Source organism: Helianthus annuus, chromosome 8 (assembly GCF_002127325.2).
Source record: "Helianthus annuus cultivar XRQ/B chromosome 8, HanXRQr2.0-SUNRISE, whole genome shotgun sequence".
Lineage (NCBI taxonomy): Eukaryota > Viridiplantae > Streptophyta > Magnoliopsida > Asterales > Asteraceae > Helianthus > Helianthus annuus.
Genome location: NC_035440.2, coordinates 41,249,873 through 41,315,524, shown reverse-complemented (window position 1 = coordinate 41,315,524; position 65,652 = coordinate 41,249,873). Strand labels below are relative to the sequence as shown.

Below are 65,652 nucleotides of genomic sequence, written 5' to 3'. Positions count from 1 at the left end.
TCGATTCGAAAGTCGATATCACACGACTTGGAGGTAATCCAGGAAGATCATCAGGGAACACCTGAGGAAATTCTCGGACAACGGGAACATCCTTGACTTCAACTTTCCTTTTCTTGTCCGTCTCTGCTACAACAATGTTGGCCAAGAAGGCTCGATATTCCTTGCGGAGATATTTGCGAGCTTGAAGACAGACATGAGCTTGAGATCTTTTGCAGTAGTTTCACCATAAACACATAGAATATCAACCACTAGCTAGCACAAAACGAATCATCTTATCGGAACACAACTTCAGCATGGTTTTCACGAAGAAAGTCCATGCCTACTATGACATCGAAACTTCCGAGCTGCATTGGAATGAGATTAATCGGGAATATATGATTGTTGAGCTCGAGAGTACAATCACGGAGCACAGAATTGACAGCAATGGTTCTTCCGGTAGCGACTTCTACTTCGAAGGGTGACGAAAGATAAGAGCGCTTACGTCTAAGAAGCTTCTCAAATTCAAATGACACAAAGCAGTTATCGGCTCCAGTATCAAACAAACATGATGCATATATACCATTCACAGGGAACGTACCATTGACCACGTTGTTATCAGCTTGAGCCTGGCGTGCGTTGATGTTGAAAGTTCTGGCGTGAGCGGCTTGTTGTTGAGGCTGCTGTGTTGTTGCTGGGGTTGTTGAGCTTCTTGTTTCACCACCCTGTTCGGGCACCGGTTTGCGAAGTGGTTAGGGTCACCACATGCAAAGCAGGTCCGAACATTGTTTGCCGGGCCTGTGCAGCTTGAGGAGCTTGAGGAGCTTGAGGAGCAGGTAGCAGGGCTTGGTTAACAGCGGCTTGAGCTTGCGTTTGACGAGGACCATAGCGGCAATTCGCAGTGAAATGCCCGTAAACGTTGCAGTGGGCCACAGGAACGGCAGGCCACACCCACCGGGTGATGATAGGAACATGTGGCACAGAGTGGGGTGGGGGCCGGTGTACGCACGCTTAGCCGGCGGCGCATTGATCACTGGCGCAGTGCGCTGTGGTTGCTGCTGTTGTGGCGGTACTGACTGAAGAGGAGCAGCATTGGTTGCGGCGGCGCAATTCTTGTTCTTCTTTCTTCTTCTCGAGGACTTGGAGGCTTGAGCAGTAGGGTTGTCGGTTGATGCGGCAGTAACTTGATGCAACGACTTGGATGGCTTATCCCAGACACCAGCCTTAACTCGCTTGTCGTTAATCTCGGCAGCGAGTAGGTAAGTTTCCTCGATTGATGCGGGTTTGGCGGCGAACACAAAATCTGCAACACAGTCCGGAAGAGCACGGATGTATTTCTTGATGGTCATCTCGGGAGTCTTGACCTGGTCTGGACAGATAATGCTCAGTTGTTTGAAACGGGCGGTGAGACCAGCGTTGTCGCCCTCCTTCTGCTTGATGGTCCAGAACTCATCCTCCAACTTTTGGCGTTCGTGGGGAGGACAGAACTCGTCCAGCATGATAGCCTTCAGTTCCTCCCACGTCAGCTCGTAGGCAGCGTCGTTCCCGCGCTTATTCCTTTCGGCTGTCCACCAGTCCAATGCCCGCGACTGGAAGACACCGGTAGCATTGAGAGTTCGAAGATGATCCGGGCATCCGCTTTGACGAAGGGTAACTTCCACAGAGTCAAACCAGTGAAATAAGCCTGTAGGGCCCTCTTCACCGGTGAACTCCTTCGGTCCACACGCCTTAAATTGCTTGAAACTGAACGGAGCTTTGCTGGATTCAGTGAGGGTTCGGGATTCTTCCGATGACTTGCTGGTGTTTTCGTACACCTCGCTGACAGCTTTCGCTACAGACCTTGAGATGAGCTTGGCGAGACGTCGGTCTCTCTTTTCCTGACGGGAAAGGTTTTGGCGAGTTCTTGATGATGACGACATGGTCTGCAATAGACATCGCCATAGGGCTCAACACAACGAATTCGAATCTCGCACGTCTTATCTTACTAAAGCTTAGAATCACGTCGCATCTCACGTCACGTAGCACATATAATCACATAAGCACATAATCATAGAGGCACATAAGCACAGAAACAATTAGAGCACATAAGCAATTAAGCAAATAGAGCACTTAATTTCCTAAACACGTACGCATTTTTATCACAGAGGCGGTCAGAAAACAGAAACCTATAACCACAAGTCGAGTGCCGTTCGTTTTGCATATCGGATAGCATCACATTGTATCGTCTAACTTAGTCGTATAGCGTAGCATAGCACACTGGTTTTGTTTAGATCACATCAACAGGGGTTCGAATCGAGATAGGATAGCAACAAAAGTCACGCAGATCGATAAACAATGGAGCAATCAACGAATCTTTAAAACACATAAACAGGTAAATCATATAAAATCAACGAAGCAACACTCAAAATCGGAAAATGGATTGTCTGCGGCTACTAGACTTTGACTAACCATGGCAATTTAACTATTCGCAGTTGACTTGTCGTCACTTTCGACTCTAGGGGACATGTTTCTGCCTCGATTCTTGGGCATTATGCATGCGCATTCTAGGCCATACTCGTGAGTTCAGGTCATTGGAGTCCGTCAATTGCCTTGGCGAGATAAAATAAAGTTGGAATAACTGCCAAGGTTAGGGTTTCACCCCTAGCTCAGCAATTTCTTCCTTGTTTTTAAGAAAAATTTAGAGGAAAGTTTTCATCAAATTACGGGTTTCAGCCCTGATTTGGTATAATTCTCCCCCGTTTGTTGATAGAAAATTGCACAAAATAATTGGCAAAAATTTGTAATTTAGGCAGGAATTCGCGGGTTTCACGCCTAATCCCGTCCAAATTACGAAATTTGGCTCGGAGTTCGGATGTAATGATAGAATAGAAGGAATCAACATAAGGTAAGCACATAAACTTGGTCTCTTGGTTCCTAGCTATAGTCTAGGTCTCTAAGACAGCGATCCGGACTAGATCGTGTCTAACCTAATTCCCTATAGTTATGGCTCTGATACCAATCTGTCACACCCCAACCGATGGCGGAATCATCGGGGCGCGGCACTGAGCGAAACAGATTGTTCAGAAGTTTCCACAACAACTATCATACAATTCAGTTATATAACACGTCCCATACCGTGTCCCAAATAATAACAAGTTATCATAGAAATCAACTAAACAATATGGGAACTGTTCCGACAACTCAGATTCTTAATTATTACAGACCGAATTAAATATTGTTTTAAGACTTCTAGACGGCTAACTGTAGACCTTACTGACTACAGGTGCCAGTGCAAGATCTACAGATAATTATGACCCTGGAGCAGGTATGTGGACACTGTCCTAAGGTCACAGGCTCCTAGAAGCTTATTATTGCCTCGCTTCCCTAGCACGCTAGTAGCTTAAACACCTGTCACATACGTTAAAATAAAAGTCAATACATATAATGTAGAGGTGAGTACACAAGTTTGATATAGCATATAAAGTTCGAAAAGTTTACGCATAACCAAGCACGTACACAAGGGCAAACGATGCATGTACATTATCAACATGGGACCATCGATACCAATGACTTCGAGTTGACTGTCCGAGACAGTTCGCAATACATGATTACCACCGTAATCCATGCAAGTAATTGTCCTTAGCAACCCCCGTGTAAACGGGTGCTGAGTCCAAACTATAGTACTACGTTGCTAAAGCAGGTAGATAGCACTCCACGTGTAAACATAATAAACAGCCATCATTTAGACAAGTAATACATGCAAGTAGGTTAGCGCTCAAATAGTTTGTGTTGTTTGTGAATTTGATAGATTACGTATGTAACACCCAAAAGTGCTGAAAGCAAAAAGGGATCGAGTATACTCACAGTGGTTGGTTGTGGATTGAAAGGAGCACTGAGAATAGGTTAGCCTGAATAGTTTGATAACAATACAATGAGTAATGCGGAAAAAGTGAACAGTGGAAACTGGATCGGATAGACCAATCGATCGGACAGCTGTTCGACCGAGTGGGCTGTTCGATTGGTTTGAAAGTCCGTTCGAACATCCATTCGATCGGCCGGCTGGCTCGATCGGCTGGTTCCTTCAAGTGGATTGTTTCTTCCTTTGATGAGAAGGATGTGTTTGTGTATGATGGTTTGAACTTTTGAAGTTTTTGCAGCATTACCTTTCAAGTTGGCCGATCGAACGGGCTGTTCGATCGGTTAGCCCAACCGATCGGCTAGCACTTCATTGTTTTCAAATATGTCACTCGATCGGTTGGCATGCTCGATCGGGTGACATTCCAATGTTTCGAAAAGTCTAAGTGTTTTGAAGTGTAGTATCTCATGATTCGAGTAGTAATGATTACAATCGAGTGGCTCGATCGATCGAATAGAACTCTGTCAATATTACACTTCATGAGTTTGTGGGACTAAGTGCTAGTCGATCGGTTAGCCTAGTCGATCGGCTGGCATAGTCGTTCGGTTGGGCTGTTCGATCGAACAGCCTAGCCGTTCGGCCAGCTTCTCGATTCGGTTAACCTATCACTTAACACTCGGTTATTCCCGTTAATTGTTGATGTTTTAGAGATATTTTGACTACGAGTTGAACCACAAGCTGAAGTCCCTACTTAGTCTACTGACTCGAGCAGGAATCACCCAAGCTCGGCCAGAGGCGGTTTGGAACTTAAGTTTAACGTTTAACCCGAAATCGGTATATCTCTCGGTAGAACCCGAATCTTGAACCATGTGTTTGTTTAGAATGGTTTGTAAATCGGTTCAAGTCTCGTTTTCACCTTTTTGAGTGTAAAAGAGTTGAAAGATAGATGAAAACCCATCTTCCAATCCTTTTCCACCGTGAAATGTTAAGATCTTTGGTAGATTTTAGGTTATTTATGTGGAAATCGGTTAGATCTAAGCTATTCATGGTGGAATGATGTCAAAACTTAGTGTTCTTGAAGAACACATGATGACATCACCCAAGAACACCTAGATCTTGGTGATTTCATGGATGAAATCCAAGTTTTGAAAGATAGAAAGATGTAGAATCGATTAATGAACAAAAACGTACAAGGATTAGAGCGAAATACTTACCGGTTTGAGAGAAATCTGAGATTTAGTGAGAAGAAGAGGCTGGTCGGTCAGAGCTTTTCCAAAAGTGGAAAGTTTGACAAGGACAGCCCTATTTATAGGCTTCCAAAAAAAGGAAAGGGTCAGCTGATCGAACAGCATCCCTGATCGAGCGGCTGTCCGATCGAACAGCCTGTTCGATCGGCTAGCCTGTTCGATCAGGCTGCCCTGTTCGATCGGCTTGCCTGATTTTGAGTGTTTCGCGACGATTTTTGATATTTCGACTTCGATGAACGATGATTTGAGAATGATAGGATTCCTAATCAAATTACTTTTAGTCTCAACTACTATATCTAACATACAAGCATCCTTACAACCATTTCGGGTTCGATTTCCATTGAGTTTGATTCACCTTTGAGTCTTGATTGATTTGATTGATTCACCACACACTTTATCATAAAGTAAGCATGCACAAGTAACACGTAAGGCACACACACACGTATAAAAGCATTAAAAATTATCCACACTTGAGTTTGATGATTGATTCGATTAGTTTGATTATTGATTGACTAGCTTTATTGCATTGTTACTTCCTATCATTCACAGTCGGTCGTTGATTCACAGTCGGTCGTTGATTCACAGTTCGATTATCGGCCGATTAGTTTGATTATACAACACTTACTCCAAATAATATGAAAATCAAAATGAAACTAAAGTGAAATTTATCTTTATTGATCTTTAATTCCAATAACAGTCAACTCTTGACTTTGACTTTGACTTTTAGGAAAACACGGGGTGTTACATCTAGAGAGCCAAACCCTAGTTCATCATATATCAACCAATTGAAGCATGAATCGAGGCTCAAATTCAAGAGGGAACATGAATTAACGATCACCCAAGCTAGGGGATCATAAGGTATGTTGAATTTTGATGTTTAATGAAGTTGAGAAATCTTGATGAACATCACAAGTAGTGATTTATGTATGAATTGTTTAGGTTATGGCCAAATTGACAATGTATGCTTGCTTAGGAACGAACCCTAAATGAAGATTTTGAGTAAATTGCTATAAATTGAGTATTTTGATGATTTACTACACCTAGCTAAGTGGGTTTATGTCTAATTCATGAAAGGGTATGAAATTGATTGTGAAAATGTGTAGTATGTGATGTGTACATGTATATAGATTGAGTATGGTATATAATTTGTATGATGTTTACTTGTATTGAAGAATGAAAGTGATAACTAGGAAGAAAAACATGAAATACTTGTACATTATGCTTAGGAAGTAGTACGCACACCAAGTGTTTTATGAAATGTCTAAAAGACAATAATAAGTGAAATTGTATGCAAGTAATGGGTAAATAGATATAGTTCATGTGAAGATTATCTAGGGATGATGTCGACTATACCTTATGCTTGTTTAAATGAATTAATGATGTTGAGTATGCTTCATGTAGGTCGTATGTTAGATGTGAATTTGATATGGTTGTTCATATGTATGAGCATATATGCTAATAAGAATGTGAATGTAATGACATGAGTGTATAGGAATCATGTCAAGATGGATGGGAGCATTGAAGGCTAACGGGCTAAGAAGACTCAATCAAGTAAGCGAACGAAAATACTGACGCGCAAGGTAAGTGAACTCCGAACTTACCCTTTAGTTTGGTAATGTATTTATGATATATGTTAATTGTTGAATGCAATGTAAGAAGATATAGATCGATGCTATTACTAAGTTAAGTTTTAATGAAATGGGTTGGAAGTGGTTAAGAAAGAGATTCGGTTAGGTTTGGGTAAGAAAGGGAACTTACATAATGAAATTATGCTTGAATGAATAAGATGAGTTATGTGTATTTGAGGACATGTTCATATAAATGGAAGCTAATGTACTAATCGTTTTTTTATTGAGAATTAATGTGAAGTATAGGCATGTTAACAAAGGAAGTGAAGGTTGACTCCACAATCCGATACGAGTAATCGAATGGATGGATGAAGGGGCTAGTATAAGAAAAAGCATGATATGTTGACGCGCTATTATGCTTGTGTTAAGATTTTTGTATTATGTCACCGGTTGCTAATAATGTGTTTGAATGTGGTGACTGCAGGCTATACATGTTTGGATGTTTCATCTAGAAGTGTACGCGGTTGAAGATCGAGTCAAGACACGGATTGTATGTGGGTGTGTACGTAGTCATTTAATTGAGACATGTATGTTAGTTTTTGGATTAATTTATAAAAAGAGATTAACGTATTTAAATGAAAGAAAGAATATCATGAAGGAAATTTTAAGTATGTAGTTTCCGCTGCGAATCTTAGGTTAAAACATGTTAGGGCGTTACAAGTTGGTATCAGAGCCTAGGTTTGAGCGAAATCAAGTACAAATGAGTGAGTACTTGAACTCAAACCTGTGTGCTCTTGTGACTAATGACCCGTACAATCCAAGACTCGATCAAGACCGAAAGGTAAGATTTAATATAAGTAAGTATGTGAGAGGTTACTAATAATGATGAATATTGAAAGGTGAGCTTGATGGATAATGAGGATGTTCCGCAGTCACAGGCTAGTACGAAAGCTAAGGTGTGTGATATGTCAGGAAAATGGACCCCAGGTACACAAATTTTAAAAATTTGCAAGCATTAGTATGTAGCATACCCTTATATACGAGGGTGAAATCCTTGAAGGATTCAAATGGGTGTGTCACGAACTTAAGACCGGTTCCCTGGACATAAAGTGATAATTCTTATGAGGACACGAGACTAGTATGTGGATTGCACACCTGGCCAGTGTGCAAGAAGCATAGGACGCTCGTGGGATGAATCTTAGGTTAAAACATGTTAGGGCGTTACAAGTTGGTATCAGAGCCTAGGTTTGAGCGAAATCAAGTACAAATGAGTGAGTACTTGAACTCAAACCTGTGTGCTCTTGTGACTAATGACCCGTACAATCCAAGACTCGATCAAGACCGAAAGGTAAGATTTAATATAAGTAAGTATGTGAGAGGTTACTAATAATGATGAATATTGAAAGGTGAGCTTGATGGATAATGAGGATGTTCCGCAGTCACAGGCTAGTACGAAAGCTAAGGTGTGTGATATGTCAGGAAAATGGACCCCAGGTACACAAATTTTAAAAATTTGCAAGCATTAGTATGTAGCATACCCTTATATACGAGGGTGAAATCCTTGAAGGATTCAAATGGGTGTGTCACGAACTTAAGACCGGTTCCCTGGACATAAAGTGATAATTCTTATGAGGACACGAGACTAGTATGTGGATTGCACACCTGGCCAGTGTGCAAGAAGCATAGGACGCTCGTGGGATCATAAGGATCATCATATATATGTCCGGACAAATCGGGATTAGGGGTCGTGTGGATTGGAAAGGGGTTCCCCGATTCTTTAAGAATCGGGTCAGACATGAGAAAGAAAGATAAGAATGAAAAGAATGAAAAATATGAATAAAGATAAAAAAAAATGAAAAGAATGTAAAGTATGAATGAAAGGTTTGAATTCGGGAATGAATTCAAACCGGAATGGAATGAAAGGAAGGAAAGGTTTGAATTCGTGAACGAATTCAAACGTGAATGGAATGGAATGAAAAGAATGGAAGGTATGAATGAAGGTTTGAATCCGTAGATGAATACGGATCAAACTCATGAAGAATGAAAAGAAGAATGAAAGTTAAATCCGTGGTGAATACGGATTAAATATGCAAGGAAGAAAAGAAGAATGAAAGGCTTGAGCCGTAAGCAGTAAACGAATCAAGTATGCGGAAAGGCAAAGTCGGATGGAAGGTAAGTAAAGCTTACGGCATTTAAAGTAGTACAACTACTTATGTATTTGAATAGAAATAAGAGATGTTAGTAGTCGAAAAGAGATTTCGAAATAATATGTTCCAACACGAATCGATACGGGTCGGAACAGGTTAGAACTGGCAGTAAACCATATTTGATGGTAAAAAGGGTAAAATGGTAATTTGGTCATGGAATAATGAAGGTATAATGAGTTTTGAAAGATTTTGTTATGATGTATGCCATGATAAGTAATAAGGGTAAAACGGTAATTTAGTTACATGGATGAATGAAAATAATGTTTAAAGAATACCCTGTGGCGTAAGCGATGATGGGTTAAATGTATGGAAGAAAGGTTTAAAGATTATGACCATACGGTGAAAATCCGTAATGAGCCAAATGAGCGAAATGGTAAATCGATACCATTTTATTTAAAATGTAAAAGGTTTGGGGTGTTTAGACCAAATGGGTCAATTAATGATGATATGATCAATTGATGATGATGATTAATGAACATTTGTTGAATTTTATGCTCACAGGATGAATAGCATATGGAAATTACGTTGCTATTAATCAGCAAGTAAAAATGCAATGTAATTAAACGAGTCACAGCATGATCCAAGCCAGGTATGTACGAATGAGATTGTAGTTAAAAAGTGTGACTTTTGGTTAATTATGTATTAAGGTCTTTTGTCGTAAGAACCAGAGCATTTGTTGACCAAAACACCCTCGAATGACAAAGCGGGTAAACGACCCTCATGGGCTATTTGGAAACAAGTATTATGAACGAGTAAGTATTTTGAGAAGTGTAAAGATTAAAGGTATAAGCTTTTGGGTTTTGCCGTAATAGGAGGATCCGAGGGTTAAAACTCGGATTATATAGATCACCACGTTAGCTCCACCACAAATGTAGTTGTGGTGGAAAATCAATTGATAAGAATTGTGAAAATATGAAGCTAGGAGCGAATAAAGGTGATCCATACTTAAAATAGACTTAAATACCCTTAACGGGTCAAAATAGACATATGATCGAAAACGGGTTTAAGAACGTATATAAACCCGTGATATGAACCTAGTACGATAGACAATATTGAAATTATGGGGTTCATGAGAAATTGGGATCAAACAAACGTGTTTGTTTGATAAGTGCATGAACGGGTCGAATAATTCTTAAATGAATATTAAGCCGAAAGCTTGTAAGTTAAGAATTTTCTTAATCCGGGCGTGGGATTTTGAGTCCATATGAAAGAGGACCAAATTTTGGTCATATAGGAAGAAACAGGAGGTTAAACGGGTAAACGGTTCAAAAGTTATGCGCGTTTAAGTATGCAAGAACGACCGAAAAATCTGCTGATGTACAGGTTCCACCGTAAATTACGGTGGGTACCGTAATTTACGGTGGGTACTGGGGATAAATGTTTGCACCGTAAGACAGGAGGTTTCCATCGTAACAAAGTTGCCACCGTAAGTTACGGTAGGTACCGTAATTTACGGTGGAGGTCAAATTTGAGCAAAGATATATATGACATTGTGTAATCATTTTGGGATGCACTTTTTGACCGAAACCAAGTTCTGATGCATTTTTGATAAAGGACTTTTGCCCAAAATAAAAATTTTCCAAGCTGACCTGGCAGCTCGACCCCAGCCAGGGGCTCTGCCCCCGAACCCCCGTTAGTATAAAAAGGTATGTACGTACGTATGAGTTATGTATGAATGTATGCAAGTATGAAGTAATGTATGAAAGATATGCACGTATGAAGTTACATAGTAATGTATGCACGTATGAGGTTATGTATGATTGTACACACGTATGTAGAAGATGTAGGAATGTATGTACGTATGAAGATGCGTATGTAGGTAAGTACGAATGTATGCATGAGTATATGTGTAAATGTAGAGATGAAGTAATGTATGAACGTATGTGGATATGTATGAAGTAGGCATGAATGTATGTACGTATGCATGAGGAAAGAATTATCGTCCATGAAGGTATGAGGGGTATGTATGAATGTACGCATGTACGTAGAGGTGTAGGAATGTATGCAAGTATGTATATATATATATATATATATGTATGTATATATATGTATGTATATATATGTATGAGTATATGCACGTATGTAAGTATGTATGAATGTATGCAAAAACGTATGAATGTATGTATGTACGCACGTGGGAAAGCATGTGCGTATGTACGATTTAGATACGTTCGAGTATTAACGTTATTAACCGTGTTTCCGTTGAGAAAGCAATGTAATGCAGGTATGAGAACATTGGATGCACGAGGAATTGAAGTTGATCTCAAAAAGGGTAAAGTTACGTTATGTTACGAATTGAACCAATTATGAACCTTGTAAGGGTTTTATGAGTATGAGTATGTTATCATATCTAAAGTGTCGAAGTGTTATAAACATTGTATGAAAGTTATGGCCATTATTTATATTAAATGCAAAGATCCTTGTGAATTCTCAATTATGTAAGCTTAGGTCTTGCAAGTTATATTATTTGATCCATGAACAGTATAATGCTGATACAAATCAGAAATTTGTGAAGGAGTTATGGGTGAATAAACACCAAGTTAAACAAAAGAATGAAATGAAATAAGATAACCTTTGATGTTAAATATAAGAAGGATGAAGTGACATGCTGTAAGTATGCTCGGACTAGAAGTAAGTACAATGCATACTCCAATATGTAATGACCCGTCATGAACAGGTTAAACGAATGAAAATGATATGTTAGAGAGCGGTGATGCATTGACCTGTTATAAATAGGTCAAACGAACCAGAGTTTTTAAAGAAACTAGAAATGGGATTGAATGTGCATAGTACATGTCGGTAGCAAACGTAGTGCAATGTTGAATCTCGAGTTGAGTACGAGAGGTGAGCATGAAATAGTAGTTATGTTGCAAGTATGTTTTCAGGTGTAGGTAAATAGATGTATGAGTGTACATATATGAACGTACGTACGTATGTGTTAAAGGGGATTGAATGTGCACAAAGGAATAAAGCTTGTATGTATTTATGCATGTATGTATGCATGTGTGAATGTATTCATGAAGGTATGTATATATGTATGTAGGAACATACGTGTAAATGTAAGTATATGAGTATTACATTTGATTTAAGAAAGTAACGATAAGACGTATAGTTATATATGTTCATGAATGGGACCCTTTTTATAAGGTATGAGTGAATTCTTGCCATGGTGTGTATTGTGAATGAAATGAATGAATAGCCAAGTAGTGATGATCATCACTAAGGAGCTAACAGGAGACAAGAATCCGAAATCCAAAGATATATGAATTTATTTTAGAAGTGTGCTATATAGAAGGACTGGTAGTAACCGGTAAGTAAAGAATTATGGCCCCGTGGATATGAGCAAGGTTTCGGGGACGAAACCTCTTTTAAGGGGGGTAGACTTGTAACACCCCAAAAACGAGTTTGGTAATTTAGACTCGGTTACTATTAAGAAACGGGTAAGGTACCGTTAATGAGAAAAGTTAACCTGAAAAAGGAGGATTAACTAGGAATAATTAACCTAGTTGATTATTGGTCTCGTTAGTAGTAAGCGAAGAGTTGTAGCCTTATTTGATTTAAACGAAACATGAGGGACCAAAGTGGGATAACTTGAAAGTTGTTATGTTAAATGAAAATAATACACACACACACACACACTTCGTGTGTGTTCTGTACGTGATCAGGGGAAGGCTCTAGAGAGCCAAACCCTAGTTCATCATATATCAACCAATTGAAGCATGAATCGAGGCTCAAATTCAAGAAGGAACATGAATTAACGATCACCCAAGCTAGGGGATCATAAGGTATGTTGAATTTTGATGTTTAATGAAGTTGAGAAATCTTGATGAACATCACAAGTAGTGATTTATGTATGAATTGTTTAGGTTATGGCCAAATTGACAATGTATGCTTGCTTAGGAACGAACCCTAAGTGAAGATTTTGAGTAAATTGCTATAAATTGAGTATTTTGATGATTTACTACACCTAGCTAAGTGGGTTTATGTCTAATTCATGAAAGGGTATGAAATTGATTGTGAAAATGTGTAGTATGTGATGTGTACATGTATATAGATTGAGTATGGTATATAATTTGTATGATGTTTACTTGTATTGAAGAATGAAAGTGATAACTAGGAAGAAAAACATGAAATACTTGTACATTATACTTAGGAAGTAGTACGCACACCAAGTGTTTGATGAAATGTCTAAAAGACAATAATAAGTGAAATTGTATGCAAGTAATGGGTAAATAGATATAGTTCATGTGAAGATTATCTAGGGATGATGTCGAGTATACCTTATGCTTGTTTAAATGAATTAATGATGTTGAGTATGCTTCATGTAGGTCGTATGTTAGATGTGAATTTGATATGGTTGTTCATATGTATGAGCATATATGCTAATAAGAATGTGAATGTAATGACATGAGTGTATAAGAATCATGTCAAGATGGATGGGAGCATTGAAGGCTAACGGGCTAAGAAGACTCAATCAAGTAAGCGAACGAAAATACGGACGCGCAAGGTAAGTGAACTCCGAACTTACCCTTTAGTTTGGTAATGTATTTATGATATATGTTAATTGTTGAATGCAATGTAAGAAGATATAGATCGATGCTATTACTAAGTTAAGTTTTAATGGAATGGGTTGGAAGTGGTTAAGAAAGAGATTCGATTAGGTTTGGGTAAGAAAGGGAACTTACATAATGAAATTATGCTTGAATGAATAAGATGAGTTATGTGTATTTGAGGACATGTTCATATAAATGGAAGCTAATGTACTAATCGTTTTTCTATTGAGAATTAATGTGAAGTATAGGCATGTTAACAAAGGAAGTGAAGGTTGACTCCACAATCCGATACGAGTAATCGAATAGATGGATGAAGGGGCTAGTATAAAAAAAAGCATGATATGTTGACGCGCTATTATGCTTGTGTTAAGATTTTTGTATTATGTCACCGGTTGCTAATAATGTGTTTGAATATGGTGACTGCAGGCTATACATGTTTGGATGTTTCATCTAGAAGTGTACGCGGTTGAAGATCGAGTCAAGACACGGATTGTATGTGGGTGTGTACGTAGTCATTTAATTGAGAGATGTATGTTAGTTTTTGGATTAATTTATAAAAAGAGATTAATGTATTTAAATGAAAGAAAGAATATCATGAAGGAAATTTTAGGTATGTAGTTTCCGCTGCGAATCTTAGGTTAAAACATGTTAGGGCGTTACACCTAGACTACCTTGGCATGATCTTGAGCTCCTTTGTTCACTATAAAAGGACTTGAGTTGTGACCATTTTTCCTTGCTCATTCACATTACACTCAAGGCACTCTCTGGAGCTTCTCTGGACAGCAAACAAGTTCCTCTTAAGTCCCTAATCCTATTTAGGATCTTTGTAAGTAATCCTAACCATTCATAATTAAGTTTAGCTTAGTTAATTAGCTAAAAGTCAAACTGTCGTAATTAAGGTTTGACTTCGAGATTAGTCCATAATTACTCAGTCAAATCTCGAATTAAAAATACCTATAAGTAGGTAATTATGTGGGTAACAAACCCTTAAAAGGGTGTTTCCAGATTCCCACTCTAACCATGTTAATTGTCGAGTCAAAGTATATTTAAAAAGTCAACAGAATGCTTAAATCCAAATTAACTCATAATTAGCAATGTAGGATACATGCAACCTCTTTGATCATTAATATAACTTGGTAACTAATGTAAGAACATGTCCCAACATGTTCAACTCGACAATTTTCTGTTTAGACCCGGTTTGGAACCGAAAGTCGCATAGTTTGACTTTCGCTTTGACTTTCAGTTCTGACCCGTTTTAGTCAAGTTTAGGATTGCCTTAGAGCTTCTTTTGAACCTAGTAACATGTTAGTATAACCCTCTGTGATTATACGGCTTGGTTCACTAGTTGTCTAATTATTATGCAAGTTTCCGTTAAATGCCCTTATGTTGACCATTATGCCAAATGTCCATAAAATATGATTTTTGAAAATGTAAAAGGGTAGACATCTTAGTTACTGAATTATAAACTTGTACCTAAATTTTGACATCAGTTTGAGGTCTAGATTAGGAGTTATGCTCATTAGCGTAATTAGAAGCTTTCTTATTAATTAAATAGCATAATTAGCATATAGCCTATCTAAACCCAAATTTTTATACCAAACTTTATACCCACTGATATATAATAATATTTTGGGATTTTTAGAAATTTTTATTTATTTTTAGGCTGAGCATAACTTAGAGTTTTAAGCTTAATTCGGTTATTGCCGGTTATGCCCTTTTAGGCTATAAAATGAGTTTTATAAATCCTTTTGACCTCAAACCTTTTTCTACTATTCTATTATGTTAAATATATTATTTTGAGTCTTCTGGAATTATAAAAACATCAGCTTTTCTTTCAAAACCCGGAAATGGCTCCAAATCGCCTTTTTAGGCATTTTTACGACATAGTATGTATCAAAACTAGTTTATATATATAAGAGTTGATACCTACTGAAATATTTAGTAAAATTTTATATTATAACAGTAAACTAAGGTTTCAAACTCAGATTTCCAGTTTTGATCTTTTAGGCTTATGTGAAATTACCAAAATGTCCTTTCGGTGCATAGGATGGTTATAATTAATAAAATTCACATACATATGATATCCTACTGTTATAACATAGTAAACTAAGCATATTTACTGAGTTATTCAGATATATAACTCAGATTGCTAGTTTAACTCTTTTATACCCTTTTAAATGACCAAAATGCCCTTATGAGGCGTAGTTTGAGTTTAAAATTATTTTGGGCATAATAGGACATATTTTACTGATATCACAACATATTTGGTGCATATAATCTCAGGAAACTTGTATATTATTTATATGGTTACCCGTTACGCACTTCCGCGTTCGGATCGGTTTATGTAACTAGTTTACACATATTAGCCGAAACGGGTCAAACCGTATCATCTTTGTCTCAAAATCCAGAATGTGTTTAATTTACCCATATTATACAAGTCTCTAAACTTGTTGGGTCTAAATCACATTCCTTCCCGGTTTTCGCCTTCCATGCGATTAAACCGTATTTATTCCGGTCTAAGCTTAGGCTATATTAAAGACCCGTTAGGATTCTAATAGGTTATTATAAACCTTCGTTCCAGAATAGCAGACCAGTAAAAGACACTTGCATTTGCTTATTGTGGTTTTATACTTGCTTAGGTAAATACTTTTAACTTATTTTCCCTTATACGGGCTTGGGGTACGGTATATAAAATACCGCTTGGTCGGGCAATTGACCCTAACTCATTAGTAGTTGGGTATTATCAATGTGACCCGTTTAAAAATTGGTTTTGTTTGTTTCACGCCTTTGGGAGTTTAATGACCATGTCCCGGATATCCTTGGCATCATTCATGAAATGGCCCGGGTGTAGGCATACACCCAACAATGTGTCCATATTATTAAGGTATAACGTTGGTTTCCCGCCGCGGATTTATACTATGTAGTGTGTCTATTAATCTTAAATCCGGCACGAACCGGGCGACTAAACGCATAACAAACATGTAATTCTTTTACAAGTTTAAATTGGATTAATTATCCCAAGTTATAAAAAGTTTTGTGCCATGTGCATCCTAATCAATTTTTAAAATGTTTTCAAAATGAGTCAGTTAAATTGTATTTACCAGTGTAAACTGACGTATTTTCCCCAAAAATATTAAGTGCAAGTTCTACACGAAATAGGCTGGCTACTCCTTAGCATCGTTAGAGTCTCGCAAACTTGGATGCCATTATCTGTTGAACAGTTTTCTCCTTTTTATTTCGATCCGCCTGTGGATCTATTTCAGCTATATGTGATACTTGGATATTACATTTTGTTTGGTTGAAATAAATTTGTTTTATTGCTTCCGCTGTGCATTATAATTTGTGTTGTTTGACTATGATGATATCAATTACATCACGATACTCCCCCACCGAGCCCACTGGTGACATGTGGAAATTAGGGGTGTGACACGCCATACCCCACTAAGCGATTTACGACACGGAATAAAATCCCAACTTTTTTTTATTGAATCAATTCTTGTAATCAGTGTTGTAGTAATCGCTAGTCGCTAGTCGGGCGGCGAGATGGGGACTAGCAATTAATTGGGGATTAATCGGAATTAATGGGGATTAATCGGCGACTAATCATGGATTAACTGGCACCTAGTCGGGACTTTTACAACCATGCTTGTAATAGGTTTCTTTTGACTCTTTGATGTAGATGGTGTCAATTGGAATCACTTAATGTACTAAATATTAATATAAACATTTAATTACTAATTATTAAACAAAAAAAAACATTAATTTTAATTGATTTGATGCTAAATTGTTTTCATCTAAGATTGTTTTAGAGTAAATTATAGATCAAAGTAAAAAAAAATATATTTTCCCATGGTTAAAAGAATAAAAAATACACTTTTAAGCTAGTAACATGAGAGGGTCCATGGAGCTTTTTGGTTAAAATGAATGGTGGTGTGTTTGTTAATAGGAGTGAAAGGAATAAAAAAGCAGAAAAGACTTGTCATGATATAACAACAAAACACTAAAGTAGTTAGTAAGGATCTAACATTGGATGGACAACCCACCAAACAAGGGGGAGAGGACATGATCATGAAACCATCTTTGTCAACACTAACTAATTTTGTTTTTTTAACAACTCAATCTAACTACATCTCACCTAAGTGTGACTTTGTTTTTGCCATTACTTTTCATATATCAAGTAAATATATTTATTTCATAGTTAGAAATCACTGTGCATTTAGGTTTGATCGTAAGGCAATAGGAAATGCATATGAGCATAATTACAGGCAAAAAGAAGTCAGAATTTGATTAACTTTGTTTTGTTAGACCAAATATTGTCGATTAACGCCCCCATATCAAATCTGGAGGCATTAAAGTATTAAACAGCGTGTCGGCTTGTTACTGTGGGCGCCGTTGAGATCCATCGCCATTCCATGGCAACGCTAATGTGGAAGAATGTGGAAGAAGGTTTGTTTAGTAATTTTAGTACACCTAGTTATTGGGTGTTTGTTTAGATATTACTCAAGTTCCTACGTGACGGTGATGTGACAGTGGTTTAGTTAATCGAAAACACATGGTCTTATGTAAACCATACCGAAAACCAAAACATTTACTAAAACTAAAAGTGATATCTTAACCAAGAACCAGACTTTTGTAATAACTAAAACCGATATCTTAACCAAGTATGCAATTGGTTTATCATAGTTCATTTGTTTTTATATTAATAGGGTATTAGTCTAATCAATGTATTATTTATTGCATAATATAGTGAACAAATGTTATTTAATTCCACAAGAGAATTCGAAAACTCAACTTAACACGTAAAATGTTACTATATATTTTAATCTGTGATAAATAAAACCAACAAATATTTAAACATGTTCTTTGTAATGAGTAGAATAGAATGATTTCCACCGATTAAAATAATCATAAAGTAAATAATGACGGTCATAAAATTTGGTGTTTACATCATATTCAAAATTAAATTATACAAAAGTACGATTCAATACAGTCTATTGGTTATGATGAATATCGAATTTAGGGGAGTAAATATTTTTTAAGCTAGTGGAGGAAATTGCAAATATAATATTAGCTATGTGAATCTAAACAATAATATAATATTTGACCTGATCTTAATCCATGATTAGTTATGTTCTCATCATGACACTTAGTTGGGGTTTGTCCAGGTTAACGACAATAGTCAATGGTTTAATTATTTACAGTTTTAGGTGAAATTTAATTTCATATGTATATATATTTCTTTATAAAGAAAGAACATATCAAATTTGTTATTATAGTTTGATTAATATGATACAAATCATTTAATAGAACTTTCATAATCAATTCTTCAAATAAATCCATAAATTCTTATTTCACACTCCTGAAAAAGAAATATAAACATGAAGTTCACATTGACAACTAATTTTTTACAGCCTTTAAAATTATAAGGCCTAAAGCCCTTCGTTAAACACTAAAATCTAAAACACTATTTAACTTCCTGTATATTTTTACATGTAAAATAATCAAGATTGCGTTAAAGGTTTTGATCCAAAGCTTCGTTTGTGTTAGTGTTTGAAGATTCAAGTATTTGATATGAGATGGAAAAATACCATTAATCTTAATATCTTATCACAATTCACAATGGTAAGACATCTTGAAAACTCCAGTGTGAGAAAACTGAGATATATGAACCACTATCCAAAACATAAGCTTTTTATATAAAAAAAATAGAGCTAAAACAATTAGTAAACTAAAAGTACATCCACATGAGTGGTCAACTAATTACTGTTAAAAGAAGATCATGAGGCTAATATTGATGTAGGGGTTAGTAGAATTAAGAAACAAGCATTCATGAAAACAGATCACATTGTAACTTAGGTGAGTGGGTGCACCAACTTGTGTTGATTGAACCATGTTGCTTTTGTAGCCTGACCATCACCCATGGACCAAAACCTACTTTGCCAACCTCAAAACTACTCACTTTTATCCTCTCTATATAAGAGCCTCTTGTTTCCCACATTTTCACCACTCATTTTCCCACCAAAACACACTTAACCGATACAAATGGAGCGCGTGTTCAGCAACACTCGATGCACGTTCTCCTTACTAAGCTTGTTACTTCTTTTCTCGAGCGTTTCCTTGTTAGCAAATGCAAAAACTCACAACCATGACTTCGTCGTATGAATTCTTGTCTCTATATCTATAGTTTTCCTAACTTCCTGGGTTTATTTTTGTGATAAATACTAGACAATGCTAACTAACTCGTGCTTATGATTTTAAGGTTCAAGCAACAAAAGTAAAGAGGCTATGCGAAACCCATAATTCCATCACCGTCAACGGGCAGTTCCCGGGTCCGACCTTAGAAGTGAACGATGGCGATACTTTAGTGATACATGTTACAAACAAAGCCAGATATAATGTCACCATTCACTGGTACAACTATATAATCTTTGAAAGTGTCTCTATATACAACTTTATTATAAGAATGAAGAACATTGTCATTCGATCTCATTAACATTATTTATTTGTGTTTATGATTTTTAAGGCATGGTGTTAGACAACTGACGACAGCATGGGCAGATGGACCAGAGTTCATCACACAATGTCCGATTAGACCAGGAGGGAGCTATACATACAGGTTCACAATTTCGGGTCAACAAGGAACATTATGGTGGCATGCACATAGCTCGTGGCTACGAGCCACTGTTTATGGTGCTATTATTATTCACCCACAAGAAGGATACTCCTACCCTTTCCCTAAGCCAGACCATGAATCGCTCATTACTCTTGGTATAAAGTTTATTCGCAAAGAAAATGTACATTTAGCAGAAGTCCAAAATATTACATATGTGATCTAATATGATGATGATGACGATGGCAGGTGAATGGTGGGATGCAAACCCGATAGATGTTGTACGAGAAGCCACAAGAACAGGTGCAGCTCCAAACGTTTCTGATGCGTATACCATTAACGGTCAACCTGGTGATCTCTATAAATGCTCTAGCAAAGGTCTGCTTCTACAGTTCTACAAAATATATGAAAATTTAAAATTTTTGATATTGTTAAGAAAATAAATTAATGTTTTTTTGAATATAGATACAATCAAAGTACCAGTCAACCCAGGAGAAACAAGCCTAATTCGGGTGATTAATGCTGCTCTAAATCAACAACTATTTTTCACTATTGCTAACCACAAGCTTACAGTGGTGGGAGCGGATGCTTCCTACGTAAAACCCTTTACCACGAAAGTCCTCATGCTTGGACCGGGACAGACCACCGATGTCCTCATGAAAGCCGACCAGCCGACAGGCCGTTACTACATTGCTGCACGGGCTTACGCCAGTGCACAAGGTGCACCGTTCGACAACACCACCACCACCGCCATTTTGGAGTACAAATCCGCCACTTCAAAGCCAATTATGCCGCCTCTCCCGGCATATAACGACACTGCCACCGCTACCGCCTTCACCACCAGCTTCAGAAGCCTTAGAAAACCCATTGTCCCGACTGAAATTGACCACAATCTGTTCATCACGATGGGACTTGGAATCAACCAGTGCCCCCCAAAAACACGGGCTAGAAACTGTCAGGCGCCCAATGGGACCCGCTTCACCGCCAGCATGAACAATGTGTCGTTTGTACTCCCATCAAATATCTCTATACTTCAAGCACATCACCAAGGAATACCAGGGGTCTTCACAACCGATTTTCCGGCAAAGCCACCGGTTACCTTTGATTATACGGGTAATGTAAGCCGGTCGTTGTGGCAGCCTACTCGTGGGACCAAGGTGTATAAGTTGAAATATGGATCAAGTGTTCAGATTGTGTTGCAAGGAACAAATATCTTTACAGCTGAGAACCACCCGATTCATCTTCATGGATACGATTTCTATATACTTGCAGAGGGATTCGGAAACTTCAACCCTAAAACCGATACTGCTAAATTCAACCTTGTGGACCCACCTCTTAGAAATACAGTTAGCTTACCTGTCAAAGGATGGGCAGTCATTAGATTTGTTGCTGATAATCCAGGTAAACAATAGACATATTGGGTAACAGTCAAAAGAGGCTACTTTAGTGCGGGTCAAAATGGGTCATGTGGGTTGGGTTGACCCAAAACACTTTCACATACAAAATCTTCAAGTATTTTAAACCTTGAAAATACACTTTGGATAGCTAACTGTTGTTTCTAGTTTACCATCTCAACCGAATTGACCCAATAAAATGTAAATGGGCCAGAATTGCCACATGAACAAATAAGTATGTATGTATGTTTCTCATTTTCTTCTTTATGTTCTCAGGTACCTGGATCATGCACTGCCACTTAGACGTACACATCGGTTGGGGTCTGGCCACAGTGTTTGTTGTGGAGGATGGGCCTGGGCCAATGCAGAAACTGGAGCAACCGCCACCAGATTTACCTGTGTGCTAAAACTGATATATAATTCACCATCAAAGTGAAAATTAAATTAGCTAGCATTCTTGTTGTCTAGAATTATAATTTTCGATTTGTTCTTATAAGCATATTGTTATTTGTACTTTACGGATTAAAATCAAACAACAAACATTTGTTTCCGAAACAATGAAAAGAATACCGCTGACACCTCATTGATCTTCAAGCCTACATTCCTATCGTGAAAAACACGATTGTTATCCCATCAACTGCTCCCCATATTGCATAGATTCTTCCTTTATTGCATTCCAGGCATTGACATCGCGATCAAGCATTTTATCAAACAGTTGGTGTGCGAAATTAATGTCCCCTAATCTTGCACAGCAAAAACAATTGTCACCTAATCCTGTTTCGGTTTGTCGGGTCGGACCTTAACTGAAATGATACCATTCTGAAACAACATTGAAACATTGATTAAGGAATACAAGAGTTTCCATTGATTACGACATATGGCTGATGTACAACGAATAAAAGAATACTAAAACAAGAAACCATCACATAGATTGCAACAATGAAACATCATACGTTGATCATCACCGCCACCTGCACCACCGCTATTGCAATTGCGCTGGTGAGAACGACGGTGTTAACACCCATGTTATTTAAATTCAAAGAAAGGGTCTTATTTCGAAAATTTTACTGATATTTAAAAAAAAATATGACCTTAAATATGACATTACTGAAATCTTATATACTTGATTTTTACATATTAAGAAAACTATGGTGGAATTGTTTTTTTATTTCAAAAAAAAAAAAAAAAATTCATTGGTCCATGATTTCCCTCTCTCCTTCCTTTCATCGGTGGCTCCCTACCGATTTTGTTCCCCGAAATAGCTCACCGCCTTGATGGCGGCACTGCCCCAATCGGCAAAATTGGTTCCCGCACGGGGTCACCGAGGGTGCCCCGCTCCCCCTAATGACAATTGGTATTACCAAAAGACTGTTCATTAATATCCGGTGAAGAGTTAATCCTAATAGTTCCGGTAAATTTATGGGATAAGATAAACTGAAAGAAAACCATCACTTAAATTTATGGGATGAGATAAAGGGAAAGAAAACCATCACTAGTGTTCTAGTGGTGACCACAGGTATTTAAGTTCCACTTATGGTGGGCTCGGGTGAGTTTTCTCTTACAGGTCTCAAGTTCGAGTCTGGATGATAGGGGTTTCTCATTGAGGGGTTCAAATTGGAGATCTATTGTGCGAGGGGTCTCTGTAGCGCGGACCCGGTTAAGACAACGTATGCTAGACCTCCCGACATTCGCAAATAATTCACACCTTTCAGGAAAAAAAAGATAAATTGAAAGAAAAGAAAGAGAAGGGCGAGTAGATAAAAAGAAGAAAATAATAAATATTAGTTAGTTGTTTAGAGATAATTATTAGTATGAATTAATAGGTTTATCTTGTTGTTTTATTTATTGGTTAATTAATTAGGTATTAGAGTTTGTTTTGGTTTATGATAACTTGTTTAGCAAGTAATTAGTTTAGTATAAATAGATGTGTTAGGTTATGCAATTATTTGGATGTTTTGCTTTGTTCTTTAAAATAATATATAAAAGAGTCGTGAAGAGTTCTCACAAAATCATTGTGTTGGTGCGTTTTTGATCCGATTGATTCCAACATCCCGCCCTAAGACTTTGATCTTGATCAACCTCCATTAGTGGTGTTTAGTATTAACCGCATTAGACAATGTTAAGTGAGATTACATGTTACAAAACATGAGCTGATCATCCCCAAAAGAGGCGGGCGGTTTACTTAGAGATGCAAATGTTGCCCTTCTCACAAAGTGGTGGTCGAGATTAAAAACGAGTCTATCCCTCTTTGGAAAATGGTCATTCTTTCCATGCATTCATCGAATCGTTCTTGGCTTACTCCCCCTTATTCCAATAGCCAACCCGAAACTTGGAGCCACCATTGCAAAATTGGATAATGTTTTAGTAGCCTCCAACATTAAACTGGGTAATCCATTCGTTGGGAAAGTCGGGTTGGGAGATAAGGTTCGCTTTTGGTTGGATCCTTGGTTATGCTCTGACCCACTTAGAGATTGTTATCCGAACTTATTCAAGCAAGAAACTGATAAAGCAAGGCTGGTTAAAGACTGTTTTGAGATGGAGAATGGGTACATATCTTGGAAATCGGAATGGAAGGTGGTCACCCTAAACCAACGGGAGGCCGCTGAACTACAGACTTGCGCTTCTCTCCTTGAACAGGAATGAAGATAGATGGGTGATAGCTCGAGCTCCTTCTTTGTTTCATCGATGAAGTGGTTTTATATAAGGCTGCCCCGTTCGTTTTTAAATGGAACAACTGGGTCCTGAAGAAGATCAATATCTTCGCTTGGAGAGCCGACATGAACAGAATCCTGATCACTAAAGCCTTGAAATCCATAAATGTTAATTTGGGGGCTGGAACTTGCATGTTATGTGGGGAAACTGAGGAAACCACAGATCATATCATGACTTGCCATTTCGCAACTGTGGTATGGCTGTTCATTTCCATATGGTGCAAGATTTCCCCAATTTATGGCTTTTCTTTTCGAGACCTCCTCTCCATCCATCATTCTTGCAACTTGGATAAGTGAAAAAAGAAGGTGTTTTTTGGGATTATTCTCATTACATGTTGGTGCATATGGAGGAGTAGAAACGATCTTCTCTTCTATTCCAATCCGGCTAGCATTGAAAAAAACCATCGAGGACATAAACGCTTTGGGGCTCCATTGGATAAAAAATAGATCTCCTCTTAAAAATATTGTATGGAATGATTGGTATATAGATTTCCTTTGTTATTTGGCACGTAGTATGATTTGTTTCTAGCATCTTGCTAGCCGTTTTTAATTAAATTAGCTGTTAAAAAAAACACGAGCGGATAAATTAACCCAAAGCCCAACATCAATATCAAAATTATTCAACCCAATTTTATGTTGCCCCCATCTTCAGCTTGATGTATGGTCTTTGTATTAACATCCCCTCTGGGCTTTGGACTTCAAGACTAGCGTATTGGACGCAGGTGAGCATACTATACGCCACCTACATTAGCTTCTTGACAACTTTCCACTTTTATTTCATTTTCATACTATTTTTTTTATCACACAAGCCATTATAATTCATTAGTCTCAAATGAGACTTTTAACATCACACATATATTAGCGTACAACTCATATACATTAATTCACACTTCATATAAATTCACTCATATCAAAGACTTTACTTATATACTCATAATCACGTAATACTCGCAAGTTTACTCACCAACATTCTTATGCTTGCAACATGTAATTTTCTAAACTTGAAACAAAGGGTCCATGTCACCTTTTTTTATTAGAATGAATGGTTTTATTACTGTATTTGTTATTAGGGATGAAAAGAAAAAGAAGGCAGAAAAGACTTTACTTGAAATGATGATTATAAAAAAAAAAAAAAAAAAAAAAAAGGTAAGGGATCTAACGTTGGATTGACAACACACCAAACAAGGGGGAGATGACATGATCATGAAACTATCTCTGTCAACACTAACTAACTAGTTCTATACCCGCCCGGTGGCCGGGTAGTTTAATGTCATAAGGCCAAACTATCTTTCTTTGCATTCTAAACCAGAATATAGTATGGTGGGTATTGAAACATTTATAACCATAACCGACCCGCTACTAAGTTTTCAAAAAAACCGTTAACCGACCCACCGGTTTTTTATTTGGTTCGGTTTGATTGTGTCGGTTAATTTGGTTATGAATCAGTTAATTCGGATTTTTGCACACCCCTTGTTTTAAAGATGGTTAAAAGTATATTATTGATGCAATATAAATCTTAAAAAAATACTATACCTCCTATCCATGCTCAAGTTTGATAGTTCACCGCTTGTGCAGAACGTAATGTTGTTTGTGCAGAACGTAACATGACCCCTGTACGGTTGTACAGGTTCTACTTCCAGCATATATGAAAACAAAGGATCTAAAGAGGTAGTGGAAAGTTGTTGAGAACAACAAAGGATCTATATAGGTAGCCTTGAAAAAAGAGTCTTTAGAGCCTAATTTGAGACCCATCTTTATGAAAATTACACAAAACCACATAAATCAAAACTTGTTGATATAACAAACAGTATGAGAAATTGATAGATACGCAGTAAAAATGAACCAATGACATGTGATAATCATCACCTGCACTATCTCTATTCGACGATGAGTGTTTTTATCCAATGTAGTGCACACCCACTTGACCAAATCTTTTTCTCCATACTCAGGGTCGACCGGGCGCTTTCCGGTCACAAGTTCGAGAATTACAACACCGAAGCTGTAGATATCACACTTCTCATTTATCCTTACTTCCTTAGTGTATATGCATATTCTGCAATGTGTAAGACAATATGGTTTAGTTACCTAAATCATAACAAAACTAATGATTATTAATCTGTGTTAAAAGTAGTACATTATGCATTGGAATTTGTACATTGTTCAAGATTTTACAGAGTAAATGATTCAATGAAAAGGGAGAAAAGAGTCATACCTGGAGCGATGTATCCACACGAACCAGCAATGACAGACTGAATTACCGCCTTTCTCGTCACCATTGACCAGCTTAGCAACACCGAAATCCGCCACTCGAGCACCAAAATCACCATCCAATAAAATGTTATTGGATTTAACATCTCTATGAACAATGGCGGGAACACAATCATGGTGCAAATAGGCCAAACCCTCAGCGACATCCACCGCAATCTTGTACCGTATGGGCCAATCGTGTAACCTGCTTTTAGTACTATGAAGTAAATCCCCCAAACTACCATTCGGCATATACTCGTACACAAGAAGTTCACAAGTTTTTGTAGAGCAACAACACCAAAGTCGAACAATGTTCTTGTGACGGATCCGCCCTAATGTCTCCACTTCAGCCTCAAATCCGTTATCAACAACCGAGCCTGAGCCCAACCCGTTCTCAAGATCCTCATCTTCGCCCTTTTTGGAACCGCCCCAAAGCTTCTTAACAGTCACGACCTCACCATTGCTCAAAACAACTCTGTAAACCTTTCCCGACCCGACGCACCACGCTGATCACATTATCCTCATCAAGAGCACCTAAGATCTCGTATTCACTAAAACTTAACTTGTGAAACGACATTAATGTCCATTTCGATTTGTCAATACTTTGTTTTGAATTCTTGAATTTCCTGTACTGGAAAAAGAACCATCCAAAACCAACAATGAAGATTGAACCAGCTAATACAATGACGAATTTTATACAATGACAAAGATGATACGACAGCGAAAATAACAGGCATAGCAAGATAAAGATTTATGCCCTAATTGACTGTATATGCAATTAAATTGTACCTTAAAGTCGCTATTTCTTGAAGAGTTGGCTCTCGTTCTTGCTATTTCTCCTCTGCTTTTATGGCGGTAGTGGGGTTCCTGAATCCGTTTTAACATCAGAGTAATAAAATTAAAAACCTCATAACATATTCTCAAAAAAACAAACCAAAATCCAAACTAAGATGTGTCTAACCCCATCATCATAGTCAAATTTAAACTCATAGGAAAAGGTTTTCATCACCACAGCCTGAACAAACCCATATCCAGTCACAGTTGCACTCTCTTATACGACCTAAACAGAAAAAATAAAAAAGAATTCCACATGCAGGCCGGAGCTTAAGAGAACTTCATTGCTTCCACTGTGGCACACGAATGCAAATTCCGCGTCGATCGGCGTATACACAAAATCTAATCAGCGGCAACGCAAGAATCACTGGCGAAATACAGAGAGAAGTCGCCGACTACTTCAAAGTAGACACAAACCTTCAAAAAAAAACTATTAGGGTTATATGTTTGTGAATTGCAAATTGCAAACTTTCTCTGGTGAAAATTGCCGACATTGTTGGATTTGAGTGGGAGGGGGTAGACGGTTAGAGGTGGTTTTTGTTAACTGTAGCGTATCAGTAGGAACGTGTGGGGTGAGAAGTCAAAATAACCCTAAAAAAACCTCCCCTTGTTTTTCTGAATTTAAAGGGTCAGGATTTAAGCTCATGTTCATCTAACGGTTCAAATTGCATGATGTTCCCATTGACTTTAATGGGAACATAAAAATATATAATTTTGTTATTTAACAACTCAATCTAACTACATCTCACCTAAGCGTGACTTTGTTTTTAATTTATTTTTATTTAGAAATCACTGTGTTTATAGTTTGGTCATAGGAAAATCGAACAAGGAAAACTGGAAATGGAAACTGAGTATAATTTGTAGGAAGGAGTATAGAAAAGATTTAATTTATAGGAAAAAACGTGAAAATGAAAATAATTAAAGTTGGAATAGGAACTCAAAGAACAAATTTTCTAAATGCGACGACTTAGCAGGCTTGAAGGATTCCGGATTTTGTTGTGTCGTTTATTAGAACTCATTCATGAAAATAAAATAATATTCATCTACCATTTTATATGCGTCAAATTTTACTAATTTTTATTTGTCGTTTAATATTATTATAAGAGGGTGTGAAAAGACTCAAAACATAAAACTTGACATAGATAGAATCGAAATTCTAAAAATACTAAAACAGAATCAACTGTAAACTGCCATATATTTTTAAGGCAAAAGACCAAATGCAAATAGCATTATTGTACAAAAGACATGAAAAGGTAAAAAAGCGCGGTGCCATTTTCGTAATTATTTACTCGTAGAGTAATTACCAAATTACCCAACAAATGATTTTGTAGGGTAATTTTGATCTTGTAGTGTAATTTTGTAAAATGACCTCGTAGGGTAATTTTGATCATGTAGGGTAATTTTATCTTGTAAGGTAATTTGGTAGAACATCATAATTAGTCTACAAATAATTACAACTTTATCTTGTATGGTAATTTTGATTTTGTAGGGTAATTACGAGTAAAATAATTATGAAAATGTCACCTCATTTTTTTACCTTTCCATGTATTTCGTACATTTTGTACGATAAAACTATTTGTACAGGATCTTTACCCATATTTTTAATCTATAATTTTAAAAATATAAATATTTAAACATGTTTGCTTAATTGGTAGAATGATTTCCACCGATTAAAAAATAAAAAAGCAAATAGACCCACAATCATAAAATTTGATGTTTAGATCATATTTTAAATCAAATTGCTCAAAAGTGCGATTCAATAGACTATTGGTTATGATGAACATCGAATTTAGGGGAGTAGATGATTTTTTAGCTAGTGGAGGCAATTCCAAATGTAAGCTTAGCTATTTGTGGGAAAATTACAAAACTAGCCATTGATCATACCCTCTTTCAAAACTAGTCACCTCATGCGTTTTTTGAGTGACCTTTCAAGCACAAGATGCGTTTTTTGAGTGATCTTGCAAAACTACAGTGAGAGGAACTGATTATAATATGAACCACCTAAGTTCACAATCAATGGGCACAAGTAGTACAAAATAAAAAAATAAGAAACATATATAAAACCGAAGTAAAGAGGTAACAGTATATAATACATTTCATTTGGTAAAAGTGGTCAACTAATTCTGTTAAAGAAGATCATGAGGCTAATATTGATGTAGGGGTTAGTAGAATTAAGAAACAAGCATACATGAAAATTGATCACGTTGCAACTTAGGTGAGTGGGTGCACCAACTTGGGTTGATTGAACCATATTGCTTTTGTAGCCTGACCATCACCCATGGACCAAAACCTACTTTGCCAACCTCAAAACTACTCACTTTTATCTTCTCTATATAAGAGCTTCTTGTATCCCACATTTTCACCACTCATTCTCCCACCAAAACACACTCTTAACCAATACAAATGGAGCGCGTGTTCAGCAACACTCGATACACGTTCTCCCTACTAAGCTTGTTACTTCTTTTCTCGAGCTTTTCCTCGTTAGCAAATGCAAAAACTCACAACCATGACTTCGTCGTATGAATTCTCATCTCTATGTCTATACTCTATAGTTTTCCTAACTTCCTGGGTTTATTTTTGTGATAAATACTAGACAATGCTAACTAACTCGTGCTTATGATTTTAAGGTTCAAGCAACAAAAGTAAAGAGGCTATGCGAAACCCATAATTCCATCACCGTCAACGGGCAGTTCCCGGGTCCGACCTTAGAAGTGAACGATGGTGATACTTTAGTGATACATGTTACAAATAAAGCCAGATATAATGTCACCATTCACTGGTACAACTATATCATCTTTGAAAGTGTCTCTATATTTAACTTTATTATAAGAATGAAGATCGTTGTCATTCAATCTCATTAACATTATTTATTTGTGTTTGTGACTTCTAAGGCATGGTGTTAGACAACTGACGACAGCATGGGCAGATGGACCAGAGTTCATCACACAATGTCCGATTAGACCAGGAGGGAGTTATACATACAGGTTCACAATTTCGGGTCAACAAGGAACATTATGGTGGCATGCACATAGCTCGTGGCTTCGAGCCACTGTTTATGGTGCTATTATTATTCACCCACAACAAGGATACTCCTACCCTTTCCCTAAGTGTCAAAATGGTATAAAATATACAGCACAAACACAGAAATAACAAAGAACACAGAGGAAGCGACAAAACATGACGTAACTTTTATTATCTTTACCAACCCGAAAAACACCCAAACCACCCAAGATCTTACAGAACTGTAAGATCAGAAAAACGAACAATACAAAGTTCACAATCAACTGATAACGATCAGTTGATTAATCAAAACAAAAAAACAACTAGAATGAAATGTTACAACCTGAACAAAGAAGATTTGCAAGATCTGGAAAATAATACTAAACAGACGAAGAGATTAATCTTCACTAAATCTTCGACATATCACCAGCAGATCAAACGAACATCAACTAAAACGAACAGACCTTGATTCGTCTTCAACTTGATTCGTCTTCAACTGGTATGAACAAAAACCCCAAAGTTAGAGAGTGTGAGATAAGATGAATGAACGTTCCAGAAACCCTAGCTCACAAGAGGCCTTTTATACACCTGCAAAAATACATTTACACTTTGCACCCACATAAATCATCACATATGATCGGAACCCCTGAGAAGTTTCATATTACACCCTTGAACTTAAAACAATAACACTGATGCATTTAGAAGTTGTTATAACCGAATGAATTAATCACAAGCCCAGCTTGTATTAGTTATAACTTGACCGGGCCCAACAACAACATAAGCCCAATAAATAAGCAGTCTAGAATATGAATGAACATATAAGGATATTTTCAACATGCCCCCATCATTCATATTCTGTACATGTCAATTTTCCCAGTTTATGACACATAGTGTGTTGTAACCTGAATGACAGCCTAAAAAGCCACTTTTAACACGCCCCCTTCATTCAGGGGTAAACATGGCAAAAATTACCAAGTTCCTTACAAAGAGATTGACATCGGTTAACACACAATTCCTTCGCAAAAAAAATTTTCAGGTTCAATAATACTAGCGTAAAATCCCTTTCTCAAAAAATACAGATCAATTTCAAAGTGAACAGACCTCTGATGTATAACAGGATTCTTACAAACGATATGACAAGAACACACCAGACAGTTAACAAAACAGACAACTAACAAAACAGACAAAACTGTTATGATAAGAACACCAGACAACGATGAAAGCCTACATGGTTCTGGCAACCAGAAACATATCTCTTACACAAGAGAAAACTTACAAGGCTAACATTACATACATTCAAAAAACCAAGACTATAAGACACAGCCAAACAAATCCTGGTTAAACACAGAATTACACAATTTGTAACCAGAATAACATATCTCACACGAGACAACATAACTCGGAACAAAGACTGAAAACAACAAATCATACGATTCTAAGAATTCAGAACCAAGTCCAAAAAACAATACGTGTGAAGAACTCAAAGATAATTTGAATAAAGCAAAAAACTTTTTACAACTCCACAACAAATACAAAATCACAAGAGCCATACCAAATGCATAACACAATCAGATACACATCTGACAATCATAAAGTCACACGACTTTCACAACTAAGACAAAACTCGCAAACATGAGTATCAAACATGGAATTACAAATCCCCATACAAAACAACTATCAGATACAATACTAATAGTACAAAGAATGAAGAACCACATGGTTCTATCATAATTCAAGAAACATATCTGATGAAAAACAAAGAGATATAAACCTCTATACAACTCAGAACGATGTCTGAAAACTTGAATCACATGTTTCAAGACCATAAAAAGTCACACGACTTTAAAAAAACAGAACCAAGTCTGAAACTTTTGAATCACACGATTCAAAAAACAGTTATGACAAAACTTAGAATCACACAATTCTATGTCACATAACAATTTTACAGCTAAAAAACCCCTAGGAGAATAAAAACAGAGAACTTTTTCAACTAGATAAAGAACCAACTCACCTACCAAAGAGATAAACAAGGCTGTAAAACATATCCAAGAACAATCTTGAGACAACACAACTGGTTAGAAACACTCGAACCACATGGTTCACCTAACCATACAACAAGAGACAATAACTCTTAGACAAGATAGAACATAATTCAAGAAACAATCTTGAACCAATACACTGAACCACATGATTCAACAATCAGAATACAACCTTTCAAACTAAACAACGTATGAGTTGGTAAACATTTTTTTACTTAGACAACATCCTCTATCATGATAATCAAGCGACCAGACAGACATGCAAAATACAGTAGACATGGTTCTTATAACACACAATTTCGAGATCCTGGATAACCCTTGAAATTTAAAAAACCAAAACTCCGTTATAAACCTTTTATGGTATTTAAAAAAACAAAGTTACATTCAGCAATTTTAATAGTCATATAATGACAGATTTTTAAACCACTTCTATACAAGAAACCACATAGACAAACAGAATCAACCAATAAACCAGCCAAGGAACAAAAAATACAAATAGACAAAAAACCTAGATGTAAAATCCTAAGGCGAAGCTGTATCAGTTTCCAGATTCCAGGTTCATCACTCATAGTGCCTGGACAGGTCTTAATACAGGAGCCACGATCTAAGACACAAAATAGTCACGTAATCAAAAATAACAAACAAACAACAATGCCGGTCCTCACTACCCCGACTTCAACTAACCAACAACAACAAAAATTAAAAAAAACAGTGACGAGACAGAAAAGATCTTACAGAGGGTGCGTATAATATCAATAGAGATCACAACTGTAGTTTTCAAGAACTACAAAAAACTAGCCAAGTCACAGCAAAATATCTCTGGTTGGTTTGCCCTAAAACCTTCAAGGGTTTTAGAGACCAACACAGGTCTTCAATAAGCAATCGATAGAAGAACTCCTTCTTCAGCACCAAACTACTGTTACAAGACTTTGCAGGTATCCAAACATCAAATAGATTGCGTCTCACAAAATCCAAATCCAAACAGATCTTACAAGATCTTTACCTGCAATCGCTAAAAAAAAGAACAGACAAGAAGAAGAAACCAAACAACTGATCTGAACACAAGACAACAACGGAAATTCAACACAATATACTATACCAGTTCCAAATACATGTAGAATTAATAAGGATCAACAATCTTGTAAAATCGAAATTCAAGATCTGATATATTTCACCAATTAACACCAAACCCTAACACTTAGAAACGCAACTGAAACTGAACGATATACATGACTAAATATGACCAAAACAAACTGAAAGTCTCAACAAAAAACTTATAGCTCACACAACTAGATCTAACAGGAAAACAAAACCAAATATGCTCAATCCTCATGAATAATCACTTAGAATCATCATAGATATCAACCTTTCAATTTAATGATATCAGCCAATTCAACAAAAATGAATCTATAACAATGAAAACGTTTTGAGAGAATCACACGAGAGAACATAAAATATATTTCCCATTGTCTAGTAAAAATACCTCATCTTGGGAGATTTAAAGCATGTCCTATCAATAAAGCTAATTTTCTTTTAACTTGCAAGTTAAATTCATATTATTGACCCATATAATATAGTTGTCAATTGTTATCAACAAAATCCTCCAACTATAGTATGAAGGTACAAATAGCATACTCAATAAATCAACCAGAACAAGATGCAGGTAGTTACACAACTCAGTGTGGCATATCAAGGATTAATTAAAGTTGATGCAAACACACAATCGATAAAAACTTATCACACAAATGATGAACATATAATAAGTGTTTAATGTGATCAACTGTAACTATAACAATCACAAAGAAATGCAACATGTATATACAAACACATAAGAACAGGATATGACACACCCTGTTATCTAATCCAATTGTTGGTCCACCTAACCCAGCCAAGATATGCCTAACAATACAAAAGCGTGTGACAAAAAATAAAAAAGGAATAAGGAAGATCTCACAGTGCTTAATCCAACAGAGGTAAAAACACCTTCACTAAGGGTTATGAGATTTTTAAGCAACCTTAACACCAAAAATGAAGAGAAATAACCTGATCTTGTAACACCACACAGGCCTTCTGTAACAAGTTTCTCATGATTCCCTGTGAATAGTTCTTTTGGTGGATTGTGGATCTCCGAAGAACACCTTCAGATCTGGTAAACAACATGTCTAACCTTGACTTTTAATATCAAGAACCATAAGCACGGACTTAGATCTTAACGAGCAGTCTACAAAGCACTCTTTCACCCAAAAAACCCGATCAGATCTAGTTCCCACATTTCTCATCTCCGCACACAACCACGGGTCAAGAAACTCCAGGTGACATGAACAGACAAGGTCCACTGAGCGACCAGAACAACTCCGGCGACAAAAAAGACAAGAAAATCGAACCACTGGCTGGAAACAACGAAAAACAAAAGAGACCATAAGCAGCACCAAGACTATCAACAGTAACAGAAACACTACATACAGAGTGCAGATTACATTTGTTAAAGCTCGAACGAATAAAGGATAACCTTTCTTATGGATGATGAGTTAAAAAATGATGATTGAAACAAAACAAAACAAAAAATTGAATGGTCAGATATTGGAACCGAGGAGTTTGCACAAGAAAAAAAAATGAACGAAACCCTAATTTTTAGGTTTTTTTTTTTTTCACTCACAAATAACACCAAAAACAGATCCACAATTTCAACACAACCCAAGAGAATAATCGAACAGAATCAAAATTCCCAATTTTCTGATCAAAACCCTTTCCAGATCATCAAATCTAATAAAAACAAAAAACTATCCAATCTTGATTCCGAACTATGAACCACCAGATCTGTACCTGTACACACTACAAGAAACGGATTAAAAAAAACGAGACAAGGACAAACCAAAAAACGAACTCAACGCACAGCGGAAATCCCATAAATCAGACTCATGAGCTATTAGCTCTGATACCATGTCAAAATGGTATAAAATATACAGCACAAACACAGAAATAACAAAGAACACAGAGGAAGCGACAAAACATGACGTAACTTTTATTATCTTTACCAACCCGAAAAACACCCAAACCACCCAAGATCTTACAGAACTGTAAGATCAGAAAAACGAACAATACAAAGTTCACAATCAACTGATAACGATCAGTTGATTAATCAAAACAAAAAAACAACTAGAATGAAATGTTACAACCTGAACAAAGAAGATTTGCAAGATCTGGAAAATAATACTAAACAGACGAAGAGATTAATCTTCACTAAATCTTCGACATATCACCAGCAGATCAAACGAACATCAACTAAAACGAACAGACCTTGATTCGTCTTCAACTTGATTCGTCTTCAACTGGTATGAACAAAAACCCCAAAGTTAGAGAGTGTGAGATAAGATGAATGAACGTTCCAGAAACCCTAGCTCACAAGAGGCCTTTTATACACCTGCAAAAATACATTTACACTTTGCACCCACATAAATCATCACATATGATCGGAACCCCTGAGAAGTTTCATATTACACCCTTGAACTTAAAACAATAACACTGATGCATTTAGAAGTTGTTATAACCGAATGAATTAATCACAAGCCCAGCTTGTATTAGTTATAACTTGACCGGGCCCAACAACAACATAAGCCCAATAAATAAGCAGTCTAGAATATGAATGAACATATAAGGATATTTTCAACACTAAGCCACACCGTGAATCGCTCATTATTCTTGGTATGAAGTTTATACACATAGAAAATGTACATTTAAAAAAGTTTAATATGTTACATACCTGATCTAATATTATGATGATGGCAGGTGAATGGTGGGATGCAAACCCGATAGATGTCATACGAGAAGCCACAAGAACAGGTGCAGCTCCAAATATTTCGGATGCGTATACCATTAACGGTCAACCTGGTGATCTATATAAATGCTCAAGCAAAGGTTTGATTCTACAAAATATAATGAAATTAGAATATTTTTTTATAATGTTAAAACTTAAAAAGATGATATTATGTTTTTTGTATGTAGATACGGTCAAAGTACCAGTCAACCCAGGAGAAACAAGCCTAATTCGGGTGATTAATGCGGCTCTAAATCAACAATTATTTTTCACCATTGCAAACCACAAGCTTACAGTGGTGGGAGCTGATGCTTCCTATGTAAAACCCTTCACCACCAAAGTCCTCATGCTTGGACCGGGTCAGACCACCGATGTCCTCATGAAAGCCGACCAGACGACAGGTCGTTACTACATTGCTGCACGGGCTTACGCCAGTGCACAAGGTGCACCATTTGACAACACCACCACCACCGCCATTATGGAGTACAAATCTGCCACTTCAAAGCCGATTATGCCACCTCTCCCGGCATATAACGACACTGCCACCGCTACCGCCTTCACCACCAGCTTCAGAAGCCTTAGAAAACCCATTGTCCCGACTGAAATTGACCACAATCTATTCATCACGATGGGACTCGGAATCAACCAGTGCCCCCCAAAAACGCGGGCTAGAAACTGTCAGGCCCCCAATGGGACCCGCTTCACCGCCAGCATGAATAACGTATCATTTGTACTCCCATCAAATGTATCTATACTTCAAGCACATCACCAAGGAATACCAGGGGTCTTCACTACCGACTTTCCGGCAAAGCCTCCAGTGACCTTTGATTATACGGGTAATGTAAGCCGGTCGTTGTGGCAGCCTACTCGTGGGACCAAGGTGTATAAGTTGAAATATGGATCAAGGGTTCAGATTGTGTTGCAAGGAACAAATATCTTTACAGCTGAGAACCACCCGATTCATCTTCATGGATATGATTTCTATATACTTGCAGAAGGATTTGGAAACTTCAACCCTAAAACGGATACAGCTAAATTCAACCTGGTGGACCCGCCTCTTAGAAATACAGTTAGCTTACCTGTCAAAGGATGGGCAGTCGTAAGATTTGTCGCTGATAATCCAGGTAAACAATAGACATGTTGGGTTAACAGTCAAAAAAGCGCTACTTTTGTGCGGGTCAAAATAGGTTGGGCTGACCCAAAACAATTTTACATATTTTTTTTTTTTTTTTTTTTTTTTTTTTTTTAGATAAATCAAACTCAAATTTTTCATTCATACTTGCCAAGTTACATCAAAACAAAAGGTAGACGGGCAACAAGCTGCGCCGCCACCCCTTTCTGAATTGCAAACCCTAATCTGCCAAAGACAAAATCCCGTCCCCCTGGTGCCGAGCAATTGTTGCGGATGACCTGTTGGACCCTAGTCAGGAATTGGATAGCTTCTGGCGCTAGGGAGCCAAATGTGTCAAAGGCAAAAGGGACAAAAACATGCTGGTTCTCTGCACAAGCTTTAGCGTGCTTGTCAACTTTCTTCGATTCTGCCTTTCTTGCTGCTTGTCCAGCTACAAACCCGTTTTCCCTTAAACCAACCAGAGGGGAAACCCCCGTGAGGTCAACACAAGCATGTTTCCCCCTAGCCCACCCAAAGACGAGCAGATCTGCTGGTCGCAGAGTAGATCTCCCTTCCATAGGGTCCGTAAGGAAATTCACAGGAGCCTCTTTCTTAGATGAAATCCCAGCTCTTCTCAGGATGTCCCACAAAACATCTCGCACCCAGTCATGCCGATATTTGAACCCAGGGAGCTCTTTACAATGCACTGCGTGCTCTCCGTATTTATCCATACAAGCTTTACGACATATTGGGCACGTTTCATCTTCTGGATACATAGGGATCATCAGCCGGTATTTAAGGATTGCTCTGTATTCTACTGCTGACATACATTGTCCCAGCCCCTCAATTGGGATAACAGTCAGAAAATCCTGAGCATGGGGACCCTTCAGACACTCCCACACCGCCCTCTGGCGAGATGACAAATCAAAATTTTCTCCCAGTCTTTGAGCGATTTTGCTAAATAGAGCATTCGCCAAAGTTGTTTGTGGTTTCGAGGGGGCGGTGTCCTTTTTAGAGAAACCGCCGATATCAAAGTCTGGGAGATGGACACTTAATCGTTCAAGCGCCTGCAGATAGTCCCCGTCGAGCCCGACAACCCCACTGTTCCGAAGGATATGATCCTGTAGTTCCCAAGACTGAGCTCTGGACGCCACAAAAGCATAAACCCCAACATCTCGAGCTGAGAGCAGGCCCAAACCACCTAGACGCATTGGCAGTGATGCCAAACGCCATTGGAGGTCCCCAAAGAATGGGCCACCACCCACGACTATGTCTTCTATAGCCTCTCGGAGGCCATCATCGAACCGGAATGATGCATCCTCCATCAAATAAGGTTGACAAGTTCGCAGCCCGAAAAGTAACTTAGCAACCCCCATGCAAGATCTTAGCAGAAGGAGTTCACATTGAGGGTCCCTAAGGCATGGCAAGAGTTTCATGAGTTCAACCGCCCCCGTCGCCCGCCGCCCTGCCAACTCGCCAACAAAGCTAGGGTCACGGCTAACAGCTCCACCCAGTAGCTTAACCCCCCTCTCTGGTCTGCCAATCCCTTTCGGGAAAAGCCCGTCCCGAAGTTTCTGCCCATCACATGTCGGCCAATAAACCTCTGTTTTCTTAATGTTGAGGTAAAGTCCTAGAGATGACCCTTCCTTGTTAATAATATCTAATGCCCTAGCAACCTCTGTCGCATTGCCGATAATCGTCCCATCATCCAAGTACCAAGCATGAAATGGAAGGTTACATCGGTCCTGCACCCTGAGAATGAGTGGGTGTAAGGCAAGGGAAAAGAGAAGGGGCCCCAAGGGATCCCCTTGTTGCACTCCAGTAGTAGCCCCAATACACTCATTACCAACATACAACCGAGCAGGCTGGGCGTAAAGGAATTGAACCCATCGATAGATTGACGGACAATGTTGATGAACCTCTTTCAGGAAAGTTGTGCGGTCAACTGTGTTGAACGCATTGGAGAAGTCCACAGTAAGCAAGGCTAAGGAACCATCTGCATGAAAGGAGTTGAGAAACCTGTTCGCACTGTGAAGCACCGCCTCTGCACCGTTTGACATCCCCACCCCAAACTGAAAGTCTCCTAAGTACTGCGCCATGCTTTTCCCGACCTTCTTCATTGCCACCTTGGAAACCAACCTTCGCCATATACCCCCCACAGCAATAGGTCGAATTCCTTTATCAGGTTTCAGTAAAGGGGTAAGGGGGGCTGAGGCAACAAACTCTGCTAGCACCTTAGGGCAGGATCCTCCAAGCCATAAGTTGACAACTTCAGTAATGGCCGTTAGCAAACCCGAGGAAGCCATTGATCCCTCACCCCCGATAGCATCTAACAAGTGTTGGGCCCGCATCCCGTCCCTACCACACGATGTCCCTTTAGGGAAGGATCGGATACATTTGAGCACGCACTCGTCATCAACAACAAGAGTGGGTTGAGCGTGAGGGTTGGGAGGCAAGGAAGGGGGCGACACCACGGGGTGTTTATCAATAAGAGCTTTCAAGGTCGAATCACATAGAGGGGCGACTCCACTGGAGCTTAGAACCTTAACCGCAGCCGTAAAATGTCCATCCCTAACTTTTCGGAGACATTGCTTAATATTAGGGTCCTTATCTTTGTCTCCCTCCATCCTGCATTCTCTCCTAAGAGTCCCCGCCTCCCCCACGCTATCCAATAGGGACGAGACCAATTCATCAAAACCAGACCCATCTTTCCAAACTGTAAGCGCATGCAGGATGCTATTACACTGCAAAGATTTCCTGTTCCCTGATCTTCGTTCTTGTCGGGAGGACGGTCTGACCACCCGTAAGGTGCAACGCGGCAGCAAAAGTAATTGGACCCAATTGTCAACTGATCCTGGTGACACAACCACTTTGCGCAATGCCCCTGTTAAAACCTGAGCAAACATCAGCCGACAACTGGGGGGAATGCTTTTAACAGTCTGAATAGGGAGGGAAAAAACTCGCTCGAGGAGGTTAACACCACCCCCGACCGTTGCTGGGTGGCATGGGTTTGTGTCAACCACCACTTGACATGGTTTCCGGATCCCCACGATGAAATCGTCCACGTCCCCCGAGACTATGGCAAAGGACACGATCTCATCATCATGCTTGCACCCTCTACTGAGAGCATGCATGACCATGCAGCGGCCACACAACCATTTGCCTCCTGCCTTAAGAACTTCCCCAACGTCCAAAAAGAGGTCCACGTCCCTGGAGATAGCCTCCTTTAAAATTAGCTTTCGGTTTTCGGTCTTGAAGTGGGTGCTTTGCATGTGTTCTAGCAGGCGAAAAAAACCCGCAGAACCCGGCTTCCCATCTTTACATTCGTGAAAAAATTTGAAAGGACAAGTCCTTAGACCACTAGCAGAACCCTGCACAGGACCCACTGACTTAACATCCCTTCCCCTTCTCGTAAGAGCCATACGCATATTTAAGCTGCCGTTTTTGGAGAAAACACACAAGTGATAAGCCAAACTCGAGATGAGTTGTGGGAGTGGAAAACCAAAGGAGGGCAGCAACCGCGAGTTGCCCACCCTCTAAAAGGAACCCCACGTAACCCGCTAGCTCATGGATGGATTGAAAATTCAACTAACATAAATTATGTGTGGCCCTACTATTTAAACATAAACAGGCCCAATTAAAATATGTGTTGAAGCATTCTCGACCAACCCCAAAATTTAAACAAAGCTGTTTTAGCCCACTAAAAATGAATGCAGCTAATTCAACACCAAAGGTTAAACCCTAATATGTTTTTTAAGTTCATCAGCCGACACACATATTATCTGTCTGGATATTCAACGTTCACCCTCACAACACAATCGGAACCCTTAAAAAGGAACGTTTCAGCCGCCACCCTCTCTTTAACTCTTTTCTTTTTAGATTACTTGAGGTGGCTAAAACACGATGGTGAGGGGATGTCACAGATTTGGAAGGTGTAATTGGTGGTTATTGTTGATGGTGTTGAACGGACGGTGGATCTGGTGGTGAATGACCGTGTGCGGCAGTTTGTGATGACTGATTCAGGTGGTGTTTGGTGATGAGCGGAGGTTGGTGGAGTCCGTTAAATTCCGGTCACGACAGAATGAATTAAGAGTTTTAAACCTTAAAAAATACACTTTCGAAAGCTTTCGACCCGTTCTAACCGTTTTACTTGTAGCACTTCTAGCTAAACGTTTTTTCTAGTTTACCATTTTAACTGAATTGACCTAACATAACGTAAATGGGCCAGAATTGCCACCTCAACACATAAGTATGCATGTTTCTCAAATTTCTCGTGTATTTTCTCAGGTACCTGGATTATGCACTGCCACTTAGACGTACACATTGGGTGGGGTCTGGCCACAGTGTTTATTGTAGAGGATGGGCCTGGGCCAATGCAGAAACTGGAGCAACCACCACCGGATTTACCTGTGTGTTGATATTGATATCATTCATCATCAAATTTAAAACTAAAATAGCTAGCATTCTTTGTTGTCTAGAATTGTAATTTTTGATTTTGTTCTTATAAACATATTGTACTTTATGATCAGAAATGAAACACAAACATTTGTTTCCGAAGCAATTAATAGAATACCGCTGACCCCTCGGAGTTGTTGATCTTCAAACCTACATTTCCATGTGAGAAACGATTGTAATCCCTTCAACTGCTCCTCATGTTGCATATATCCTGCTGTCAATGCATTCCAGGCATTAACATCCCGATCAAGCATTTTACCAAACAGTTGGTGTGCGAAATCAATGTCTCCTAATTTTGCACAGCAAACACAATTGCCTCCACTTATGACATCAAATAAAAAAAGGCTGATGAACAATATACAAGATAAGGGCAATGTAGGGTTTTGGATTTTGTAATTTATAAACTTACGTTGAAGATCACTAGAGAATATCTAAGCGGTTAAATCTTAAAAGTATGTATGTAAACGGATCGTTACAGCCCACGGGTCTCGTTGAGTCGTTGGTTGGTTTAAACACAGATCCAAACACAGGGATATCTGCATGTTTGTTTTTTATCTGTTTCTGTACCTCTTTGCTTTGCTGGAGCTTCTTAGCTTCTTGCTAGAACATACATAAATCGTTTCTTTAGCATTTGTCTAGTTCGTTTATGGCCGTGTTCGTTTAAGACAAAAATTACCATAAAACTATAATAAAAAAGAAATTACAAACAAGAAATAAAAAAATAACTTTTAAAAGTTGATGTACGTAACACTACTAAATAATAAAATGTTTGTGTTAAGCCACCCGTGAAATTCACAGGTTCTTATACTAGTTAGTTTATATTTGATTACGTTTGTTAGTTTCGTTCTTTCCTTTACATGGTTGTTTGTTTATGTTCGTTCCTTATATATTCATCTAAATTTGATAATCACTGCAATTTAATTTAATTTTATGAAATTAAAATATCAACCGTTACAACTTTCTCTAGATTTATTAATTTTTGAGTAAATTACAAAAATCGTCCTTTATGTATGTCACTTATTGCAAATTGTGTCCTTTATCTTCAATAATTACAAAAAACGTACTCGATGTTTGCAAACCGTTGCAAGTTATGTCCTTTAACCCTAACTCAGTTAATTTTTTTAGTTAAATCTGACCAAATGCACACACATAAGGGTATCTTGGTCATTTTACTTAAATACTAAAATAAATAATAAAAAAAGAATTATCTTTAAAATTATATGTACATATTTGCAGACATCATATACACATCCCCCTTTTTTTCCTTCTCTCTAACAATCCTAACACCACCACAATCCACCTACCGCCGCCGCCGCCGCCACCACCACCGCCACCCACCTGTCACCACCACCACTTCACTGCAACACTCATCAGTAGTGTCAAGAACTCGTGCTGACGGATGGCGCCTATGGTACTCCCAAATCTGTACAAAAATGAAGTGTTACTTTACGCAAACGGTGACTCTTCGTCTTAATCACTCCACTCAATCTCTGCATAATACAACTCACCCAACACCATATCAAATCAAAAAGATTGCTAATTGAAAGTTGTATCTCATCTTGTATAAGCCCCCCCCCCTCCCCCAATTAGGCCTTGTTTCCAGATTCAACAAAAGCAAAAGCCCAAGATTCTGAACAACGAAAGATAGTGGCTCTTGCTCTGTCCATTTCCTTACAAAGAAATTGGATTTTAATATTAAACTGGTTCTGGTGCTCTGTTTTTGGTACTCCAAAATTTCCAATTTTGTTCATGTGGGTGGTCTCTTTTTTTCACAGGAAATGCTTGAATTCAACCATATCATCTACAAAGTGTGTTAAAGTTAATGTCTTGATACCATTTTGAGGTGGGTTTATGAGTTTTTTGTGTGATCATAACTTCCGATCTGAATACGAGCCCTTGTAGGTTGGGTTAGCGGATGGCGGTGCTGGGGGTTGTGTAGCGGCGGTCGGCCGCCGGTGTTGGATGTGCAGCGGTGGTGGGGTTGTGCAGCAGGGGACCAGGGGTGGAGGTGCAGTGGTGGTGGTATGGTGTGATGGGTGAGAGAAAGAGACAAGGATGACAGAGATATGAGGGAGAGGGAGAGGGAGAGAGAGAAAGTTATTAGTATATATATTCTGAATGTTTTAAATTTTTTTGTTTTATTTATTAAATATATTTAAATAAATGAGTGAAATTACCAATATGCCCTGATTTAACATTAAAATTTAACTAAGTTAGGGCTAAAGGACATAGTGTGTAAGGTTTTGCTAACATAAAGTATGAATCCCGTCAACTTTAAAGATAAAGGACATACTTTGCAATCCAGTGTAAACATAAAGGACGATTTTTGTAATTTACTCTTAATTTTTAGTTTCAACCGATTGATGCTCACATGTACTTTTTATTAGTGTTCGCTCACTTATGCTCGTACATTTGTGTTCGATTATGTTTGTTCGTTTGTCTGTCTTCATTTACGTTCAAAAACCATTTGTTTATACTATTAACAAACACAAACACGTTCATTTTACTGATGAACGAACACGAACTAGAAAACTTCATTCGTTTACTTGTTCATGTTCAATCGTTTGTTCAAACGAACGTGAACATACCCGTTTGCGTTCTTTTACAATCCTATGTAAAATTATTTGGTACGGATTTTATTGTTACTGGGACACTATATCAGGTTTTTTCGCAACCTTATAAAAAGCACACTTAACCATGTTCATATTTCGCTTTTATACACTGCAATGTTTTTCTTTAGATATCACAATTATTATAGGAATTTGGATTTGAAGAAATCGAAAGTTTTCAAACATTTTGAATTCAAATGAATTATAATCTATCAAAAGATTTGAACTTATGATGCATTCAAGTGTCAAAACAATTATGAAATCGTTGAAAGAATTGAACTTTCGATACATTTGAAAAAACAATCATTAAGGAATTATAAATAGTCATCATTGCCACCACTTATTAGTTGACGACACTATTGTCACTGCTTCCTGCACCGCCAACCCACTTGCCGACATCACAAACGCTGGTCATCGCCGCCACCATCACAGTTGCGCCCTCAACAATGGCGATGTTAACACACGTGCATTTTAGATTCAATAAAGTGTCTTGTCTCGAAAATTATAACCATCTTTTTTCAAAAATATGTCACCTTAAATGTGACATTACTTGATTTTATTTGCTAATGTGGGGCTAGTCCGCTTGGTAGAGACATTGCCTCTTAAAAAGAGAAGTCATAGGTTCAAACCTAGCCAAAAGTGATTAATTTAGAATTATTAGTATAATAGGGTTGTAATTCAAAAAAAAAAAGAAAGAAATGTGACATTAGTCCATTACTTAAATCTTATATACTTGATTTTACATTTTAAGAAACAGATATTACTAGATCATTAAAATCTCGCCTTGAGACTTTGGTCTTGATGAACCTCCATTAGTGGTGTTTTACATGAAAATATACGTTAACCAACATTAGACAATGTTAAATGAGATTACATGCAGGGGCGGACCACATGGTGTGGGTTGGGGTCCCCGGACCCCAATTTTTTCTAAAAAGTTAGTAGAGACGGTATTGTAAATTTTTCAAGGACCTCATAAAAATAATTAGATGGACCCCATGGTAACAAAGCTAAGTTGGTGCAATGGTAAATTCTTTGTATTTATTCTTCAAGGTCATAGGTTTGACTCTCTTCATATTGTTTTTAGCGTTTTTTTATTCCAAAAAACACAATAGCAAAGCACCTCTGCCTTCACAGTTTTGTTCCATCCATTCGTAGAATCACATCTAATTTTTATTTGAATACTTGTAACCTTTTTTTAGATTTATAACTTTGTTGAATATATAAATTTCATATTTGAATACTTGAATAGAGTTGAATATAATATTTGAATTTCGTGAGCTATAAAATATGAACGTAGAATTTTGATTTAGTTTTGCTTAAACTTGAAATTTTGGACTTATTATGCAAGGATTATGAAAAGAAATTTTGAATCTTAATCTTCAAAGATTATTGAAAAGAAAGTTTTAAGGCTAGTTATGCTAATAGTATTGAATTTTAGGGCTAATTTGTTGAATTTTTATAACTATGCAAGAATTCTAGGGTCAATGGATCATTTTTAAAAGATCTAAATCCGTAGGGAACAACTTTAAAATCTGTATTTTTTATATTGAATGACGTTGTATTTTTATTGAGTGTTATACATTTTTATCATGATATTGTATTTAGTATGTTCCTCGCTCCGCCTGCCCCGCCCTGCACGTCGAACAACCCAAAAATCATAATGTACGGTTGTGAAAAAAATTTACACCGAAAAATTGGACCCCATTAGAAAAAAATCCTGGGTCCGTCACTGATTACATGTTACAAAGCACGAGCGAATAAATCAGCGTATGGGATGCAAGTGGGCATCCCATATGCCACCTACATCAGCTTTTTTCTTTTTTGACAATTTTCCACTTTCAAACACAATATAACGTATAGCATAATATTTAAGCCCAAATGCATCATCATCATCATACTCAGTAAATCTCATTAATAGCAAAACTAATATAGGGTCTGAGGAGGGTAAGATGTAGACAACCTCACCTCTACCCATAGGAATAGAGAGCCTGTTTCCAATGAGACCCTCGGCTCGATAATAGTTCTGCATCAAGCCTTGGACACAAGGCACATAAGACTCAACAATCGGGACAAAGGCCGATTAGTACATATACCCTTTTGTCTTTCGGCTATCAACGCCACCACATGATGTGTGATTAATCATCTCCCTCTTTTAACGTTATTTTCACAAAATTAGTACAATAACGTTAAAATTAGTACACGTTCCCCCCACCCCCCCCCCCCCAAGCATCCACAGATATATACATAAGCCCAAATGCAACACTGAATACTAAATTTTAACCATCTCTCAAGCTAATACAACAAAACAAGAACTTCAAAGACCCTTTTTGGATTATCAATAACATCCAAGTATGGGCCACACAGTAACTTTGTGACTCCATTTGATCACTTACAGCTAATTATCTTACAAATTTCAACGTGATCACAAACAATACATACCCCATGTTTTGTCATATACACCATTCCATAAAATTCATTCATATCACACAAAGACTTTACATTACTTATATACTCATAATAATGTAATAGTCGCAAGTTTGCTCACCAACATTCTTATGCTTGCAACATGTAATTTTTAAACTTGAAACATCATAGGGTCCATGTCACTTTTTTTTTTTTGTTAGAATGAATGGTGGTGTATTACTTTTCTTGTTATAATAAAAGAAAAGTAGGGTAAGGGATCTAACATTGGATTGACAACACACCAAACAAGGGGGAGATGACATGATCATGAAACTATCTCTGTCAACACTTAACTAATTTTGTTATTTAACAACTCAATCTAACTACATCTCACCTAAGTGTGACTTTGTTTTTAATTTACTTTTATTTAGAAATCATTATGTTTATAGTTTGATCATAGGAAAATTGGAAACAGAATCGAGTATAATTTGTAGGAAAGAGTATAGAAAAGGTTTAATTTACAGGAAAGAATGTGAAAATGAAAATAATTAAAGTTGGAATAGTAACTCAGGAACGGATTTTCTAAACGAGACGATTTAGCAGGCTTGAAGGATTTTGTGGATTTTGCAGTGTCGTTTTCTAGACTGCATGTACGAAAAGAAAACATTCATAAGAATAATATCCATCCACCATTTCATACACATCCAATTTTACTATCATACACATCATTATAAGAAGGGGGTGTGCAAAGACACAAAACATAAAACTTGACCTAGATAGAATCAAAATTCATAAATGCTAGAACACAGTCGAATATAACTGAAACCGATAACTACACCGAGTGTCTTTTATAGTCTTATCATTGTTTATTTATTCTTCTTAAATTAATAAGTTATTCGTCTAAGCAATGTATTATTTTTTTTTTGCAAATGTTGCATTTAAACTCCACGAGATGTTACCATATTTTTCAATCTACAATTTTAAAATATCTTTATAATGGGTAGAATGATTCCACCGATTAAAAAATAATAAAATAAATATACTCACAATCATAAATTTGATGTTTAGATCATATTTTAAATCAAATTGTTCAAAAGTGCGATTCAATAGACTATTGAGTATTGATTATGGATTATGATGAACATCGAATTTAGGGGAGTACATGATTTTTAAGCTAGTGGAGGCAATTGCAAATGTAGTCCTAGGCATGTGAATAAGAATAAAATTTGAGTGTGGGTTGGTGCCCCCCTCCATATCAGCATGTTAGCGCACGACACACCATCTCGGGTGCGCTAAAAGGGGGCGTCAAAGATGGGTTCGTGAGTGGCTTAACGGGTGCTAAAGGTGTAGGTTGTGGTGGCAGGGCTGACCACCAATCATAAGCTTCCATTTGGATGGGGGCGCCACCCCACACCCTTTAACCTAAGGCTTCTAGTCTTATTTGAGATAAGTGGTGTAGATTTTAGGAATATTATAGTTTGCCACTAAAAAAATGCACACAGTTTAGATTAACAAAAAAGTGGTTAATATTTCTTTGTTTTAACAAAGTTTTAGTTTCAGTTTTTTGTTTAAAAAAATATATAATTTACTTTTAGTTTGGTATGATTATTTTTTATTGGTCAAGTCTTTACAAAACCTATAAAGAATGACAAAAGAAAATGCAAAACATTGCAATCTAGTTTCTTAGAGCTTTTAAAATGCAAAGAAGCTTTAAAAATTAGGGAGCCTCAAGTCTTTTATTACAGACAAACATCACACAATAAACATCAAGATTAATGAACTTATTACAGGTTTTGGTCCACCATTAGTTACATTAGAGGGTTAGACATCATGCAAAACTACAGTGAGAGGAACTGATTATATTATGAACCAGTACAAAATCAAGAATATAAAACCAAACCAAAATAAACCGGTCACAAGAACAATGTATAATGCATTGCATTTGGTAAGAGTGGTCAACTAATTCTGTTAAAGAAGATCATGAGGCTAATATTGATGTAGGATTTGAAGAATTAAGAAACAAGCATTCATGAAAACAGATCAAATTGTAACTTAGGTGAGTGGGTGCACCAACTTGAGTTGATTGAACCATGTTGCTTTTGTAGCCTGACCATCAGCCATGGACCAAAACCTACTTTGCCAACCTCAAAACTACTCACTTTTATCTTCTCTATATAAGACCCTCTTGTTTCCCACTTTTTCACCACTCATTCTCCCACCAAAACACACTCTTAACCGATACAAATGGAGCGCGTGTTCAGCAACACTCGATGCACGTTCTCCCTACTAAGCTTGTTACTTGTTTTCTCGAGCGTTTCTTCATTCACGAATGCAAAAACTCACAACCATGACTTCGTCGTATGAATTCTTGTCTCTATTAACTATGGTTTTCATGGGTTTATTTTGTGTTTAGTACTGGATTATGCTAACTAATTTGTGTTTTAAATTTTAAGGTTCAAGAAACAAAAGTTAAGAGGCTATGCAAAACCCATAATTCCATCACGGTCAACGGGCAGTTCCCGGGACCGACCCTGGAAGTGAACAATGGCGATACTTTAGTGATACATGTTACAAACAAAGCTAGATATAATGTCACCATTCACTGGTATACAATCATATAATCTTTATATATAACTAAATTATTGTACTAATAACATTTTATGTGTGTGATGTTTAAGGCATGGAGTTAGACAACTGACGACAGCATGGGCAGACGGACCAGAGTTCATCACACAATGCCCTATTAGACCAGGAGGGAGTTACACATACCGTTTCACAATTTCGGGTCAGGAAGGAACATTGTGGTGGCATGCACATAGCTCATGGGTTCGAGCCACAGTTTATGGTGCCATTATTATTCACCCACAACAAGGATATTCTTATCCGTTCCCTAAGCCGCACCGTGAATCGCTCATTACTCTGGGTAGGAAGTTTATACACATAGAAAATGTACATTTAAGAAAAGTTTAATATGTTACATACCTGATCGAATATGATGATGATGGCAGGTGAATGGTGGGATGCAAACCCGATAGATGTTATACGAGAAGCCACAAGAACAGGTGCAGCTCCAAATGTTTCTGATGCGTATACCATTAACGGTCAACCTGGTGATCTCTATAAATGCTCAAGCAAAGGTTTGATTCTACAAAATATAATGAAATTATAATATTTTTTTATAATGTTAAAAAGACGATATTATGCTTTTTGTATGTAGATACGGTCAAAGTACCAGTCAACCCAGGAGAAACAAGCCTAATTCGGGTGATTAATGCTGCTCTAAATCAACAATTATTTTTCACCATTGCAAACCACAAGCTTACAGTGGTGGGAGCTGATGCTTCCTATGTAAAACCCTTCACCACCAAAGTCCTCATGCTTGGACCGGGTCAGACTACCGATGTCCTCATGAAAGCCGACCAGACGTCAGGTCGTTACTACATTGCTGCACGGGCTTACGCAAGCGCACAAGGTGCACCATTCGACAACACCACCACCACCGCCATTTTGGAGTACAAATCCGCCACTTCAAAGCCAATTATGCCGTCTCTCCCGGCATATAACGACACTGCCACCGCTACCGCCTTCACCACCAGCTTCAGAAGCCTTAGAAAACCCATTGTCCCGACTGAAATTGACCACAATCTGTTCATCACGATGGGACTCGGGATCAACCAGTGCCCCCCAAAAACCCGGCCTAGAAATTGTCAGGCCCCCAATGGGACCCGCTTCACCGCCAGCATGAACAATGTGTCGTTTGTACTCCCATCAAATGTATCTATACTTCAAGCACATCACCAAGGAATACCAGGGGTCTTCACTACCGACTTTCCGGCAAAGCCTCCAGTGACCTTTGATTATACGGGTAATGTAAGCCGGTCGTTGTGGCAGCCTACTCGTGGGACCAAGGTCTATAAGTTGAAATATGGATCAAGGGTTCAGATTGTGTTGCAAGGAACAAATATCTTTACAGCTGAGAACCACCCGATTCATCTTCATGGATACGATTTCTATATACTTGCAGAGGGATTCGGAAACTTCAACCCTAAAACCGATACTTCTAAATTCAACCTTGTGGACCCACCTCTTAGAAATACAGTTAGCTTACCTGTCAAAGGATGGGCAGTCATTAGATTTGTTGCTGATAATCCAGGTACATAACAGACATGTTGGTAACAGTCATAAAGGGGAAATTTGGTGTAGGTCAAGGGTTTGGTTGACCCAAAACACTTTAACACACAAAATGATTTAAGAGTTTTATACCTAAAAATTACACTTTGGATAGCTTTCAACCTGTTCTAAGCATTTGATGTGTGTCACTTCTAGCTAACCGTTTTGTCTAGTTTACCATTTTAACCGAATTGACCCAATAAAATGTAAACTGAGCATAACTGCCACCTGAACAAATAAGTGTGTATGTGCTTCACTTTCTTCTTTATGTTCTCAGGTACCTGGATCATGCACTGCCACTTAGACGTGCACATCGGCTGGGGTCTGGCCACGGTGTTTGTTGTGGAGGATGGACCTGGGCCAATGCAGAAACTAGAGCAACCGCCACCGGATTTACCTGTGTGTTGACATTTATATCATTCTCCATCGAACAGAAAATTAAAATAGCTAGCATTCTTGTTGTCTAGAATTCTACTTTTCGATTTTGTTCTTATAAACATATTGCACTTTATAGTCAGAAATCAAACACAAACATTTGTTTCCGAAGCAATGAAAAGAGTTAACACTACATTCCCATCAGCGTTCCCCAGTCCCCATACTGTATATATACTGCTATCAGTGCATTCCAGGCATTGACATCCCAAACAAGCATTTTATCAAACAGTTGGGGTGCATAATCAGTCCCATGAAGTCTTAAAGATCTCCAAGAAACCATATTTCAGCATACATTTTGATTAACCCTCTTTGTGCATGCGGGCATTTTAACACAGTTCCTTTGTACAATGCATATCAAATTGGGTCGTCCACACCCATAAAAAGTTTAAGTATTTGCTTAAGCCTGTTAATTGTTAAAGCACATTTTAAGTTTCATTGTTTAATTTCATTTCTTTAAGCCCATTTTGAATCTAATTGTTTAAGCCCAATTTAAAATTAGTTGTATAAGCCCGTTTATCTTTGAAGCTTATACCAAAGTCAAAAAAAAAGTGCGTCAGTAGTGAATAGTCATCAACAATATTTCTTTTTCTTCTACCTATACAACTCAATCTAATCCAATTTTGTAACATTTGGAGGTATTAACTTCTAGGGTAGGGGTGGCAAAATCAACCCATACATTCAACTTTGGGTTAGGATGGGTATTATTTTTGTAGTAGATGGGTTAAGTTGGGTTAACAAGAATTGTTAAATGGGTCAAGATGGGTAACTTTAAAAAATAACAAAATAACATTTGGATCAGGATGGTTTTCATAGTATTTGCCCCATAAATCCAAATTTCAAAACTGGAGTCTGCAGATTTCATTATTTACGTTACCTACTACCAATTCATCCTCCCTCTCATCACCACCATTGATATTCATATTCCTTATAGATCCAAACACAACTTACACGCTACGTATATATCTATAACTTATCTATACACGTATAGCAACAGGAAACTTCTATTCATTTTGCTGAATTTATTTCAATTTGATCGGAGTTGAGTGATAATATGGCATCGGAACAGCTCCGGCTGAGCAACCGGATCTCAAATCAGCCAGATCACCACCATCCTACAACCTCCATTCCACCGCTTCTGCTCCGACCATTGCCCAAATAAGCAAAACGGGGTTTCAGTATCTATGGGTTCGATCGAGGTGGATGCGGTGACGGAGGCGGAGCTGCAGGAGAACGGGTTCAGGAGCACGCGGAGGACGAAGCTGGTGTGCATGATACCGGTTCGGTACCAGTTCAGTTCGGTACTGGTACATTTCGGTACCGGTACGATTCGGTACCGGTACATTTCGGTACCGGTACGATTCGGTACCGATACCAAACGAAGTTCATCGTGACGTACAATCCTCAAAAAGCATTCAACCTTTTTTATTTTTATTTTAAATTTTTTTAAATTTTTTTGATTTTTTTAATTTTTTTAATTTTTTTTAAAATTTTTTAAAATTTTTTGATTTTTTTGTTTTTTTTGATTTTTTTTATCTTTTTTATTTATTTATATTTTTAGGCTATCATGATTCATGACTAAATCCAAACTTGACAAAACCCCATCTTGACCTAAACCCATGCTAACCCATTTCTTAATAAACCCATCCTAACCCAAACCCATCCTAACCCATACCCATCCTAACCCATTACCCAAACCTGCCCAACCCACCCATTTTGCCACCCTTATTCTAGGGTATTAACATAGTTAGTCCATGTGGTTTTGTCAAATAAACAAGTATCACGCTTGAATATACCCAAACCAAAGTTTTATTACCCCAGAAAAACAACCGAACAGGATAAACAAGAACTGTACAACAATCTCTCAAAGTTCCTCTTACCTGCAGATTATCAACACAATAATCTGCATACATAAACCACCTAAAAACACTCAGCAAATCAAAGAGATTCACTACTTGAATGAAAACCCTAAATCGCCTCAAAAGAAAAGAGGAATACAACGAGCAGAGAGAACAAATGATACAGTTCACCTTTCTCAAGATCCCAATGCACCTTTTTATATGATATTCAGAATGATAAATGGACTCCGGGTAACCCGGAATCTTCAATATACGCACATGAGTCTTTAGAACAAGTCTTTATTCTCCTAGCCAGTCAGTCTTTATTCTCCTAGCCCATAAGTAGCCCAGTCCATGTATCGATTATGTCCATAAAGCCCATAAGCAGCCCAACAGTAGCTCCTGGGCCATCTACAAGCTTAAGCCCAGCCAGTAACACCTCCATTTGATAAGCCCAATACCTCATTTATATCAAATAAAATATTAATGAAATTTAACCACCAATACTAAAAATATTAAAACTGCAGTATAAAAGTATCATTTTTAACAGCTTTGCACAAAATAACATACTTAGATACTAATATTTAACAAATAATTAACGTTAATACCTCCAAACGTTACAAAATGAAAAGTTAATATCCTAGAAGGTGATTGTAAACTATTAGTACCTAAGTATGTTACTTTGTGCAAACCACATGGACTAACTATGTAATTAACTCTTAAACAAATCAACCTTTATGTTATACCCAAACTACACTTTATACCTTTAACTATGAAATCAGTCAAACTTAACCTTTACATTCATGTTTTGATACATGGTACAACCTTTACCACAAACGTCGTTTAATTTTTTGGTATTTTGGTCAATTTAAAAGTTTTTTTTTCTACCAAAAGTCACCCCTTGTTGGACACCAGAATTATAAACAGCGGAAGCAACATGATTTGGCGGATTCATAATGATAAACTTGGTTTGAACAATAATTGCAGAGATTGAATGATGGACAATTTTGGCGGTTAAATTGTCTTGGTACCGAAAAGGATTCCCGGAAACCCACATTTATACCTTAAGATGAGCGGTTATGTGGCGGGTAAACTTGGCGGGAATAACCGTCTTTTGAATCGGTGTCAACCAGCCAACATACCCTTCCGTTCATATCATTACATAATTATATACATAAGTAATATATCCTACATTAAATACATATAACATACAAATAATTATGTTTATAATGTCTAATACTCTCCCTTAAACATAATTGTGTTTACGAGAGTGCTTGAGAACACTGTTATTGGCATCATCCACGGCAGCTTTTGCCCGGTTAAAATCAAACCTCCTCCTTGTATTCAGCCTCTTGATTCCCTGCCAGTCATTGCCGGCGAAGAGTGCATAATGTTCCGACTGATTTTCAGCAACCTCTTGACTGACTTCGTCCTTCTCAGCCTGACCTGCAACTTGCTCTGCTTGATCTCCTTCGCTCCGGCTGCCTCTCGGATCCATCTTACTTGCCAGCGTTTCCCTTTCTTCTGTTACTTCTTTATCATAAACATTTGATTGAATGATTTTAAACTTGTGGTAGTAGATAAGAACATCCAAGTACATAGCGTACATTAAACGCATTAATTCCCTATCACTATACTCAAAACCCATGTCTTTGGCTACCATAGCCCATAGATTATTTTCAGTCACCTGTCGATGCCCTCCTTCTCTTTCAACTACCAGATACAGATCTAACAAACTTACTTTGCGATTGTTCGAGGCATAGGCCGGGATTGGCCTCGTCTTCACTCCCACTTTCTTGGTTATAAACCAATCCACCATCTCATCGAACTTTAATTCCAGTATAAACTTATACTTTCTAACATACTCATCATCATCCATCATATCGAGTAACGCTTTACAATCTAAGAATTCCTTGAATTTCATTGACTGAAGTATCATCACGTTCCAATCAGGTTCGTTGGATGATACATCCAGTTTTTCGAAATAATCATTCAAGAAATCTGTCTTAAACTTCATGAATTCTGATTCGTTACTCATCATTTTCTGTTTTTCCAGAATTCTGATTTCTTCTTCCTTGGTCATTCCAGATATTTCACTTTTCTTATTGATTAGGGGAACGCTAAAAGTAGGAAATAATTTGCACTTGTCTCCAGTGAATTTCACCGTGAAACCTTGAGTGATCAACTGATCTAAACTCAATACATTTCTGTCTATGTCTTGTGTGTAGAACACACTTTGAATTCGGATTTTCTCCGACCCAGAAATTACATCAATGACCCCTAAACCCCTTATGAAACAAAACTGATTCTCCCTAGTTTTTGTTTCAACATCAGACATGCATTTTATACGTTTAAACATATCTAGATTTCCAGAAAAATGATGCTTCAGTGTTTTACTTACATACCACATTTCCGACCAGAAACCTCCATAGGTTCCGACTACAAGATATTCCATTCTCTGGCCGCTTTTAGAATCATCATCTTCACTATGTTGTTGCTGTGTTCCTGTGTTAATTGCAAGCCGGATCAGTTGTGATTCTTCATCATCTTCCTTCATCTTGCAAGTTGAGATTTGATGCCCTGGTTGATTGCAGTAATAACATCGTCTCACCAACCATCTTCGTTCTCGTTTTTCGTCGGAGCAATGTTTGCATGGTAACGTGGTGGAAGTTGGCCTGAGATCAGAATCATTTTCGCCTGTTGCTCTGATACCACAGTGTTGGACACCAGAATTATAAACAACGGAAGCAACATGATTTGGCGGATTCATAATGATAAACTTGGTTTGAACAATAATTGCTGAGATTGAATGATGGACAATTTTGGCGGTTAAATTGTCTTGGTACCGGAAAAGGATTCCCGGCAACCCACATTTATACCTTAAGATGAGCGGTTATGTAGCGGGTAAACTTGGCGGGAATAACCGTCTTTTGAATCGGTGTCAACCAGCCAACATACCCTTCCGTTCATATCGTTACATAATTATATACATAAGTAATATATCCTACACTAAATACATATAACATACGAATAATTATGTTTATAATGTCTAATACCCCTAACCATCACTGTTAACATTCACTACCACCATTCAATCCTAAACCCATCATTGTCAAGCTCATCTCTCTCCAACAATAAAACCCACTCTCACCTAGCCTAGAAAAGGTGAATAATTTTTACTAAAATCTTCTTCTTTGTAGTGATATTCCCCTTTTCACACACATGGTTCTGCGTATACCTGCCTCTCATCTGTGAAAGTTACAACAACCAATTAGCATTAGAGTCGGCTAAGGAACATCGGATAGTCTATATTAATAGTTAGATTAATATTGATGATAAACATATGAGTTATTTAGTTTATTATTTATCTATTGTTTTTAGATAATGAAATGTGGTATTTGAATTGTTTTCAAATTAGCAGCTAGTAACTTGCAGGTCAAGGTTAAGTAGTATATAAGTAGGTTATGTTTCTCTTTGTAATTAGTGAATCTCTTTTGTGTTCATCTCTTGATCACATACCCAGATTTAACACCATCCTCTTGAATTCAAAACAAAAAAATCCCCTAAATTTCAACCACAATATCTATTGTTAGATTCAATTTCTTACTTCAACATGCATTTTTCATCGTCAATTCTTGGTTTTAGCTTTTGTAAAACCATCTTTCATTCGTATTTTGTTAAACTTATTTGTGGGCCCTTCTTAAATCTTCTAAAATTAGCCAAATCATCTCCTAAATTTGACTTTTTATTATTTTAATATGAATTTGAGGTTTTTCGTTAATGGATATGTTCAAGATTGTTTAAAGTTATTATTCGGGTAAATTTTGTAAATTCTCCAAAATTTACTATGAATTTGAGGTTTTAGGCTTCTGGGTATGACAAGATGGGTTAAAGTTCAAGTTTTGATTCTTGGTTTAATCTAGAAATTTTGTAAATTTTCTTAAATTTTGGAATCTGGGTTCATCTAATAATTTATCAAAAAAAAAAACATTAGTTTAAAATCTTGGATTCTTGATGGATTTTGTTGATATGACGGTTAGGAAATCTTGTGTACAGATGGATCATTAAAGGGATTATTTTCGGAGTATGAATGTGAAAGAGGAGTTAGCCTTACGCTCTTACCTATAGATAATCAAGATCATCATCATCATCATCGTTATCATGGTGATTATGATGAAATTTGGATATTAAATAATAATCTCTCCAGTGAAGAAAATTAAATAAAATTTGTTTGGTTTCAAGAAATTTGGATACAGAGAGTTAGTTTTGGGTTGAAGAAAAAAGTTGTCGAAAAAAGTATGAATTTTTCACGGATCTGCTTCTAAAATCTTGATCTGGGTATTGTTTTTACAGGTAGTTTAAGGTTGGTGTAGGAATCATGATGGTCATTGGTGGGATATTAGTTAAAATAGATTTATTAATTAAAAGACAGGGAAAAGACATTATTACCCTCACATTAGGGGCAGAACCAGTCTTATGTGAGCCGTAGCACGGGCTACGGCTAAGTCCATATGCGTAGTATATTTTTCTGGTTTTATACAAATGATACCCCTAAAATAAACAAGGATACCCCTAACCAACCCAAACTTATAAAATACGGGAGCCCGATTTAAACAATGAACCAGTTGACTATATTAGCCCAAATAAAACACAAAATATGTACGTTGGCATTCTTTCTGATCACCGCTTAGGTTCTGGAAGAAAACCAACGTCGCTGGTCATCCTTTACGCACTGGTCTCTTGTTTTGCTGCTACTGTAAGACCCGTCTCAATAAATCAAGAGTTTAATATTTAACAACACATTTTATATAAAAATGCGTCTTTACAAAAACTTTGTTACGTTAATGATCATACATGATTAAAATATTCAAGTTAACTTCCTACTAGTTTCAAACATTCAAAATGTAGTATTTAGTGTTTACAAGATTCCCATTAATTAGAACAAAATAGAACATTGCGGAAGCTTCAAAAGATGAGTGTTCGGTTCTTGATACTTGACTTGATCATCTATGATCACCTAAATTCAAAACCAACATAAAAGTTAATTTTGATGGTCAAATAACAGGTTTAAACAAGTCCGGAATGCAAGATTAACAAAATAAAAAAAATACCAGCTTTGTAGTCTGTCGCGGCCCGCGACAGATTTAGCCTCAGCGTTCGCGGGCCGCCACAGGCCATGGCGGGGTGCGACAGAATTTACGTTCTCCATCGCGGGGCGCGATGGCCTCTTTTTCACAGAAGGTTTCGATAATTTGAGCTGCAAATGCCCAGCTCCGAATTCTAACCAATTTCTAACTTTAAAACTCCATAACTTTCGTTCTAATAGTCCGTTTTACGAAATTCTTTTTCCTACGCGTCCGTAATTTAAATACGAACACGTTCACTATCATTATTTGCATAAAACTTCGGATTATAAGATGATAGCATATAAATCCCCTTTTTATTTATTCGACCCGTTTAGTTATATATCATACTTTACTTTATTCATCAATTGTGGTTTCTAGACGTAATTACCCATTCCCCGGGCTTGTGAACTTCGGCGTATCATTACCATTTCATGGTTTTACGCTTTCATAATCCAAAATCATCAAGTGACATTCTAGTCACTTCAATACTACCAATTTAACCATTGTTTGACCGGTTTGGTTGTCTAATGGAAACCACCATTTCAACGACACACCAAACATACTCTAACCAATCTTTTGACCCGTTTTGTTTGTTTAGTGAACTTCGGCACTTCAACAACATACCACATTTATTTATAACGCTAATTCAAGTTAACTAACTATAATCAATATTCAAGCATAATGTAACGAAACCATAGTTACGTACCTTTAGAGCGTTCCCTTCAAGCGTGTATCCGCTCCGGCTTGTCCGCTCGAAGATTCGATCCCTTTGCCTATAGAGTTCAACCACAACCCGTCTAGAACTCTATTCATAACACATATCGCATAATTTGCCATTTGATTCAAACATGCGTTTTGTCTGAATTTTTTTAATATTTTGTTTTCTTTTAGGCATTATATCAAACACCTAATGAGCATAATTTTACAAGATAAGCAATCAAGTTCCATGATTAATTATCTTGCCAATTTCAACATCTTTTACTAACTAAACATCTAATTTATAGTTCAATATCAAGATTAACTTCATAGAATTCAAATAACACTAATTTGATAATCATGATTCTAGTGTTCATCATGTTTCTACAAAACTCATTAAACACACATAATGGATGATCATGGATTTCATGATTTACACACTAATTCAACAAGTTATTGACTAGGGTTTACTCCTAGACATGTTTTCATTACTAATTTCATCTAAATATCAATCAATTAAGTTCAGAGTTTGATTTCTCATGTTCATCAAAATTCTAAGATGTAACCAAAAGATGAAATTTAACATACCTTGTGATCCCTTCACTTAGGTGATCACTAAAATAAGCTTGGATTTCGATTTGGGACTGATTTGGCCTTCCAATTGCTTGATTTTTGGCTAGTTAGGGTTTGAACAAAGGAGTTCTTTAGCTCCTGTGGAAGATGTCGACCAGAACACACACTCAAGGTGTCACGACCCCCGAACCCACCCTGGACGGGAGCCGCGACCAGCCAAGTGGTACCGGTGGTTATTTTGAAAAGTATTGCAGCGGAAAATTTCATCAGGACCGTGAGTTGGAAGAATATCAGAGTTTTGAAACACCGGATTTTATTTATTAAACAGATGGGAATAAACCCATGTTTTACAAAGGTAGCTTTAGTATGGGATAAACCCGAATACATAAAACAATATTTAATTTAATTTAATTCATTTGATAAAATAAGCCACTTCTTTAAGCCTTTCGGTGCCGTATCACAACTCTTATTCCGATCTACTGTAATCACCTGAAACGCGTTTTAAAAACATTTGGTCAGCAGGAAATACTGGTGAGTTCACTCAGTTGTTTAAAAACACATTTGTTATAATTTTCAGTATTAAGAGCAATTATAATTGCCCCTATCTTATAATTATCTGGTCCAGTTGTCACTCGACCGGATCTGTGACTGTGGTCATATCACTATTGGGTCCTGTCACCCAAAAGTGACGTGTATCACTATTTAGGCTCGCCCACCTAAGAGTGATAATACAGCAGTAATGTATACAAAACCCCACTTACTGCCAGTAATTTAAGATAACAAAGACTTAATCACTGTAAATATAACGAGAAAACATTTAGGGTTTTGCAAAGCAGTTTGATAAAAACAGAATGCCTCACCTTGTTAGCATATAGTCTTGATTTAACAGGCCTCCTGATTCTAAGTCTTCTGATAACTAAGCATCTATTTTGATTGTAAGTGTGTAGTGCAGAGTTTTCTGGTAGTTAAACATTTAGTTTGACAGAGTGGAATACGTATTAGTGTTAAACCAAATCAAACCTAACGATGGTCACGAGATCAGAACCTTAACGAAATTCACAAACTATAGTCTTATTAGACAACACTTTGGCATTCGTTAGTTGGTTCCCGGATCGATCGGACAGAATATCGTATTGGTGATTATTGGTTAGAACACCAACGTATAGAGAGAAGAAGAAAAAGAAATGAGCAAGGAAGAATGAAGTTCTAGGCTCCTATTTATAGGTAAGGCAAATTCCTTTCTTAGCTAGGAAGTTTTCTTTATTTATTAGGTTTTTCTTAGTGATTAAGTTTACTTACCTATTAAGTTTACTTATCTATTAAGTTTACTTAATTGTTTTAGCTATCAAGTTTACTTGGCTTTTTGACAGATTATCTGTTTAACTGATTAATTTTCCTTAACTGTTTAAATAAGTATTTACTTAGCCGATTAATTAATTAACTTAATTAGCTGATTAATTAACTTACTTAGCTTGCTTAACTGCTAAGTTTCCTTTGCTACTAAGTTTTCTTAGCTATTAAGTTTTCTTAACCGCTAAGTTTTCTTAACTGCTAAGTTTTACATAACCATTATGTTTACTTAACCATTAAGTTTTCTTAATTACTAAGGTTACTTAGCCATTAAGTTTTTCTTAATTACTAAGTTAACTTAACTGTTAAGTTTACTTAACTACTAAGTTTACTTAACCATTAAGTTTTCTTAGCCACTAAGTTTACTTAACCATTAAGTTTACTTAACTACTAAGTTTACTTAATCGCTAAGTATTCTAGTTTAATAGCTTCCTGGTTATGAGTTTTAATTTCTAGATACAATGGAACTCGTATTAGCGTATTAACCTAATTCAACTTTAACGATAATCACGAGATCATAACCCACAACGAACGACAAAGTATAGCCGTATACAGGCAGTACTTAAACATCCATTGGATCAGTTTCAATCGATCGGATAAAATATCGTACCACTGATTAGAGTTATTATCCTAATATTGGAGCAGAGTTTCAGGAATTTAGGGCATTGATTGAAAGAAACAGAGATACAAGGAGTAGGACGACGTTTTAGACTGTCGAACTGAGCAATCTGATCAAGTGCCAAACCAGTGGCGTTATAGCCAAATTTGGTCTCTCCTGCGCGTCCGCACGGTTCGGCCTTCCCTGGCGCGTGTTGCGGGGAGGGTCGACCTGGCTTCGGTCGCCACGTGTTCCACATAGGCCTGACACGTGTCGCAATGTCGTGACGCGTGTCCTTGGCCGCCCTTCTCGTCTAATCGCGCGTTTTTCTCGATTTTTGTGCTGGTGCTTATCGCGTATGTTTGGGTCTAGATCCTAAATGGTTCGGTTTATAATTACGAGTCTACTAAAGATACTTTTGTGCGGGTCGTTTCATCAACCATCAGGTTTTCAAGCTTTATCGTGCATACTTCGGATTTTGTTTATGGATCTTTCCGAGGGTTGTTACATCCTCCCCACCTTGTTTTAAATCTCGTCCTTGAGATTTGCTGGAACAAGTGTGGTTACTTCCGTCTTATCTTCGATTCCCAAGTATATTCTTGTCCACGTTTTAAATTCTACTTCACGTTGACCAGAACTAATCTCATATGCTTTGGAATTCTCATATTTGACTTGTAAGGTCTTTCAATGGACTTAAAATTTTCATTTACCTTTATATCTTGATGAGGTATAACTAAAGATTCATCAACTGAGCATTTCCTTAAGTTGCATACATGAAATACATCATATATACACCTACCATTCCTTTTGGTAACTCTTAGCTAACAAGCTACTGATCCAATTTATTTATTTGTTCCAAACGGTTAACAAATTTTAGACTTAACTTTTCTTTCTTGCCGCATCGGACTATTCCCTTTTCACAGTGAGATTTTTAGTATCATTCTTATTCTGATTTTGAAATTCTAATAGTTTGCCCATCTTATGGACTGATAGTTGCTTTTTCTCATATTTCTACCTAACATACTAGATGGTACCTTCATCCATGAAGTAAAATTTTCCTTCACACTTTTGGCCCCTCTACTTTACCCAAGTTATATATAGTGTATTTTGACCAATTTCCTTATCACTACAAGACTTGTGACTAACTAGGTTATTTATTCCTAGTTACTTTATCTTGTTTATTACCAATATTTAATTTTTAATATAAAAAATTATATTTTCAGGGTGTTACAGCTTCTAATAACAATGGTTCGATAAAAAAAATCCACAATCATGTTGTTTGCTGCTGCGATAACTCTTGTTTCGACCGTTCTGCCCCTGCCCTGCAGTTTTGCTACTGAAATTGGAGGGAAATCACTAACTTGGTAAATGGTAACTTGTTATGGAGTTTAATTTTATGCAGAATTTATAGTTTTATAGTTTATACAATATGCAGAATTTTAGTTTATGTAGTTTATAGTTTATGCAGAATCTTTTTAATATTCTTATTTATTTATTATCGTTTTTTAATATTTTATGATTACATGGTAAAAAAAATTTAGGATACCCCTGATTTAATGGGCTAGTTCCGCCACTGTCTCACATGCTTTGCATGTGAGGTGATGTAACCATGAAAACAAACGTCGTTTGTGTTAAAGGTTATACTCTGTTGCAAAACATGAACATAAAGGTTGGGGTTGGCCAATTTCATAGTGAAAGATATAAAATGCAGTTTTGAAAGGTTGATTTGTGCAATTTTGTCTTATATCGTATCTATCTATATATATGATTTGTATTTGATACTATTGGATCAACAACATAAAGTAGCCCAATCACAATCTGCTACATTGCAGGCCGTGTTCCAGTTTTTTTTTTTTTTTGTTTTTTTTTTGGATAACAACCTTTGTTTTAATAATAAACACATATATGTGTAAAATCACTGCAAAGAACATGGGTTGGTAGAGTTGCTTATTTCCTTGCTTTGTCCACTTCTTCACCCACTAGGTTTGAATCTTGGCGACTCTCAGTTATAGAATGTCATACTTAAAAAAGAATTATATCATAAAGACTATTATTTTTATTTTCTTCTTCTCAACATTCCTAATCTATCTATACTTTCTATAAAAGGAGAAATTCAAGTGACATAAGAAAAGCTGATGTGTCAGCAGGAGAGCATGTCCAACAAGGCTTTTCTTATGTCATTATTACATCATAATGCCTAATATATAAATCACTTTAATTTGATTTCAGACCACTGTCTTGTGTATTCAAATGGTCTGGCCCACATTCCAAAGGGCAAACCACTGCCCTTCTATAAGAAAGTAGCAGATGCTTCCTTTGGCAAATGTATACCTAGCAGCAGATGTTTTGAAATTACGGGTAATTTGAAATTCAAAATGCATGGGGATATGTAATTTTCAATTAATGCATGTCACTCACTCACTTCTGTCAATTATCTTCTTATATAAACGTGTTCTCTACTTTTTGTATTTTCAAACCACATTTCTAATGTATCTCTCCCTCAAATCCCTTCTTCTCAATACTCGGCATTTGTTCATAAAGGATAACAGAAAACTGAAGCTCTCTCTGTCCCACTTTCAGAAAAAAAAAATTTGGGGATACGTGGTTTGCCTTGATCATGGTAATGTGATATATATGATTATGTTTGTTTTTTCTTTTTGATTTTTACTAAAGTTTTGTTATCCGAGTTATGACTAAATGATGATTGTGAATGATCTACTACAGATGATGATGATGATTGTTCTACGGTTGTTTCCAGTGTCATTGTTTCAACATCGTTTAAAGTATGTGTTTTTTGCTACTCCAGTTTTGAAATTTTGAATTCTTAATTTTGAAGTGATATACTCTAATTCTCGCTTTATATTTCAGTCTAATCACAGTTGTTTGAAATTCATACAATCTGCTGCGGGTTATTATAGGTTTGTATTAAAAGAAGCATAAAGTTAAATTAAACACAAAGAAAGATTATTAATAATGTACATTTAAATGATGATTATATATATGATTTTGGGCAGATGATGACGATGTAGAACCCGTAGTAGTTCCTACTAAACGCAAGAAAGTATCTGCTGCTGCTGTAAGATAAGGTTTTATCTTACTAGAGTAATGGTCTTTCCTGCCTTTTTTGTATTAAAAGAAGCATAAAGTTTGGTTTAAAGCAACTCTTTATGAACAAAGTTAAGGATTACGTATATGAGGACAGGGCTACTCTTCAACAGCTGAAGAAGTGTTTTCATGTACTGCATCTTGATCTGTTCACGAGAGATCAGGTTTCTAGAAACCTGATGTTGATGCACTGAGTACTTCTGTGGAGTTCATGGCGATTGTCGAAGATATACATTGATGGAGTTTAAAGCTAAAAGCACTAAATTTTAAGCTAAAAGCACTAAATTTTTGCTGTTAGGTTCGTAAATTTCTTGGTGGTGTTGTTAGGTTTTAAAGTTTCATTGTAATTTTAAGCTGAATAAGTATTATTATGTAATTTTTAATATCATCTGATTATTGCAGATTGGTATTTTTGGTGTAGAAGTGAAATTGTTTCTGAGTTTAATTAGATTATGTTGATATTGTATCAATTTATGTTAGTGTATAGAGAACATCTGCTCTAAATCATCATCTGCTGATCTAACGGCTGTTTGACTTGCTACTGTTGTTAATTGCTAACATCTGTTGTTGCCAACATCTGTTTGACTTGCTACTGTTGGAAACAGGAGAGGCTTTAACAGATGTTCGCAATATCTTTGTATTCCAAATGAATACATTTTTTATCTGAGTTATGACTAAATGATGATTGCTGATGTGTCAATTTTTTATCTGAGATTTTTTATCTGAGTTAAAATACATTTAATTTCAAACTACTGCTCTATATTTAAATGTCAAGAAAGTATAATTTAGCAGATGTTTCCTTTGGCAAACATATACCATAGTAGTGGTTTTGAAATTGCCGGTAATTTCAAATTCAAAATGCATCGGGATATGTACTTTGCAATTAATGCACGTCACTCAATCACTTCTGTCTTATGGTAAAGGCGTCTTATAGGTAAATGAATAGGTTAATTGTAACTATAATAACGTGTTTAATTTTATATTTTTCCCATGTAAATGCATTAAAAGCCTAACGAGTGTCGCATCATATTCTTTAGTCATAACCGCCTTCATTGGGTATATAAAATACATTGGGCAGTGGTTTTGATCATTACCTTTTTCATCCATCTACTCAATCATCTTCAAAAGTTTGTTGACGAGATTTTCACAAG

The 65,652-nt window shown here is 37.1% G+C and overlaps 3 protein-coding genes, 7 long non-coding RNA genes and 1 pseudogene across 10 annotated transcripts; 5 read left to right on the top strand and 6 right to left on the bottom strand.

Moving 5' to 3' along the window:
* Window positions 1–13,253: 13,253 nt before the first annotated feature.
* Window positions 13,254–14,003, top strand: LOC110926069. The gene is made up of 2 exons (XR_004864332.1): window positions 13,254–13,340; window positions 13,813–14,003. It is a non-coding gene; the product is annotated as an uncharacterized LOC110926069 (long non-coding RNA).
* A 5,385-nt stretch (window positions 14,004–19,388) lies between these two features.
* Window positions 19,389–21,945, top strand: LOC110872735 (laccase-12-like). The gene is made up of 6 exons (XM_022121601.2): window positions 19,389–19,542; window positions 19,646–19,797; window positions 19,910–20,154; window positions 20,246–20,374; window positions 20,462–21,397; window positions 21,667–21,945. Exons 1-6 carry the CDS (start codon window positions 19,429–19,431, stop codon window positions 21,795–21,797), a joined length of 1,707 nt encoding a protein of 568 aa, XP_021977293.1. The 5' UTR covers window positions 19,389–19,428; the 3' UTR covers window positions 21,798–21,945.
* Window positions 20,128–20,617, bottom strand: LOC118481083. The gene is made up of 2 exons (XR_004864330.1): window positions 20,477–20,617; window positions 20,128–20,390 (listed from the first exon to the last, which is right to left on the bottom strand). It is a non-coding gene; the product is annotated as an uncharacterized LOC118481083 (long non-coding RNA).
* LOC110872739 lies at window positions 21,214–22,440 on the bottom strand. The gene is made up of 3 exons (XR_002554672.2): window positions 21,970–22,440; window positions 21,671–21,799; window positions 21,214–21,352 (listed from the first exon to the last, which is right to left on the bottom strand). It is a non-coding gene; the product is annotated as an uncharacterized LOC110872739 (long non-coding RNA).
* A 3,389-nt stretch (window positions 22,441–25,829) lies between these two features.
* Window positions 25,830–27,761, bottom strand: LOC110872737 (annotated as a pseudogene).
* Window positions 27,762–29,538: 1,777 nt separating this feature from the next.
* Window positions 29,539–42,120, top strand: LOC110872736 (laccase-12-like). Its single transcript, XM_022121604.2, has 7 exons — window positions 29,539–29,699; window positions 29,810–29,961; window positions 30,074–30,289; window positions 35,895–35,923; window positions 36,008–36,136; window positions 36,224–37,159; window positions 41,434–42,120. Exons 1-7 carry the CDS (start codon window positions 29,586–29,588, stop codon window positions 41,562–41,564), a joined length of 1,707 nt encoding a protein of 568 aa, XP_021977296.1. The 5' UTR covers window positions 29,539–29,585; the 3' UTR covers window positions 41,565–42,120.
* On the bottom strand, window positions 30,349–35,884 carry LOC110872738. Its single transcript, XR_004864327.1, has 2 exons — window positions 32,957–35,884; window positions 30,349–30,678 (listed from the first exon to the last, which is right to left on the bottom strand). It is a non-coding gene; the product is annotated as an uncharacterized LOC110872738 (long non-coding RNA).
* Window positions 36,724–51,133, bottom strand: LOC118481084. The gene is made up of 2 exons (XR_004864331.1): window positions 51,012–51,133; window positions 36,724–37,114 (listed from the first exon to the last, which is right to left on the bottom strand). It is a non-coding gene; the product is annotated as an uncharacterized LOC118481084 (long non-coding RNA).
* Window positions 42,859–43,783, top strand: LOC118481082. Its single transcript, XR_004864329.1, has 2 exons — window positions 42,859–43,444; window positions 43,504–43,783. It is a non-coding gene; the product is annotated as an uncharacterized LOC118481082 (long non-coding RNA).
* LOC118479261 (laccase-12-like) lies at window positions 48,826–51,359 on the top strand. The gene is made up of 6 exons (XM_022121602.2): window positions 48,826–48,971; window positions 49,067–49,218; window positions 49,292–49,536; window positions 49,622–49,750; window positions 49,831–50,766; window positions 51,061–51,359. The coding sequence occupies exons 1-6, from the start codon at window positions 48,858–48,860 to the stop codon at window positions 51,189–51,191; spliced, it is 1,707 nt and encodes a 568-aa protein (XP_021977294.1). The 5' UTR covers window positions 48,826–48,857; the 3' UTR covers window positions 51,192–51,359.
* Window positions 51,360–59,850: 8,491 nt separating this feature from the next.
* On the bottom strand, window positions 59,851–60,534 carry LOC110871059. Its single transcript, XR_002553455.2, has 2 exons — window positions 60,309–60,534; window positions 59,851–59,937 (listed from the first exon to the last, which is right to left on the bottom strand). It is a non-coding gene; the product is annotated as an uncharacterized LOC110871059 (long non-coding RNA).
* Window positions 60,535–65,652: the final 5,118 nt, after the last annotated feature.

Bases quoted from the DNA above. Each gene is read 5' to 3' on its own strand.
- LOC110872735 (XM_022121601.2), top strand. From the start codon at position 19,429: ATGGAGCGCGTGTTCAGCAACACTCGATGCACGTTCTCCTTACTAAGC. The intron at 19,543-19,645 runs GTATGAATTCTT...TATGATTTTAAG, and splicing joins CTCACAACCATGACTTCGTC to GTTCAAGCAACAAAAGTAAA. The intron at 19,798-19,909 runs GTACAACTATAT...ATGATTTTTAAG, and splicing joins TATAATGTCACCATTCACTG to GCATGGTGTTAGACAACTGA.
- LOC118479261 (XM_022121602.2), top strand. From the start codon at position 48,858: ATGGAGCGCGTGTTCAGCAACACTCGATGCACGTTCTCCCTACTAAGC. The intron at 49,751-49,830 runs GTTTGATTCTAC...TTTTGTATGTAG, and splicing joins CTATAAATGCTCAAGCAAAG to ATACGGTCAAAGTACCAGTC. The intron at 50,767-51,060 runs GTACATAACAGA...TTATGTTCTCAG, and splicing joins ATTTGTTGCTGATAATCCAG to GTACCTGGATCATGCACTGC.
- LOC110872736 (XM_022121604.2), top strand. From the start codon at position 29,586: ATGGAGCGCGTGTTCAGCAACACTCGATACACGTTCTCCCTACTAAGC. The intron at 29,700-29,809 runs GTATGAATTCTC...TATGATTTTAAG, and splicing joins CTCACAACCATGACTTCGTC to GTTCAAGCAACAAAAGTAAA. The intron at 36,137-36,223 runs GTTTGATTCTAC...TTTTGTATGTAG, and splicing joins ATATAAATGCTCAAGCAAAG to ATACGGTCAAAGTACCAGTC.